General features: G+C 44.8%; 3 protein-coding genes, 2 long non-coding RNA genes and 1 pseudogene across 5 annotated transcripts; 4 read left to right on the forward strand and 2 right to left on the reverse strand.

Annotated features, from left to right (window-relative positions):
- Positions 1 to 7819: 7819 nt before the first annotated feature.
- LOC136464690 (uncharacterized) lies at positions 7820 to 10053 on the forward strand. Its single transcript, XR_010761244.1, has 4 exons — positions 7820 to 8323; positions 8513 to 8576; positions 8778 to 8870; positions 9049 to 10053. It is a non-coding gene; the product is annotated as an uncharacterized lncRNA (long non-coding RNA).
- Positions 10054 to 20912: 10859 nt separating this feature from the next.
- Positions 20913 to 21521, forward strand: LOC136464691 (uncharacterized). The gene is made up of 3 exons (XR_010761245.1): positions 20913 to 21049; positions 21162 to 21251; positions 21338 to 21521. It is a non-coding gene; the product is annotated as an uncharacterized lncRNA (long non-coding RNA).
- A 15118-nt stretch (positions 21522 to 36639) lies between these two features.
- On the forward strand, positions 36640 to 43666 carry LOC136467903 (serine carboxypeptidase 24-like). Its single transcript, XM_066466716.1, has 9 exons — positions 36640 to 37388; positions 41455 to 41562; positions 41663 to 41758; positions 41880 to 41972; positions 42088 to 42173; positions 42309 to 42706; positions 42801 to 42896; positions 43002 to 43107; positions 43200 to 43666. The coding sequence occupies exons 1-9, from the start codon at positions 37064 to 37066 to the stop codon at positions 43341 to 43343; spliced, it is 1452 nt and encodes a 483-aa protein (XP_066322813.1). The 5' UTR covers positions 36640 to 37063; the 3' UTR covers positions 43344 to 43666.
- A 2405-nt stretch (positions 43667 to 46071) lies between these two features.
- LOC136464692 (gibberellin 2-beta-dioxygenase 6-like) lies at positions 46072 to 47586 on the reverse strand. The gene has a single exon (XM_066463651.1). The coding sequence runs from the start codon at positions 47263 to 47265 to the stop codon at positions 46276 to 46278; it is 990 nt and encodes a 329-aa protein (XP_066319748.1). The 5' UTR covers positions 47266 to 47586; the 3' UTR covers positions 46072 to 46275.
- Positions 47587 to 48470: 884 nt separating this feature from the next.
- On the reverse strand, positions 48471 to 53455 carry LOC136467904 (uncharacterized). The gene is made up of 4 exons (XM_066466717.1): positions 53218 to 53455; positions 53011 to 53093; positions 52051 to 52214; positions 48471 to 49084 (listed from the first exon to the last, which is right to left on the reverse strand). Exons 1-3 carry the CDS (start codon positions 53350 to 53352, stop codon positions 52097 to 52099), a joined length of 336 nt encoding a protein of 111 aa, XP_066322814.1. The 5' UTR covers positions 53353 to 53455; the 3' UTR covers positions 48471 to 49084; positions 52051 to 52096.
- A 6943-nt stretch (positions 53456 to 60398) lies between these two features.
- On the forward strand, positions 60399 to 62122 carry LOC136464693 (uncharacterized; annotated as a pseudogene).
- The last annotated feature ends 9967 nt before the right edge of the window (positions 62123 to 72089 follow it).

Genomic DNA, 72089 nt, shown 5'->3' on the forward strand with positions numbered 1-72089 from the left:
TGTGTAGGAAATGGTGCATCACCAAGCTGAGACATCCTAATCTCATCCTCACTATGCCAGCTTCTTGCAGCTCCTCCTCACTTTCTACAAAAAAGGAAAACACAGATAAAAGTTATGTACTACACCCTCCATGTCAATAGCAAAATAATTTGCAGAATATGTGCTGGTGTCAAAATTGTAAATGTTTGGAATGTAGAAATTCTTACTTTGGTCTCTTAGCATCCTCGTCCTTGGGTGGTCTTCTACCATAGAACTGCTCCACCAAGTCCATCCAGTGATCGTTATTAAGGATCCCAGTCACTGGAAGACCCCCCAACCACAAACACAGAATCAAGGTGGAAGGTGTGGGTCTCTGGCCTCCACCTGTTGGTTTTTAATTCAATACAAGAAGTTTTTAAATTCAAACAATGTGACAAATTAATGCTTTGTACTATCGCAAACGTGTAAAAATCATACCTATCGACAGCAGCAGTGAGAAGTGCAGGGTCGAGGATCGGTAGCCCAGTGTTAAAGACCCGGATGATCTCAAGGAAGCCGGCACGCTACATGTATGGTCGGTATCGCTTGTCCTAGCGGTGCGGCTGGTGCGTGCGTAGTCTAAGAGGTACCAAGTCCTCTTGAAGCTACGATAGGTGCCTGGCTTGGTGGTCCTTGTCGTAGTACACCTAAAGAATGGGGTACTGCGGATGATGATCCCCCATCCTAGTTCAAATTTTAAATGGATATGTTAGAACAAACATTAAGAGTACTATAATATGATGGAACATTAGTGCATAAAAACAAATTAAATGGAAAAGGAATAAACTATTATGCAAAATTAGAGAATAAACATATATCATAATAAACATAGCTCCAAGGTTCCAATGTACTAACATAGTAGTTTTAAATAGCATAGTAAACAGTTAACATTAATATAATAAAATATATGCTATATGCACCTGTTGCCCTTGTCTTCTATGCCTGCTAGCCTTGTGACCATGTTCTTTGCAAATGGAGCAAAGATTCCTGCCATGGGTCTTGTTGAAGTCTCTCCCTCTGTACATGTCTTCGCCGTACCCTCTCATAGCGTCCATGTCCCCCTTAAGTCGCTTCTTCTTCCTCCTACCCTTACCTACCTTCATTAGATCAGGATGCGGCACATAGTCATAACCATGATAAGGTGGCCACTGTGTCAAGTCAAGGTATGGCTCGAAGCTCCTCTCCTAAATACTAACAGTGTTCGAACGGAGATACAAGGGTGACATATATGGCAGATCCTCATAGTTATACCCACAAACCCTGTAGGCCGTGATCATATGAGAGCAAGGGGCATGCATGATCCGAGGGACATTGCAACTGCACTCTACTTTTTCAAGATTAACTCGGTAGTTTCGTCCACCATAACGTTCGCCGCCCAAGCTTGTGCCACCCTTGCCCCATACACTAAAGATATGGCGGCAGGGTCCATACGGCTCGGCCGTGTGCTGCTTGGCCAATTCCTTGGACTCCTTCAAATGTTCTGCTCCAGCCTTTCCAAAATGCACCTACTCAGTTATATTCCTCTGCGCAAGTTCCCACCTCTTGACAAAATATCCATTGCACTTATGAAATGAGAACTCAACAATTCCAGACACAGGCAACGATCGAACTCCGATGAATACACGATTAAAAGACTCTAAGAAGTTAGTGGTCATGATGCCATACCTGAAATCCCCCTCGTCATATGCTAACGCCCACTTAACCTTCTGTTCCATCTACGCCTCTAACCAGGCCTTTTCCACTTTATTTAGCATCTTGTCTAGTTCTCTCTTTGTCTCCTTGAACTGGTGCTCTGTACGTACACAACATAGAGTCTTTACCTTATGACATACCTCCTTCCTCTGACATTGCCAGAAATTAGCGACAAAGTGTCTCATGCACCATCTGTGCACTAGAGGCAGGAACCCATCTATATGCTTAGCTGTAGCATTAAGAAGCCCTAGGTGATGGTCCAAGATCAAACATATAGTGCGAGATGGGCCAAGCACTTATACACGTAGAAGTCGCATGAACCATGACCATGATTCATTGTTCTCTCCCTCTGCCAAAGCAAAAGCCATGGGTACTATCTAGTCCTTAGGATCAATAGCAGCAGCCATCATCAAGGTGCCCCTGTACTCTCCTATCAAGAAAGTGTCATCAACAAGTATGACTGGCCGATAAAACTAGAATACATGTTCTGTTTGCGTGAATGATCAGAACATACGATAGAGGACATGCCTCAACGGGTCTCGAAAATACATCCCTCCGGTGTCCACAAACCATTTCATGCCAGGGTTGTAGTAATGCATTGCACATAAGATACGTGCACCCTGTTGTACGCTTCCTCCCAACTACCCCAACAAATCGCCAGGGCAATTTGCTTAGCACGCCAAGCCTTTCCATACTTCACATCATTCTTAACGAATCCATATATGGATTGTTGTAACGAAGACACCGAAATGTCGTTATTGTCGTCAACGAGCTCCAATATACGATGGGCAAGGTAACATATAGTGAGCTGATGATGATTTTCCTTTCCTCTATTTGTTAGGCAAGTGTGGGGTTCGACCACTTTACTTATCCTCCACTTGCCATCACTTTGTCTCTTTCGTGTATTTAACCTCCGCATACAACCGTTTTTACAAATCACGTGGTACCTCAACTCCTGGTCCGAATGAGTAATGTTGTATAGCCTATGATGATACACAACATAGTCTTAAAGGAAAAGCTTCATCTCTGACATTGTATTGAATATCATCCCCTTACTAAGGATTTCTTTCTCATGTTATACAATGATTTCCTATACATCTAGAGACCGGTGTCACAAACTGTCATATCCGTTATGCTGACATCCCTATAGTTCAGAACGCCCCTAAAAGGTACGTTCATCGACCTTAGTTGCTCAAGCTCAGTCGCTGTGTAAGGTGGTGGTGGAACATACTGTTGCGCTTCACTAATTCTGCCCCATGAATCATAGGGGGTATCATCTGCTGGCAAATCTATGAATAGTCTACCCTGAGCCTGGATAGCATGCAAAACCTCAGTTGGTACTGGTAATGGCATACCATGAACAGGTACTGGCATGGCATCAATCAGTGTGGGCAAAGCATGTCAACCTCCCTAGTCATCATCTGAATCATCCGAATCACTGCTAACTACATCACCGATCCTGTCCTCCTCCTCCTGCTCCTCCTCTTCCAGTTCGAACTCGTTCACATCAGAGTCATTACTTATACAACCTACTTGACTTGAATGAAACTGCTCCTGCATCAACTGACCGTCCAAATCCATGTTACCCTGAGTTGCTTCCCTTTCGACCCCCAATTCTTGCTCATTGCCTCCAACACCGTCAATGGACGGCCCGTCTAGGCCACCCTGCATCCTGTACCCATTCTCCACCACCACCTCAGCCATGGGCACATTGGAACCTTGGAGCACCCTATTGTAGCGAGACCAGTGAGCAGGGTCGCGCAAGGGCATCAGAACATAGTGTGCCCTAGTCTTTCCAGTATCAAACCTTTCCTTTAATGTGAAATTACCGCCAAACTTTGTATTCAAACGGACACAAAGGTTGTTGAAACTAGAAGGTTCATCAAACCATTCCAATTCTTCTTCCATATCCTCAAACATACCATCTTCTCTCCTAACACTTCCTTCGTAAAAAACTCTAACACAACAATCCATCTACAAAAACATTTCAAGAAACTTTATCAAGTCGTCGAAATCGTCGCACGTACTGTCCATAGTAATATTAATATATATTCTAACTATAACTATACTAACTAATCTAATATTAACACCTATACAAGATTAACTACAACAACTAATTATACTAAATACAATAACTAACTAGACTCACTAATTGTACTAATTAAACTAACTAACTTTACTAACTATACTAACTTACTATATTGCCTATACTAACTAAACTAACTAATTTTACTAACTATACTAACTTTACTTATTGTACTAACTTACTATACTAACTATACTAACTAATCATTCAAGCTAATTTTGCATCTTAACCCTAAGTAACAACAATTTTGATTCAATTAACAAATACACAAGGGGAGTACCTCGCAGCAGCAGCGTACGCTCGTCCTCGCAGTGGCGGTGCTCGTCCTACCGGGAGCAGCGTGCCCTCGTTCTCGTGGCGGCAGCGCTCGTCCTCACGGCGGCAGCGTGCGCTCGTTCTCGCGGGGGCGGCGCGCTAGACCAGGCAGGGAGGCGGGTGGCGCGGGCGCTGGCCTTGGTGGTGGCGGCGGCGGCAGGTGGACGCGAGATAGATGGAGGGGCGCACAACAGTGGGGAGCGGTGTACAGCGGCGGCGCAGTAGTGAGGGCAGCAGCGGCAGTGAGGGCGGTTGCGTGGCAGTGAGGGCGGTGGCGGGTGGTAGGTGTGCGTGGCCTGGCAGCGACAGTCGTGCGACGACGAGGGTGGTGGCGGGCGCGCTGGCGGGCCACACGCTGCGGGCGTGCCTTTATTAGGGCCGAGTGACATAGATAGAGAAAGGGGAGAGAGAGCCTGTCGCGCCGTGCACGATGGCGCGTCGATGTCGCACCGTGATCTGTGGCGCGGCAGAGCTGGGCCACGTCACCGGTCACTGCCACGGTGGCAGCCTGGCCGCGCCGCCATACATGGTGCGATAGAGTGGTTTGACCGCGCCATGTCAGTTGGCGCGTGCAAAAGTGTTAGTTTTAAAAAAAAACAATGTCAGTTTTAAAAATGTTTTTAAAAAAGTGTTAAAAAACTTCACAGCCACTGAGACACCAATCCATCCATCCCTGGCTCCCTGGCGTCATGCGCTACAACACCCCGGCGGGCTATGTTCAAGATGGGATAGGTCAGCCAGAGCGAGCAAAAAGATAGTACGATCAGGACGCGTCAATTTGCGTCAGGCGGCGGTTCTTCCATTAATCCGCGCATCCCATGGGCAAACTACAACTACACTGGTCTTCTATGCTCTTTAGGGAATTGTAAAAGGTCGAATTCCACAGACCATTTTGAACTTGGAGCTTCGGTGATGATGATGGTCATTTTATCTCACGACCCCTCAAGTTCAAACATGCACTTTTATTTTTACGCCAAGGTTGGCTTTGCATTATTGGATATGTCATCTATTTTTGCCGTGATATCTGGCCGAATGAAACGAGAGAAAAAAACGATACTGCTCTGACTCGGATATCTGATGTTTCAAAAAAGGCAGAAACGATTCGCTACGGCGTCCGCGCATCCTTCTTCGCTCATCTCTCCCCGGTCTTATCCGCTCATCGCACCGTTCGCTTATTCCCACGCCACCTCGCTCCCTCCCACGACATGCACCTGCTCATGACGCACGGCTCCACTGCGCATCGCACCCTATCCCACGTCGTTGCTCCCCATCCCCTCGCTCACGTGCCCGTGGCTCGCGCGCCTCTCGCGCCCTCCCGTCGTGTGTGCCGCCGGCTCCCTCCCTGGCCGGTGGCAGCGTCCTCACGCACCCCGGCGTCCTCCTTCCCCATCGCGGCATCCCCCTACTCTACCCCGCGGCTTCTTCTCCCACACCGGCGACTCCTTCACCCACCCGGCGTCCTCCTCCCCCCACCCCGGTGGTTCCTTTCCTCATCCCGGCGTCCTCCTCCCCTACCGCGGCATCCTCCTCTCCTACCTCGCGGCTCCTTCCCCCACACCGACGGCTCCTTCACCCACCCCGGCGTCCTCCTCCACCCACCCCGCGCGGCTCCTTCCCCCATCCTAGCGTCCTCCTCCCCGACGGCGCCCCTCCCTCCCCCAGCGTCATCCTCCCCCAGCGGGAGCCCCCAATGCCCGTAGATCCGACGGCCATGGCGCTCCCCGCGCGCCAGTCTCTCTCTCCCTCCAATGTTGCAATTGTATGTTTCAATTATTTCAGACGTTTCAGAGGTATGTTGCAGTTGAATTATATGGATGGTGCTAAAGTAGATTCGGGATGTTGCATATGTTGTAATTGTTTTCATATGCATGTGTGAAATAGTATGTTTCGAGTGTTTTATGTGTTTCAGAGGTACGTTTCATCTGTGTTTCCGGACGCATGTTGTCATTGTGTTATCTGAATGTTTCATATGTTTCATACATATGTTGAATGTGTTTTATTTGGATGTTGCGTATGGTTGCAATGGTCTTCAAGTATGTTTCAGGTGTCTTTTTCAAAAGCTAATTCCCTCGTTGCCACCGAAAATCATCGAATTTCCCTGAAAGCCATCCAAATTTTCCTTTTCCCTTGGCTGCCATCAAATGAAATTTCTATTTCCTTCCCTGCCATTCCGTCGGTGTCCAGTTAAAGTTGTGTCACTGACAAAACCGGACCCACACATTGACACTGAGCTACGTCAACTTTGAAGCCAAATATACCCCTTAGAGGCTGACATAAGGGCCCACCCAATGGAGTACCTCTCTCACTCATGGGACACGTCCGTCCCCATCGTTCTCTGGCCGAACCGTAGCGGCGCCGCTCCCGATCCCGCGGCGTTGGGAGGCGGCGGGCTAGCGAATGCAGGCCGGTGGCGTTGGGAGGCGGCGGGAGGCGCTACGGCTGGGGCAGGGCCGGTGGCTGCGCGTCCCTGGCTGCACATCGGCCGAGCGGGCAGCCCCCAGCTGCTAGCCTCGCGCCTTGTCGCGCCTGGCCGACGACAGCTGGGCAGGTGGGCGTCGCCCCTGCGCTTGGGCGGCCCTGCGCCTGAGGGTCGTGCTTGCCGCCGCGGCAGTCACGCAGGGGCCAGTCGGGGTGCTGTGTACGCTAAAGGATAGAGGGAGGTGTTGAACACTGGCACCAGGATGGCTGGTTTGTTATCTACTGAGTACGTAATAATAAATACATGTATTATATATATTGTCGGTGGGAGATTTGGAATTAATAAATATCATCCAATGTCATCTAAGGAAATATAGCACAATTTTACTGTGACTCGTAGGGTAAAATCATCATTTTTGTATGAATCCTAACAACAACTCAGACGGAATGGCAGCGAGGGAAACCGAAATTTCATTTGACGGTGGTGAAGGAAAAAGGAAAATTTGGGAAGCTCTATAATTTCCAGTGGCATTGAGGGAATTGGCACTTTTTTTAAATGTTTCGAAGCTATGTTTCAACTATCATAAGACGTATGTTGTAACCGTTGTATTTGGATGTTTTAAAAATAAATTAGGGGTTGCATCTCTCCTCCTCACACCTTCTGCAGCATTGTCAATCCAAACCAACTGGTGGGCTCAACCGGTGGGCAACATGCTTCTTACAGGACCTTACCCATGCTTCTTACAGGACCTTACCCAGTGGTATCGTAGGAACGAAAGCTCAACCGGTGGGCTCAAACTGTTTGGACCCGGAAAAAAAAAACCACGCCAAAGTGTTTCCTCCAGCAATCCAAACCAAACCAGTCCAACAACAAATACGGCCCATTTACAGCCGAACTAAGCCAATCCAACACACCAGTCCATAAAAGTTGTTTTTAACAGGGCCCCGTTAGCTTGATTGAATTGTAGCCTCGCGATATCGACATTCGGTTCAATTTTGCGGCCCAGCACCTGCTCGTACAGAACAAAAACTGGGCCGAAGTCCATTCCAGGCCAGAAGCCTCGTTGTGGTCGTGGCGAATTTCGTGGCCCAGTAGACGAGCACGCACCAAGCCCAAACCGACCACGCCGGCTGCCGGCCCGCGCCGCTCCCTCCATCATCGGTGGACCCAACGAACTCTCCCGCGCCCTAGGAGTAGTTTAATTTAACACAAACAAAGTTGGCCGTGTTCCTCGCCTCTGAGCCTATCCTCGTCATCTCCAATTCTCTCTCCCATCAGATTCATCACTCCACCTGCAACTACTGTATACAGCCCCAAAAATATCTTCTCACCTCCCTTCTCGAGACCCTTCTCGTCTCCTGGGCGAGGCCGGGGTCGACGCCCACACCCCGCGGACGCCGCGTCTCCCTCCTCCGTCTCAGCTCTGCCCTTCCCCTCTCTCTCTCTCTCTCCCGACGCGGCAGGCACGAGGCAGGCCAGGCCACGGGCGGGGAGCCCCGGAGCGGGCGCTGCCTCTCTCTCTTCCTCTCCCGATGTGGCGCGAAACCGGTCGGCCCCCGCGGTGGCGGCGCACTGGCGCGGCGGCGCTCCGGCAGTGGTCGCAGCCGCTGCCCGGCGGACGCTATCCCCGACCCGCATCCCTCTCTCCCTCCTGATGTGGCTGCGCATCGTGGGTTCCCCCGACATGGGTGGGCGCCAGCGGTTGCACGACCGGCACAGGGCACAAGCACTGCCTGGAGGTCGTCCTTATCTCCTCCGTCAACCATAGGATTCGCCGCCGTCCTGATACTGAGGTTCGCCGCTTCTCCATCTTGATCTCAATCTGCTGCTGTTCCATCTTCATCTTTTCTTCTCTCAGATCCCAGCGGTTGCTTCGTACCCCAGGCACTTGGCATCTGATCGTAATAGATCTCCTCATCCCCATTATGGATTGTTGTTAGCATGCTCCAGTTTTAACTTGCTGATTTATGATTTCTGTGCAGAGTTATTTACGCTGACAAATTGATATGTGCTGATTGTAGGTGCCTCTTGCAGGGATATATAAGGGTGAGCACAGTATCCATTTTTATTTACCTTCTTACTGGACTAAGCATCACCTGTATATACATGTTTTGGGTTGTAGTCGGCCAACAAAATGCTGCTTACATCCTCTTTCATTACCATCCTCCAAAGAGCATTACTGAAGAACTCCATAATGAAGCTACTTGAACTGCATACTAAAATTATTTACCTGTACTTTTTGACCAGGTGGCGGATACCACACCCTGGAAGAGTTGGCGGTAGATTCTGCATCAAGTATGCAATGGCTGCGATGCTGAGTTGGTTGCTTGGTGGCAACAGGTGCATACCAAAATTATGAATTACTGTCATGTGTTCCCATTGCACGCACATGTCCAATAGTAATAGGTTTCCATTGGTTTACCTGTCTTATGCAAAGATATAAACACCACCCATGCTCTAAGTTCCCGATAACCATATCCGTACTCATCATGCAAATGAAACTTTTCATTGTCTACAGCTAAAGCTAGAAGGAAGACCTTTAGACTGTAGATTCTCTGACAAGCACTACTACAGAATAGACTTGTTGTCCCGGGCGGTAACAGCCTTTAGTCCCGGTTACCGCGCCGGAACAACGATCCCGGGACTAAAGGTGGAACCTTCAGTCCCGGGTCATCGAGCCGGGATTAAAGAGGGACCTCCAACAGGGACTAAAGGCCCTCCAGCCGAGCGAACCTGGCGCACCCTTTAGTCTCGGTTGGTGTTACCAACCGGGACTAATGGTTCACCCTTTAGTCCCGGTTGGTAACCCCAACCGGGACTAAAGGTTTCTTTTCTTTTTCTTTTTCTTTTTTTTGTTTAATTTGTTTTCAGTTCAGTTATACGTATTTGTTTAATATATAATATGTTTTTATGTACGTATTCTACGTTGCTAATATAAATACACGCATGCATATAATTACATCTAATTCTCATCTTGAGCATTATTATATTTGAATAACGTATGAAACTATATATATTATAGATATATATATATATATGTATATATACAACACTTTCATAATCTTGTTCTCGAAAATAACGATATCAATAAACATTTAATTTACATCATTTATTCCTTAAGATCAAAGTAGAACTCGCCGTTGGGATTTAGCACTTTTTCTAGAAGATATCCTGCTATTGACTCTTGAACTGCTTTCAGATAGTTTTTTTGCATGACCCTTCGTTTCAACCATTCAGTCTTGCATTTAAAATAAAAGGAAAAGTATTAATACACATATATGTATATATATTCATTTAAAAATAAATAAAAATTGATATATACGTACTCTGAGGACATCTTCAGGAGTTCTTATGTGCGCAATGATAAATTCACAAACGTAGTATCCACACAAGTTATTATCTGGTTCCTGCCGCAAACACCACTGTACGAGAAGAAGATTATTCTCATCATCTCACACGTAAATTAAAGTACGATATAGTAATTAAACACGTGGGGAAGTGTATATAGTACAACTTACTGGTATTTCAACTACATTAAGTGGTGCCTTGCAATCCTTGCGATGTTGCCGAATAAACTCTTTCCAAACCCTGTGCGACCAATAATGTACGATCGTTAATAAATTATGGCAAAGTCTATTCAATAATAGTTGTGCGCGAGAGATCGAAATTACCCCTGGATAATGTCTATCATATCTTGGTATAGTGCCCGTTCTTTTCTCAACGAGTCAAAGATTAGTAACCGACTTGAGTTTAACTCAATGACAATGAGTATCCAGTGAAAACTGCATTGGTTTATACACACACGTACATGCATATAAGTTGTATTGATATTACATAAAATGTGTAGACTACATTATTATTAACACTTACTCAAAGTTGTACGGGAAAAGTATTGTTGTCTTGTCATGCTGCTTCATGAAGAACATCATGATATTCTCCTGTGCTCCAGATACCCATCGCTCCTTGATAATAATACCGGTTTTGAATACGATATAAGGATCAATGAAGCCAACACTGGTGTCTTGTATTCTTTGGAGCTCTGACATCTGGAATCTGTATATAAATATAAGTTACATGTGAGGATAATTATATACACGTACGTATGGAAGTGAGTTTATTAAATAAAAGTAAGAATCACTTACAAACAAAAGGAGCTAATGATTGATTTGTCCAGAGCGTCCAAGTGGAATAGTTGATGCAATTCTTCGAAACTAATATGTAAGATGTCATCGCCACGGAAGTAATGATGGTCTCTAAATCTGACAAAGATCCACTGCTCACCCCTACCACACGCCTGCATGTACCACTTGTTGAGCAAGTACATTTGCGTACCCAATTCATTCAGAGCCGCAGGGTTGTACAGACTTTTGCCATATTTATAAGTCTTCCAGGTATCAACTTCCAGGTTCTGGATTGGAGCTTTGCCCGTCAATTGATCCAAGGTTAAACCAGTATCTTTAAAAAAAGCATTAAGGGCTTGAACCGACACTTCTCCAGAGTTGTCTGGTCGATAGACTTTTATGTTGGAACCATATTCATTAGCAACAACAAGATTTTGTATTGGTTGCTTCTGTTGTCCGAGCTGTGGGACATCCTTCCCTGATGCTCTTTTCCTTTTCTTATCTGCATCATGTGACTTCACGAGGGAGCGATCATAGTCTGATAGTGGCGAAGGCTTACGAAGTTCAATCATCTTTTTCTTGTGAGCATCGACCTTCTGCCTCAGCACATCTCGTGGTATGTAAAAGTACGGCTTCTCCTTAAGCTTTGCTTGACTCTTGTTTTTGATATCTATAAAAAAATCTTTTACTTTTTTGTCTTCTTCAGTTGCTATTTGCTCATCAGTCTTTTCAGGAAGTATTTCTTGAGAAATAACACTTTTTCTCGGGGTCTTCTTTGCCGCCGGGACCTTAGACGTCTTTGTAGTGCGTCGCTGTGGAGGGGGTGGGGGCGGTGTTGGAGATCGGCGTGGAGGCGATGAGGCCGGTGTTGGTGGAGACCGGCGTGGAGATGTTGGAGATCGTTGTGGAGGCGGTGGGGCCGGTGTAGGAGTTGGAGATCGTTGTGGAGGCGATGGGGCCGGGGTAGAAGTTGGCGATCGCCGTGGGGATGAAGTCGTCTCGCCCCCCGCGACGCTGTGATGAGATGGGGAATGAATGATTAGGCTAGGCTGGGGAGAGACCCTGCTATAAAAACAATTTGTGTGTCAATTATTTTTGAAGCCAATAGAAAATTAATGGAAAATAATATTTCATTCACTTTCATTCGTACCTAGGGTGAGGTAGGGGAAGCGGTGGCGCCCCAGGAATGATGATGAAGCGTTTGCGCCATTGAATAAATGTCTTCTCTGTTTCTCCTAGTGTCTTCTCCCCATCACCGCCTTCAATGTCAAGAGGAACATTGCTGTAACCTTTGAGCACTCTATCGACCGAGACGCTAGCATATCCAGGTTGAATAACTGACCCATGGATTCTTGGTGTCTTCGTTCGGTCTATTGGAGATACAACCCCGACAGCCACCATGATTGATGCATTACCATCTGGAATGTGCAGCTCACATTTTGTTAGAGGCTCGGTAATGTCATCAACAGGGAAGCGCAACCCAGCGTCGTCTTGAATAACTGGCAGCTTCGTAGAAGCACAACTGCTTTTCATCTGACCAACGGGGCTAATGGTGACTCCCGGCGTTGATTGCGATTGCATTTGACTCATTGCTAGCTGCACTTGCCTCTTGATCTCCTCCTGCATTCTTGCCTCAAGAGATTTTTCTCGTTCACGTGATTCAAGCAATGCTTGTCGTGACTCATCAACAAATTGCTCCAATGCACGAATTCGTTCTGCCTCCTCATCCTTCTTTCTCTGGCGGCTTCTGTAGGTATCCTTGTCTGCTGGGAATGCGTGTAGCCACGGAACCGCCCTATAGCCTCTTGTTCGACCACCGTGTTCGGGATTCTCTAGGGCATATGTCAATTCATCCTTCTCTCTGTTGGGCTTGAAAACACCACTATCAGCTTTTTCCCTAGCACGAGCTAGTCTCTGTGTTGCTCTCTCAATTTTTTGGCCGAAAATTAGCTTGCCAGTGTCTGGGTCTAGGCTTCCCCCATGAGCGTAGAACCAATTCTTCGCGCGTTGAGGCCAGTTCTTTTCTATTGTTTCAGGTATAATTCCCTTGGCAGTAATCTCTGCTTCTAGGTTCTGCCACTTGGGAATAGCACTCCTATAACCACCTGATCCCATGCGATGATGGTATTGCTTCTGTCGGGCATTCTGTCGATTCCTCATCACACGTTCCTCACTGTCTTGAGATGTCTTGTATTCTACGAAGGCATCCCAATGGGACTCCAACTTGACAAACGCTAAATTCGGCGTAGTATTCTTCAAGATAAACTTTTTATACAATGTCTTCTTCCAACTCTAGAACAATGTTGCCATCTTCTTCATTGTCCAATCCCTCACTAGCTCCTTCAAAGCATCATCTGCTTGTAATGTGAAATGCTGAGTGATATCTCTCCAAGCTAGGTTCTTATCATGATCAGATACAAAACTAATATTAGGAGCGGATATCTTCTGCTTCCATTCACGAGCACTAATTGGGATCCTATCCCTTACAATGAACCCACATTGATTGACATATGTCTGAGCATGTGGTCCCAATGGTTTGCCGGTGTCGGTGTCGAATTCTGATATTATGAAACGGCCCTCTAATGGCTTTTTTGGCCCTTGGACTTTCCTACTTTTGTCGGTGGTTGATGTAGATCCAGAGACCAGCTACATGAGTAGAAACACAACGATTAACAACAAATATACGTACGCATGCATCTATAAGAGATGATAGATAATCGAATATACCTCGCCAGTATTTTCTTGCGCGACAATTTGTTGATCTTCAACCACCGGCATATTCAGGATATCCTCATAATCAGCAAAGTACTGACTCGTGTCATCTACATCCACATTGGTGCCGGCGTTGATAATATCCGCCATTATGTCATCACTCAAGTTATCATCCGGAGCAGCCATTTGTATCTTCAAGATAACACATAGATAGAATTATTATGGTACATAACATAAGTACATGTGATAACACATATAGAATTACTAAATCCAATTAAATATAATAACACATAATATTTCATAAGGATAAACATAAGAATTACATAAGGTATAGGCTTTGGAATCGAATCAAAAACACTTTCGATCCAAAAACATGGAAATAAGTACATGTATATATATACACATGGAATGATACAATATATTTTCTCTCTCAATCAACACATAGAAATAAGTGCATATGTCTATATCTCTAGATATGCATGTGATAACACATAGAATGTCTCTCTAGATGCAATTTTCTCTCTCTCAACTTATGAAAATAAGTACATGTATATATACATATAGAAATAATTAAGTACATATGTATACACATATAGAATCTCTCTCTAGATATATATATATATAGAGAGATAGAATATATAATTACTAAATCCAATTAAATAAATCTAACATGAAATTAGATAAACTAGTAATAGATAATACATTTTAAAAATTCTAACTAACTAAAAAATCATCTAAAAAACTAACATATATCAACTAACAATCTAACTAACATATATCAATTATCTAATAAATCTAACTAACTAAAAAATCTAAGTAACATATATCAATTATCTAATAAATCTAACTAACTAAAAAATCTAACTAACATATATCAAAAACTATCTAAAAAACTAACCAAACTACTAAATATTATTTATTAGTATTATCTAAAAAACAATTAAAAATCCAACATTATAAGACGACGGCAGCGAGGCCGGGCGGGCGGGCGAGTTCGACGACGAGGCCGGGCGGGCGGGGCTCGACGACGGCAGACGAGGCCGGGCGGGCGGGGCTCGACGACGGCAGCTGAGATCACGAGGCCGGGCGGGCGGGCGAGAGCTCGATGGAGGCGGGGCGGGCGGGGCTCGACGACACGGCAGACGAGGCCGGGCGTGCGAGCGAGCTCGTTGGCCGCCAGGCGGGGCTCGACGACGGCAGACGAGGCCGGGATCGACGACGAGGCAGGGCTCGGCGACGACGAGGACGAGCTCGGGTGCGGCGGCGGAGATGGGATCGGAGAGACGACGCGCGAGATCGAAGATGAACAGAACAAGTCGATATATATAGGCCGGTACCCTTTAGTCCCGGCTGGTAACACCAGCCGGGACTAAAGGTAATTTAGTCCCGGCTGGTAATCTCAACCGGGACTAAAGGCCCAACCCTTTAGTCCCGGCTCGCCTTACCAGCCGGGACTAAAGGGTTTTTAGTCCCGGTTGGTGTTACTAGCCGGGACTAAAAGTATTTTGGGCGGGCACCAAATTGCCGCCCACCCTTTAGTCCCGGTTCTTGGTCTGGGCCGGGACTGAAGGCCTGAAAATTTTGGCAACCCGCCAGCGTACTTGGAAAGACCTGGGATTTTGATTTTGTTTAATACTAGGTTAATCAATTAATTCCATAGCAACTTCAATACTTTGCAATATTTATTTTAAAAAATTCTATTGATTAACTAATTATTTATTGTAAGTAGGAAAATTTTGTAACCTAAAGTTTTTAATTTCTTTTATGAATATAGAATATAAATGTTACTAATACTAAGTATTTTGTTAATGCAAAAATATATTTGTAACTTAAAATTAATAAAACTAATATTATTCGATAGGAAATTTATTATCACATTATTGTAACGTCAATGTTTCAATTTTTTCTCGGTTTTTGACCAAAATTGACAGGAAATTTTTGTTGAACCTATAAAAATAAAGAAAATGTAGTATTTTTTGTTCTATAACTTTTTCAAATGAAAAAATGGTCTATATAAGGATTGTAGATATTGATGATATGAACAAACTTGGTATTCAAAACTTTTAAATTTTAGACAATCTAGGGTTTCGAAAACTAGTTTGTAGGCGTCGAAATTTAAAAATCACAAATTTAAACGGTCCAAACTTTCTCAAATGGAAAGTTGACCAAAACAACAATTGTAGATCTTTTTGAGTTTAACAAACTTGGTATTCAAAACTTTTCAATTCGAAGTCATTTAGAGTCCATAATACTAGAGTCAAAGTGTTGGTTTTTCATTTGACCAAATTTGACTTGGTCAAACTTGCTCAAATGAGACACTAAATGACCTCAGATGAAAAAACTCTGAATACCAAGTTTGATCATCTCAGCAAGATCTACAATTGTTACATAGCTCATTTTCCCATTTGAGAAATTTTTATCAAACACTAGTCACAACTTCTTGAATCTCATATAGACTTTCTAAAACTATGTCACACACTTGTGAAAATTGAACTACATTTTGTTCAAGCTTTTTCAAATGAAAAAATGGTCTGTATAAGGATTGTAGATATTGATGATATGAACAAACTTGGTATTTAAAACTTTTAAATTTTAGACAATCTAGGGTTCCGAAAACTAGTTTGTAGGCGTCGAAATTTAAAAATCACAAATTTGAACCGTCCAAACTTTCTCAAATGGAAAGTTGACCAAAACAACAATTGTAGATCTTTTTGAGTTTAACAAACTTGGTATTCAAAACTTTTCAATTCGAAGTCATTTAGAGTCCATAATACTAGAGTCAAAGTGTTGTTTTTTCATTTGACCAAATTTGACTTGGTCAAACTTGCTCAAATGAGACACTAAATGACCTCAGATGAAAAAACTCTGAATACCAAGTTTGATCATCTCAGCAAGATCTACAATTGTTACATAGCTCATTTTCCCATTTGAGAAATTTTTATCAAACACTAGTCACAACTTCTTGAATCTCATATAGACTTTCTAAAACTATGTCACACACTTGTGAAAATTGAACTACATTTTGTTCAAGCTTTTTCAAATGAAAAAATGGTCTGTATAAGGATTGTAGATATTGATGATATGAACAAACTTGGTATTTAAAACTTTTAAATTTTAGACAATCTAGGGTTCCGAAAACTAGTTTGTAGGCGTCGAAATTTAAAAATCACAAATTTGAACCGTCCAAACTTTCTCAAATGGAAAGTTGACCAAAACAACAATTGTAGATCTTTTTGAGTTTAACAAACTTGGTATTCAAAACTTTTCAATTCGAAGTCATTTAGAGTCCATAATACTAGAGTCAAAGTGTTGTTTTTTCATTTGACCAAATTTGACTTGGTCAAACTTGCTCAAATGAGACACTAAATGACCTCAGATGAAAAAACTCTGAATACCAAGTTTGATCATCTCAGCAAGATCTACAATTGTTACATAGCTCATTTTCCCATTTGAGAAATTTTTATCAAACACTAGTCACAACTTCTTGAATCTCATATAGACTTTCTAAAACTATGTCACACACTTGTGAAAATTGAACTACATTTTGTTCAAGCTTTTTCAAATGAAAAAATGGTCTATATAAGGATTGTAGATATTGATGATATGAACAAACTTGGTATTCAAAACTTTTAAATTTTAGACAATCTAGGGTTCCGAAAACTAGTTTGTAGGCGTCGAAATTTAAAAATCATAAATTTGAACGGTCCAAACTTTCTCAAATGGAAAGTTGACCAAAACAACAATTGTAGATCTTTTTGAGTTTAACAAACTTGGTATTCAAAACTTTTCAATTCGAAGTCATTTAGAGTCCATAATACTAGAGTCAAAGTGTTGTTTTTTCATTTGACCAAATTTGACTTGGTTAAACTTGCTCAAATGAGACACTAAATGACCTCAGATGAAAAAACTCTGAATACCAAGTTTGATCATCTCAGCAAGATATACAATTGTTACATAGCTCATTTTCCCATTTGAGAAATTTTTATCAAACACTAGTCACAACTTCTTGAATCTCATATAGACTTTCTAAAACTATGTCACACACTTGTGAAAATTGAACTACATTTTGTTCAAGCTTTCTCAAATGAAAAAATGGTCTATATAAGGATTGTAGATATTGATGATATGAACAAACTTGGTATTCAAAACTTTTAAATTTTAGACAATCTAGGGTTCCGAAAACTAGTTTGTAGGCGTCGAAATTTAAAAATCACAAATTTAAATCGTCCAAACTTTATCAAATGGAAAGTTGACCAAAACAACAATTGTAGATCTCAAATGAAAAAATGGCCTATATAAGGATTGTGAAGTCATAACATATTACATAATATCCGTCTCTAAAACATAATATATTAAACATGCATTGTTGTATCATGCGGGCACAACAGTGAATTTCTTCTTGACATATGACCCTTGGTTATGATCTTGTCGTAACCATGGAGTGTCTTCATCATTTAACATGATGCTTGGATCTTTCTTCACTATGAAGGGTGGAATTCGGACATTTCTTTCGTAATCTTCTGACATGTCTGACTTGTCTTCAATTCCTACTATATTTATTTTCCCAGAAAGAATTATGTGGCGCTTTGGCTCATTGATCATTGAGTTGATGTCTTCGTTTTTTCCTCTCTTTGATTTTGTAGACATGTCTTTCACAAAGAACACCTGACTCACATCGGCAGCAAGGACGAATGGTTCCTCTTTGTATCCAATATTGTTGAGGTCCACTGTTGTCATTCCATACTCTTTGTCGACTGTTACCCCTCCTCCGGTCAGCTTCACCCATTGGCACCGGAACAAAGGGACTTTAAAATTAGGTGCGTAGTCTAGTTCCCATATCTCTTCTATGTGGCCATAATATGTTTGTATATTCCCATTTGGATCTGTGCCATCTATGTGAACACCACTGTTTTGATTGGTGCTCCTTTTATCTTGGGCAACTGTGTAAAATGTATTCCCATTTATCTTGGGCAACTGTGTAAAATTCTCTGTCTATCGCTCTCCACTGGGACCCATCAACTGGGTGTCTCAGCATATTGTCTACCTTACGGTCTTCTTTATACCACCGCAACAACTTTGCGTGGTCTTTATTTCTGAACAAACGTTTTTAAGCGTGGTATTATAGGAGCATACCACATAACCTTGGCAGGGATTTTCTTTCTAGGACGTTGTTCACCCTCGACGTCACCGGGATCATCGCGCCTTATCTTATACCGCGATGCTTTACATATCGGGCATTCATCCAAATTCTCGTATTCATTGCCATGGTAGAGGATACAGTCATTAGGACATGCATGTATCTTCTGGATTTTTAATCCTAAAGGGCAGACAACCTTTTTTGCTTCGTACGTAGTGGTGGGCAATTCATTTGGCTTCGGAAGCATCTTCTTTATAAGGTTGAATAAATTCCCAAATGCCTTATCGGATACACCATTCTTTGCCTTCCACTATAGCAATTCCAGTGTTGTACCCAGCTTTTTTTGCCCCTCTTCGGCCGTCGGGTATAGCAACTTCCTATGATCCTCAAGCATGCGCTCTAACTTAACTTTCTCTTTTTCACTTTCCTATTCTTGTTGTGCATCACAAATGGCATCGCCAAGAGCATCACCGAGATCATCTTCTACCGCTACCTCTTCTTCATCTCCCCCCATTGTAGTATCATCAAAGGCACCATACTGAGTAATAATGTCATCAATGTCTAAATCTTCTCCTTCACCTTCTTCCATCATGACCCCGCTTTCTCCATGCTTAGTCCAACATATATAGTTTGACATGAAACCTGACTTAAGCAAATGTGAATGAAGACTCATTGAGCTTGAATATTCCTTTAAATTCTTACATAGGGCACATGGACAGCATATGAAACCATCCCGCTTATTTGCCTCGGCCACACCTAAGAAATAGTGCAAGCCCTCTATAAAGTCTTGGGAGCGGCGATCGGCATTGTACATCCAATGGCGTGACATAATCTGTATTACACGACAAATTATGAAAACCTTGAACATAATTAAGTATTTTATTACACAACATAAATGACACACACACGGTTGATTAATTAACTAAGCCTGGCTACAACGTAAGCAATCCCAACTATCACTAAACAAACTAAAACTACAATGCACTTCAGTAACATAATTATTTTGTGATCGTACGCAACTAAAACAGACAAATCATTCTTCTGTTGAATATCAATAAGCTTCTCCTGCTGGCTCACTGCCTCATCAGCAGCAGCCGCTACCTCAAGCGCACCCAAATTCTGCACGTATGTAGCATAATCTTCCTCCCAGTACCAACCATCGCATCCATTGCCCTTCCACTGAAATTAAAGTCAAAAAATATTTAGTCAAAAATATTCAAGAAAAGCAGGTCAATTAGCCATAATTATAAAATGCGTAAGAAACTCACATCGCGATCCGGGCACTTGTAGAAAACACGACCCTTGTTGGGTCCCTGTCTCTTGACTCGGTACTCCATCACAATCTTCTGCTTACACTTGCCGCAGATAATGAGAGGGAGTTCTGGCCTCAGTCGTTTCGCAACCGAACGAGAGGCCGAGGATCCAGTAACAGTTGTCATCTACTTTCTATACTTATTTTTGCAAACTAGTGTAAATTTCATATTTTCAAATATCCATCAAATTATAGCTCAAAAACATGTTTCAATAAATAACCATCCGTACTAGTTGACCTTGCTTACGTGATCATCTCGGCGAGCATTTCTCCACCGGACGGCACCGTACTTGGCCAAAGAAGAGCTCTGATTCTACGAGAAAGGGAACACGGTCTTCCACGACCGTTGCCGCTCTCCCTCGTAGAATCAAAGCTCCTCCTTGACGTCCGTTACCGCTCGGCAGAGAACATGCTTGCCGAGCTGAACACGGTCCGCAAGTTCAACTAGTACGGATTTTCTATAATTTTCTAACAATTTTCTAAGTTTTTCATTTCATGGAAAAATTAATTCTAAGATCACGTAAGCCACCGGGGACGAGAATGGCGCGAGCTCCAGCGAGGACGAGCGAGGCGTGATTTTGATGAACTAATTTAACTTTTGTTTATCCAAACATATATGCAAATCATCATGTGATTTTGAGCTAAAAATGACATATAAAATCATAATAAAGTCCAACATATAAAGTTACACATGCATCTACATCGCAAAATGAGATAAGCTACTGATAAAACATAAGAGGATTAAGTTTGTTACCTCCAAAATCGAAGAGCAATACCAATGGAGGGGGAGAGTGCAAGAACAACAGCAAGCTGAAGAACAGAGGCAGTGAGTTTGAATAATGGAATGGCTCGGGCTCGGGGAGGAATAAATGAGCTGAATTATAGGCCGGGATAATTAGTCCCGGTTAGGGGTCCAAACCGGGACTAAAGATTAATCTTTATTCCCGGGGCATCACCCAAACCGGGACTAAAAGCTTTAGTCCCGGTTGGTATTACCAACCGGGACTAAAGGTAAACCTTTAGTCCCGGGGGCAAAAAATGCTGAGGCTAATGCTAAATTGGGACATCGTTCTAAAGTCTGTTCTCTAGTAGTGAAGGTACGTTGTCATAGTAATCGTGGTTGATTTAGTACCAGCATTTAGTATTTACTAACATCTGGCGCCATTCTGAAGGCAAATGACCAGACTTATCGATGGTTTCAGGATCATGACGCACTAGAAGAAGCTATGGGTGGACAGTACGTTCTTTGTTTCTTCTTTAGTTTCATTTCGTTAAACAAGAGTTTGCTTTATTGCTTTATTTCAGCACTTTCGAACAAAAAGTAAGAACACTCATACTACTATTTGCAGATGGTACCTCTTCCCAACAGTTGAAGGAAACAGCAATACCTTGCAGCCCATTTGTTTAATTAGGGACGAGCAGAGGTCACTGTCTCTTGGGTATGTCTAAGTAGCAATTTCAGATCTTCTCTAATTGCACTCAGTCAAGGCTTTATGCAACAAAACAAATGAATTTTCTTTTGCAGAAGCCGGTCAGATCCTAATGACTCAGCTTCTTCCCTCTACATGCTCGTCGCCTTGCTATCTGAAGCCTCTACATATAACGACTCCTGACAAAAAATGGCGACCTGTTTAAATAATTCAAAAATACTATTTAATGTCTGTATATTATGTCGTTATCTCTAGTACACTTAGAAATTGTCTACTTCCGTTCTGTGTCATGTGACTAACTATGTGCCTCTCTATTTGAACACTTCTTAAATCAGTTCTGCGGCAAATGATATATCTATGTATATATTTGGGTATCACTTTTACCTCATCTGCAGACCATGAACCAAACTTTTGTCTGTATATACTTGGCTACAGCTTTTATCTAATTTCCAGTCTATGAACTAAACATATATTTCCTATGTATAGCAGTCATATTCTCTCTTTTCATTGCAGTCTGGTGATTACCGTAAACTAAACTGATGGACACCAGTTCTATGAAGAAGATATTTGAAGATCTGATGATTTTTTTCCTTATTTTTTTATGTCAACTTTTCCTTTTTTATTGTACCGTTTGTAGACACACAGCTACCAGTACCAAAAATCTACAGTATAGATGTAATATACACCTCTCTTATTGCTCCTATTATTACCATTATATATAGAACATGTTTTTTATGTCTTCAAAATCTTTCCTGTGCCCACCGACGCGCGCGAGGGCGCGCGCCTTGCACTAGTACACAACAAGGACGGCAATGCTTGGCGAGCTGGGACCGACGTGAACAGAACACAGCAGTGCCAGTGCGTGCGGCTAGCTTCGCCAGTGGCCACTAGTCGTAGCCTAGTTGGCTAGCTGCATATATTTCCTGCCATGTCAGACATGCATTATGCTACAAAACGACCACAAGCTGCGGTTCTATTGCACTGTGCGGGGGCACGTACTACAGCCAGAGCGTACTTGCCATATATGCATGCAGTGCAGTGTCCACCCGTGTCCCGTCCCACGCATTGCCGGCCGGCCAGTGGCCACGGCACATTCTTCCTTCGATGGAGGAACTGGACAACTGGTGCTGGCAATCGTCTTCATGGTGCTCGAGGTAAAAGGCTTCTAGCTCCGCACGTACGAGCCGGCCGGACCGACGTCGGATCGGAGTATCTGGAAATCAGCGTCAGCAAGCAAGCTGCCATCTGCTGCATCTTCCCTGTTCCTCTGCTTTCAGTGCATTCTGATATATGATGATCGATATCCTTCCATTCATCCATTGGTGCTTTTCAGACAGTTGGTGTTGGTTTCCACCCTCCACTGCCTGGTACGGCAGGCTGTGTAGATAGACATTGTTCTTTTACGCTGGAACTGGTGCAACGGCCAGCGGCCGGCACCATGCGGTATCGCGAGCAGACCAATGCAACTGGGTTCCCCCGTTGCCGGATCATGCATGTCAGTGCGGCGGTGACAACCAGGCCGTTGACAGGTGGGCCTGAAACAATGAAAAGATCGATCAAGCTACAGCCATTGCATGCAGCCAAGCCATAGGCAATAGCTAGCAGCGATACAGTGAAACGTCACCAGAAAAACGGCATTGCATTCTTGCGCCAAAACATCGGCGCCTCGGCGGACTCCACCAGTACACGTCGTCCACCTAGCCGCTATGCACGAGTACTGCTCGAAATGGAAGGCCCTTTACTCCTCGCACATCGCAGGACATCTGCATTCATCTGCACTGCAGGGCCCTAGCTATTAGTAGTAGTCCTTTGCTATCCTCGTCACACACAGGTCGGCCTCCATCACAAACCATCAATTCCATGCAACGACTACTTGAATTAAGGGCGCGTTTAGATGCAAAATTTTTTAGGTTTTAGCTACTGTAGCACTTTTGTTTGTATTTGGCAATTAGTGTCTAATTATGGACTAATTAGGTTCGAAAGTTTCGTCTCGCGATTTCTTACCCAACTGTGCAATTAGTTTTTTTTTCGTCTATATTTAGTACTCCATGCATGTGCCGCAAGATTTGATGTGATGGATACTGCGCAAAAAAATTTGGGAAGTAAACAGTCCCTAAAAGAGCTCGCATGCATTGGAGTGCTGCTGCCCCTGCAATGCCAGTGCAACCCTCGAAGCAGCTAGCAGGCCGCCCTATCCACTGCCGCCGTAGCATACGGCGCGTTGTATTGCACACACACGCAGACACACTGCGATGCAAAGCTTTTTTTTGTTGTGCAGCAGGGCTCCATCTATCCACTGGTATTAGCCTGGATTGTTTGTCTCGTGTACAAGTGTAAAACCACTGGTCTGGTATTAACCTGGTGTAGATAAGTAGCTGTAGTTACATTGTATTTTGTTCTGTAGCTTGGCACGCCGTACACCCCCGGGTGAACATGTGCCTGTCCGACATCGCAGGTATCCCTAGGGGCCTTTTTCCGTGTCGTCGTCGGGTAATATATATAAGGCCACCATGAGCATGGGGAAGACGACATGCATTTTGGTGTACGTAGATCTGAGATGCCCTCTTTACACAAACAGTGACACTGGGACAGGCACGCACACAGCACTGCCATGGCATTGTTCGGAGAACAAAACAAAGCATATATATAGGTGTCTCTGTTCCTGGCTGTCCGGGGCCGGCACACAGACACAGTACTATTGTGTGTCTGTGTGTGGTGAGAGCGCGTGGTTTGTCATTTGTGGAGAGCCTGTTTGACGACTGTGAGGTGAGAGTGAGCGAGACCGACCCCAAGAAAAAAAAATATTACCAAGGGGAGGTACTCGATCTAGCTATGTGTTGATGTTACTCAGGTGATGATACATACATGTCTTGCGTTTGCCTTGTTGCGAATGGTCCAAATAAAGCGATAATAAGCGAGTACGGAGTACGTACGTACTCCAACCACTAGTAGAGAACAGACAGTTGATCCTCGGTCAAAATGGGCTCTAGTCCTGGAATTTTTTTGCGCCCGGGACTAGAAATACCTTTAGTCCCGGTTGGAGGATCCAACCGGGACTAAAGGTCCCTGCCCAACGGCTACTGCGCCAGACAGAGGTGGCAGGGACCTTTAGTCCCGGTTGGAACCACCAACCGGAACTAAAGGTATACTTTTACTCCCGGTTGGTGGCTCCAACCGGGAGTAAAGGTCTACTCCCGGGCCGTGGCTGCGCCCGGGGTTGGAAAGTTACCTTTAGTCCCGGTTGGATCCACCAACCGGGACTAAATGTTCTCCCTTTATAAATCGGCCGTCTCCTCCTTCCTCCCCGAGCCCGAGCTCAACACATTTTGAAGCTCACTGCAGTAGTGTTCTTGCTTCCTCCCTCCCTCCATTGTTCCTCCATCCATTCTTTCGTCGATTTCTTCGATTCCTCCGTCGATTCTTCAGTTGTAAAGGTTACCAATCTCATACTCTCATTTTTCACCATTTTCTTATGCCATTTTGTTCACTATATATATTTATGGTTCTTTATTGTGGTTTTTTTCATTTGTAAGCAATTTGAGCTCAAAATCACTTCAAGCTTGCATATTTATATGAAAGAAGGTTAAAGTATATATAAATATAAACTTAGAAAATAGTTAGAAAATTATAGCAAATCCGTACTAGTTGAACTTGCGGACCGTGTTCAGCTCGGCGAGCATGTTCTTTGCCGAGCGGTAGCGGACGTCAAGGAGGAGCTTTGATTCTACGAGGGAGAGCGACAACGGTCGTGGAAGACCATGTTCCCTTCCTCGTAGAATCGGAGCTCTTCCTTGACCAAGTACGGTGCCGTCCGGTGGAGAAATGCTCGCCGAGATGATCACGTAAGCAAGGTCAGCTAGTACGGATGGTTATTTATTCACATGTCCCGATATCGTCGCAGTAGTCTGTCAATCACCGTACCTAAACGTAGTATATATAAATAAAAACTTAGAAAATAGTTAGAAAATTATAGAAAAGCCGTACTAGTTGAACTTGCGGACCGTGTTCAGCTCGGCAAGCATGTTCTCTGTCGAGCGGTAACGGACATCAAGGAGGAGCTTTGATTCTACGAGGGAGAGCGACAACGGTCATGGAAGACCGTGTTCCCTTCCTCGTAGAATCGGAGCTCTTCCTTGACCAAGTACGGTGCCGTCCGGTGGAGAAATGCTCGCCGAGATGATCACGTAAGCAAGTTCAACTAGTACGGATGGTTATTTATTCACATGTCCCGATATCGTCGCAGTAGTCTGTCAATCACCGTACTTTTTATTTTAACTTTTTATGAAATGAAAAACTTAGAAAATAGTTAGAAAATTATAGAAAATCCGTACTAGTTGAACTAGCGGACCGTGTTCATTTCGGCGAGCATGTTCTCTACCGAGCGGTAACGGACGTCAAGGAGGAGCTTTGATTCTACGAGGGAGAGCGGCAACGGTCGTGGAAGACCGTGTTCCCTTCCTCGTAGAATTGGAGCTCTTCTATGGCCAAGTACGGTGCCGTCCGGTGGAGAAATGCTCGCCGAGATGATCACGTAAGCAAGGTCAACTAGTACGGATGGTTATTTATTCACACGTCCCGATATCGTCGTAGTAGTCTGTTATGTGTGTACACTCCCATTCTTCTGTTAATTTACGGAAATATCATGTGAATTACTTACCTACCGCAGTAAAAGACGAGAACACAATGACCATTAAAAATATCATTGTTTAGAGATCTAGATAATTTTATAGTTTGTTAATTTTATTTGTTTATAAAAGGAGAAATTTATAGTGTATTAAAAAATAAGTATAGAGAGTAGATGGCAACTGCTTCCGGGTCCTCGGCCTCTCATGGATTTCCAAAGCGACTTAGGCCGGGCCTTCCTCTCATTCCATGCGGCAAGTGTCGTGATGAGACGAAGATTGTGATGGAGTACCGAGTGAAGAAGGAGGGTCCCAACAAGGATCGTATCTTCTACAAGTGTCCGGATCGCAATGTGAGTTATTTTATCGTATTTAATGATTATGGTTAGTTTATACCTATTTTCATGATGGTTGCGATTAAAGTTCTAATTTTTTGTTTTAATTTCAGTGGGATGGCAGTGGACGATGTTCAGGCTTCTACTGGGAGGAAGAGTATGTTGAACTCGTGCAAAAATATCTTGCACAACAGGCAGATACGGCGGCTAATGAGGCAGTGATCTAGCCGAAGAAGCCCAAAGATGTTGCACAATCGGGGGATCTGTCTGTTTTAGTTGAGATTGGTCGCGAAATCCTTGTGCTCCTGAAATGTATTCTAGCTTTAGTTCTTTTAGTGGTAGTTGGGATTGTCTACATTTTAGCGATGCTTTCATAAATTTATATCTTTTGTGGTGGCACGCATGTTGTATAAATAATTAATTATGATCTAGGTTTTAATATGATATTTATGTCATGTAATGCAGATGAGCCGTCATTGGATGTATAATGCTGATCGCCGCTCCCAAGAGTTCATTGACGGCGTGCATTCTTTGTTACGTGCGGCCGAGGCAAACAAACGCGACGGTTTCATGTGCTACCCATGTGCCATATGTAAGAATACGGTGGAATATCCTTACTCAAGGACTCTTTATTCACACTTGTTCAAGTCGGGTTTCATGCCAAACTATATTTGTTGGACAAAGCACGGAGAAACCGGTGTTGTAATGGAAGAAGGTGAAGAAGAATAATGGGACGACAATGATATTATTCTTGATGGTGCGTGCTTCAATGATACTGCAATGGGAGAAGCTGAAGAAGAGGTAGCCGCAGAAGATGAGCCGGCTGATGATCTTTGTCAGGTCATTCGTGACGCACAAAGAGAATGTGAAAGTAAAAAGGAGAAGATCAAGTTCGAGCGGATGCTAGAAGATCACAAGAAATTGTTGTACCCAACTTGTGATGCAGGGCAGAAAAAGTTGGGAACCACACTAGAATTGCTGCAATGGAAGGCAAAGAATGGTGTATCTGACAAGGGATTTGGTGAGTTACTAAAAATCCAAAAGAAGATGCTTTCGAAGTACAATGAATTGCCCGCCACTACCTACGAAGCAAAACAAGTTGTCTGTCCTATGGGGCTAGAAATAGAGAAGATACATGCATGTCCTAATGACTGCATCCTGTACCGTGGCAAAGAGTACGAGAAATTGGATGCATGCCCGGTATGCCATGCGTCGCGGTATAAGATCAGGCGAGATGACCCTGGTGATGTTGAGGGCGAACGTCCGCGTAAGAAAATCCCTGCCAAGGTTATGTGGTATGCTCCTATAATACCATGCTTGAAACGTCTGTTCAGAAACAAAGAACATGCAAAATTGTTACGATGGCACAAAGAAGACTGTAAGGTAGACAATATATTGAGACACCCTGCTGATGGGTCCCAGTGGAGAGCAATCGACAGAGAATTCCCGGAGTTTGCAAATGACGCAAGAAACTTAAGGTTTGCTTTAAGTACAGATGGTATCAATCCTTTTGGAGAGCAGAACAGTAGTCATAGCACTTGGCCTGTTACTCTAACTATCTACAACATTCCTCCTTAGTTATGCATGAAGCGGAAGTTCATTATGATGCCTGTGCTCATCCAAGGCCCGAAGCAACCTGGCAATGACATCGATGTGTACCTGAGACCACTTATTGACGAACTTCTCATTTTGTGGAATAAAGAAGGTGTACGTGTGTGGGATGAGTACAAACAGGAACACTTTGATCTGCGAGCATTGTTGTTCGTAACAATCAATGATTGGCCTGCTCTAAGTAATCTTTCAGGACAGTCAAACAAGGGATATAATGCATGCACACACTGCTTCAGTGATATTAGAGGTGTATTCTTGAAAAAATGTCGAAAGGTCGTGTACCTTGGCCATCGTCGATTTCTTCCTGCAAATCACCCCGTAAGAAAGAAAGGCAAGCATTTTAAAGGGAAGGCAAACCACCTGACCAAGCCTCACAACCGAACCGGTGAGGATGTACTCGATATGGTCAATGATGTGAAAGTCATCTTTGGAAAAGGACGTGGAAGCCAACCTATTCCAAAAGACGCTAACGGTCACGCACCCATGTGGAAGAAGAAGTCCATATTTTGGGACCTACCCTATTGGCAAGTCCTGGAGGTCCGTAGCTCGATCGACGTGATGCACCTGACGAAGAATCTTTGTGTGAACCTGCTAGGCTTTATGGGTGTGTATGGAAAGCCTAAGGACACATTTGAAGCACGACAGGACCTGCGTTGTTTGAGAGAAAGAGACAACCTGCATCCAGAGAAGACAGATGATGGACGTCATTACTTATGTCCTGCTAGCTACACTCTAAGCAAAGAGGAGAAGGAAATCATGTTTGAATGCTTAAACAACATCAAGGTACCATCTAGATTCTCCTCGAATATAAAGGGTATTATAAATGTGCCAGAGAAGAAATTCTGTAACTTAAAGTCCCATGCCAGAGTAAAAATGTTCGAGGTCCCAAAAAGCCATTGGAGGGCCGCTTCATCATCTCGGAGTTCAATGTGGATACAGGAGAACGGGGGGGGGGGCGAATAAAATGAAATTTGTGCACCACTGTGGTTACCTTGTACGGGACCGGCTCCCGATTAGTACCCGTGAATGGAAGAAGAAGACCAATGCTCCTCATATCAGTTTTGTCTCCGATCGTGACAAGACGTTAATTTGGAATAATGTCTTGGTACATTTCACGCTCCAAACAGATGGTTATGATGATATAATAGATGGTGATGAATTAATGGAGCGAGTTAGGGATTGGGCAATGAAGAAGATGGACACCCAGTTTCAGACTTGGAAGAAACACCTATACACGACGTATGTCAAGAAGAATATAGCACCAGATTTTACTGTCCTAGGCCTGATCTCAAAGCAGAGGCCCTATTGGGATGAGTTTGTACAGTATAAGACTTCGGAAGAGGGTGTGAGTCGGGTGATAAAGAACCAACGTAATGCCCAACAGAAGACATACCACCATACCTTGGGATCAGGTGGCTACCCGACTGCCATTAAGAAGTGGAACAAAATGGAAGCAGACCTTCTTGCCAAGGGTATCAGACCAGAATCACTCGAGTGGGGAGAACGTGCAAAGAATTGGTTTTTTGGTCATGGGGGAACACTAGACCAGGAGACAGGGAAGTGCGTTTATGGCGCAAGACTGCAAGAAGCAGTAGAAAGATTGTTTTATGCTCAGAGAGCTACTGCCAGTGGTGCGTTCAGGCCCAACAGAGAGAAGGATGAGCTGACATACGCCATCGGGACTATTGAACATGGTGGCCGAACTAGAGGCAAAGGAAGTGTCTCGTGGGAGCATGGATTCCCTCAGGACAGACCTTCCTACAGAAGTCGCCAGAGAAAGAAGGAAGAAGAGGCACAGCGGCTCCAGAGGTTGGAGGAAGCGATGCGTGAAGCACAGGAGCGGGAAAAAAACCTTGAAGCGAGAATGCAGGAGGAAATCAGAAGGCAAGTGCAAATAGCAGTGAGTGCAAGCAAGCAGGCATCAGAGCCAGGAATCAACATTAGCCAATCTGTTCAGTTGAAAAGCAGCTGCGCTTCCACGGAGATACCAAATCAAGGGGACACAGGACTGCGCTTCCCTGTGGACGACGTCACTAAACCTTGTACAATGTGTGAGCTACACATTCCGAAGGAGAATTCCACAATCAAGGTGGCTATCGGTCTTGTTAATCCTATCGACCGAACCAAGACACCAAGGATTCATGGGAATATAATCCAAGAAGGATATGCTACCATCTCGGTAGATAAAGCTGAAAAAGGTTTTAGTGATTTGCCTCTTGACATTCCTAGAGGTGATGGCGAGAAGACTCTAAGAGAAGCAGAGAAGACATTCATTCTATGGCGCAAGCGCTACATCATCATTCCAGGGATGTCGGCTCCACCTCCTCCTGAACTACCTCACCATAGGTACGTGCGGATGAAAACACTACATCATTAATTTGTATTAGCTTAAATAATTAACAATCTGCTCATAATAATATGTCATTCCTTTTTTTGTAGCAGATCCTCCCCCAACCTAAATCCAATTGTTCAATCGCCAGATCATCATAGTGCTCTGTACGATGACATTATGTTGGAAGACGAGGCTGCATCCACACCATCTCCAAGGAGGTCTCCAATGCCATAGCCGCCACCTCTAAGGAGGTCTCCAACGCCGCTGCCAACACCTCCAAGGAGGTCTCCAACGCCTCCACCGCCCCCGCCTACCAAGAAGCCTAGCAAGAGGCCAGCCCCTCAAATGAAGAACCAGTCCCCGCCTGCAAAGAAAGCCACCGTGAAACCAAGGGCTATTCCCAAAATAATATCTGAAGAGAAGGAAGAAGGAACTGATGCATATAAAAAAGACATGTCTAGATTCTATGACAAACTTAAAATGAATCAAGAAGCAAGGAGAAACCCAGAGAAACCGTACTTCTTCGTAGCTCCAGATATTCTAAGAAAAAAGGTGACTTCTTACCAGCAACAACAGCGGGAATCTCGTAAGCCGTCCAAATCAACGTTATCAGACTATGACCGCACTCTCACCAAGTCAATTGAGGCGGCACAGAAAAAGAAGCGGGTAGGGAAAGGAGTTGCCCAACTCGGACAACAAGCGCACCAATCAATCCCCTCACTAGTTGTTGGTAATGAATATGGTTCGAATTTAGGATTAATGCATCAGGCAAACATACATCCGGATATCGATTTGGATCACCTTGGTGAATTTCTTGATGAGACTGGTCTCGACCTTTACCAGATGTTTGGTGATGGAAACATTGAGAGTGCGGCGGAGGTTGATATTTGGAAGAAAAAATTTGTACTAGGCCAGAGTCTATACAACCCTCAAGCCTTATCTGATCTGGGGACGCAAATGTACCTGCTAAACAAGTGGTACATGCAGGCGTCTACCAGTGGAGACTTCTGCGTTGGTGTCAGAATTAGAGACGAACATTGGTTCCGTGGCGATGATGTTATGTATGTTGACTTTGCATAATTTCATCAACTATGCCACCTGACCTCTCTGGACAAAGTTATCATTAGCTGCTATTGCCTGTAAGTAATAATTCTTTCGATCTATTATTAAACTCATCATATGTGTGTATATGTATATAAATTATCCTAACAAGTACTATATATATGCAGATTTATAATGACAGAGCTCAGAAAGGAAGGATGCAATGAAATTGGTTTTGTTGATCCCCATATAATATTCAAAGACCCAATTACTCCAAAGACTAATTGGAAGTCTGAGTCAGAGAGTAACCTCATGAACTTCTTAGTGAACCAACGCCACAAGAAGGATATACTCTTTCCCTATAACTTCAAGTGAGTGTTAATCATGTCGATCATATCCTTAATGGCTCATATGTTGATTCTAGTTAATTAATGAGTGTTATGCGTTATATCCTATAAACACATGCAGCAATCACTGGATATTGATGGACATCGATCTGGTGAAAAGTCACTTGATAATCTATGACTCGATGAGAAAACCACAACAAGACTACCAAGATATGATAGATATTATCCAGAGGTAATTTTGGGATCTCTAGCAACTATATATACACACAAACATGATGATTAACTATATCTGATGACGTGGCAAATTTTTTATTGGGCAGTGTTTGGAAAACCTTTATTGAGAAGCAACACATGGAAAAATGCAAAGCGCCACTGAATGTAATCCCTTTGAAAGTAAGTCCCCTAAATCGCATCATTTTTATTAATTAAACATATAGCTTTCACCGGATCACCAGATTGGATGACAAATCTTTTTCTCGTAAAGTGGTGTCTGAGGCAGGAACAGAGGAACAACTACTGTGGTTACTATGTTTGCAAGTTTATCAAGGTGCTCTCCCAAAGAACTCCTACAGAGAGACTCAAAGTACGTTAAAAATACACTATATATTCATTTAATTATTATTATTGATTGTGTTACTATGTCTTTATATATATATATATGTACATATATTAATTTATTTTCCTTTAATTCAAACATGTAGACTCGATGGCTGGAGAAAAAGGTCATACGGCAAGACCAAATCAAAGCAATTCAAGAGTCTATAGCCAGATTTTTTAATGAGCAGGTCATCGATTCCAAGGGTGAGTTCTACTTCGACCCAACACTACCATTGAAGCCAAGCTAGAGGATGAGAGGAAACTTGTTATGTCACAACAACTGTAATGTAATCTTTTGTAATATATGCACACGAAATAATATAATGTAAAATACACATATGCATGCATGCATGTAAATATATATATATATATATATATATATATATATATATATATATATATATTTCTATGCTTGAATTGTGTGATTTAATACGTTCATTGTGCTTGAACCGAAACATACTATATGCGCGTATAAATGTATAATTAGCAGCGTACAATACGACTTCGAAAACCTATTTTGAAAAGAAAACAAAAAAATAAAAAGAAAAGAAAAAAGAAAAAAAACCTTTAGTCCCGGTACGTATTACCAACCGGGACTAAAGGTGCCGGCCATCATGGTGTTACCCACCGGGACTAAAGGTCCTCCTTTAGTCCCGGTTTCTGACCCGGGACTAAAGGACCCCCTTTAGTCCCGGATGCTTGCTCCCGGATGGGGAACCGGGACTAGAGGGGATTTTCCACCGGGAGTAAAGCTCGGTTCTCTACCAGTGAACTCTTACTCCTACAGTGGAGTGCAGGGCATCTTGCACGGGCCGTGTAGACAACTCTAGCCTAGGCAACGCCATTAGAGCAAGTATAATAAGGGCTACCAGCAGCCTGAATGCTGAGTGGAGGAGAGATAGAAGGAGAGAGAGAGAGAGAGGGGAGAAACGGGTTGTAAGCTTACAGCCGGTTTAGACACAAGAACTAATAAACTCTGTGAGAAAGACAAGTGGGTCATATATTAATAGTGAATATATAACTATTATATGGGTGAACTGAGAAGTAGGCTGTAAGGATTCGAATAGACAGCAGCTGGCTCTATTATTAGGCCATGTTTGGTTCCTGTAGTGCCTCCTAAAATTTCTGTCACATCGAATGTTTGGACACATACATGGAGTATTAAGACCCCGTTTGGCAGGGCTTCTCCACCGGTTTCAGGAGCCGTTTAGAGCCGTTTTCTACCAAACGGGGTAAAGTAAAATAGCTTCACTTGTGAAGCCCCTAAAAATATGCTCTCACAGTGATTTGGGGTGTGATAGAGCTAAAAAAAAAGTGGCTTCTCCTGGCTCCTCCTCCAGGCTCCTAAAAACATGCTCTCACATGGAAGCCATTTTGCCAAACAGTTTACCAAAACCGCTTCAGCTCCACCGGTGGAACTGTTCGTTGAGCTGAAGCCAAATAAAATGGCTTCACTAGTGAAGTAAAGCCCTGCCAAACGGGGCCTAAATATAGACTAATTATAAAACTAATTGTACAACTAATTTTAGTAATGACACACCATCCTATTATTAACCTTGCAGCAGCAGGAGCAGGAGCTGACTCTATTATTAACCTTGCAGCAGCAGCAGCGATGGCGCCCCGACAAGCTAGACTGCCGCAGGTCAGGTCAGGTAGCAGGTGACTGAGCGAGTACTTCCACGCAGGAAACTGTTAGGCCGTTAATGACAGAGATAATGACACACCATCCTAGTAGTATTCTACTAGTAGTTCCCTGATTTTAGTAATGATCTATAGCTTCGTCACGAGCCCATAACACAGACACAGCAGCAGCTGAAGGAGATTACCAATAAGGACAGGTAAATCCACTCAGAAATAAAGGGACGCGACGGGTGTCGGCGGCATCGTTGTCTCGTCTGCCCCTCGCTTGGGGACACCACAGGCCGATGCTTAGAGTAAAGTACAGGGAAGATCCGGGCCGTGCTTAGAGTAAAGTACAGGGAAGAAATTACTGGGTCCTGATGGCCTGTTTTTTTAATCGGGTCAGATTGCCCGCGTCGGAGGGCAGAGCTAGCCGCGGCCGCGACGGCGACGTGATAAATCGATCGCTAGTTGTTGCATTCATGCGTCAGTTGTTGTTGCAGTCAGTTGTAGCGAATACTGTAAAACAGTAAATACCTCCTGCGTTCATGCATGCGTGGGTACGTACGTACGGTGAAATAAATCGAATTTTCCCGGGGGTGAAAGAAGGATTGGAAGATTCCTAATCGATGGCATGCATGGAGCTGTCGTCGTTGCTACACGTAGCCATCAGCAATCAGCAATTGTATACAGCTGTATCCTGCATGTGAGGTGTCCTAAAATTCATACTAGGCCCTTGTTTAGATTGCAAGTTTTTTCACTCTCTTTCCATCACATCAAATCTTTGGACACATGCATGGAGATTAAATGTAGATAAAAAAACAATTAATAACATAGTTTGATTGTAAATTACGAGACGAATTTTTTGAGCCTAGTTAGGCCATGATTGGACAATAATTGTCAAATACAAACGAAAGTGCTACAGTGCCAAATACTGATTTCTAACCCCAATCTAGACAAGGCCTAGTATGTTCCAAGAAATTCGATCTCCTGCATCTGCATGCTTGAGCGCGCGCGGCCAGCAGGCTACGTTTGCTTGATTGAGCATGACGACAGTACGTCGACAGGATCATATTCATATCTGATCGAGACACACCATGTCATTGCCATGCACGGTAGGTATGGGCTCCATCGATCCATCGCATGCAGTGATCCATCTGCACACGTAGGGCCCTAGCTACATATCTGATCGAGTACAATGTTTTTGAACGGCCTGGACAGCTAGCGTGTGCGTGTCTCTATCTCTATATATCGATCAGAGAGGGAGAGAGAGAAAGATTACAAATAATGAAAGAGAGAGAGAGGGAGGGAGAGAGAGATTACTAATAATGTATATATAGCCTAGATTGGTACAGTATAGGTAGCCAATTGCGGGCAGCAGGCTACGTACGTACGCGCGTCAAGGTAGGGTAGGTAGCTGCGTCTTCGTCTACTACTCATTCATGCTCCTTACCAAGGCAAGGCCAGGCGAGCCATGATCCGTCTCATCTCACGCTTCCTCGCCTTGTCAACGTTGCTTGCGGTTGTTGTAAAAAAACCGTTGCTTGCGGCGTACCACTGCCATCCACTTTTACCTACCTAGCTAGCTGTACTCAGCAACAAATAGTACTATTCCTGATCGATCTGGTCATCACGAGTAGTACAAAGTCTAGACCATCTAGGTTGTTTATCCTAATAAGTTAGACTTTCTTAACATTGACTAGGACTTGTACCTATAAAAACATATGCATTATATCTTATAAATAAAAAAACATATATATTGCCAAGACTTTTCCATATGAATTTGTTAATAAGGTTAATCTAGATACAATTTTACATATTACTACTCTCTCTCCGTTCTAGAATAACCGCACATCACATTTCTCTCGAGTCAAAATTTTCTAAATTTGACTAAGTTTATGGAGAATGATATCAACATTTGTATCCTCAAATGAGTCATGGAAATAAGCCACCATTAATACATATTATAAATATTAGTACCTTTTGTTTTATATCTAGTCAACTTTTAAAACCTTTAGTCCCTAAAAAAGTGAGATATACGGTTATTTTTGGACGGAAAGCATATGTATTTAGATATAATGTATATGTAAGTGCATAGTAAAAGTTGTATAAAGAAAAACTAAAACGACTTACAATCGGAACGGAAGAAATACTAGTCAGAGTAAAAAAAAACGACTAAAGTGTTACTAGTAGGATAAATCTATATGCATGGAGTAATATTTGTATGTATCCCGAAGAGGTGGTGGCATGCGGTGCCAAACAGCCCCAAAAGGAAAAGTTAGGTTCATTTCGACGCGACCTTGCTGTGTGCATGCATGCTCTCCTGCTCAGTGACGACTGGCGACCAGCAGACGCTTCCCTTTTGGGGTGCAACCGTGCAAGTGATAGCACTGCTCGCTTTCCACAAACGGCGTCCGATATACAGTAATCTGCATTGGCACGGATCCAAGCCGATGGCGCAAATGCCAAGCAGATCAGATCATGCGGCGTTTGAAGCTTCCACGGCGAGGTGAGGCATGCATTTGCATTAGCGATGGATCGGAGCGGGCAGGCCGGCCAGCGAGACGGACGGACGTGTAGAGCTAGAGAGGCAGATGCCCTTTGACATTTGTGCAGCTTTTGTTTTGACCGAACCCAACAAACGCGCGCCTCCTATGAGATGCGATGCGTGTGGCGTGAGGACGAGGGAAACCGAATGTGTGTAGCAGCAGCCACAAGGGGAATGGGGAGCGCTGCGCTGCGAGCCATTTATGGCCTTGGTCATCTCATCCCTACGGCCCGCCCCCAGCGCAGCAGCAGCAGCAGGAGGAGGCAGGCAGGCGGCCGGCGCCCTTCTCCTCCATCTCCTCATCCTCTCTCTCTCTCTCTCTCTCTCTCTCTCTCTCTCTCCTTCTCTGCCGACTGCACGCGCCGAGCTGACCTGCCAAGGGCGGAGCACTATTAATGGCGGCGTAGCGTAGCTCACCTGCCCCCTCCTTCCCTCCCGCCCTCCTCCGCGCGCGGGCCGCAGAGCGACCGAGCCAGCCAGCGTAAATGCCCCTCCTCGCGCACCACCACCTCCTCGCCCGATCCAATGCCCCATTATTACCGCGACGACCACCCCACTGCTAGCCACTACCGCCACTAGCAAGCCGAGCCAGCGGCCTCCACCTTCCAGGCGACCGGCCGGTCAGCCGGCTAGGATAAATACGCAGCAGCAGCTCGCGTATATCGTCGCGCGCTTCACCTACTTCCTTGCATAGTTCCAGAGCTATAGCTACCTTTGCCTACACACCCATCTTGCTTCTTCAATCCTAGCTCGTCCTCCGCGCGCGCAATGGCGACGACGACGCGGCGGCGTGGGGGTGGGGCGGCGAGCGGTGTGCTGGCGGCGATCGTCGTCGCCGGCGTGCTGCTGCCTGGAGGCGTCTGTGCTGGTGCAGTTGCCGCCGCGGGCGCCGGCGTGGAGGAGTGCGAGGACAGCAGCAGGGCGCGCGGAGACGACCGCGTCGAGGCGCTGCCGGGGCAGCCGGCGGTGGCGTTCGCGCAGTACTCCGGGTACGTGACGGTGAACCGGGGCCGCGGCCGCGCGCTCTTCTACTGGCTCACCGAGGCCGTCGGCGACGCGGCCACCAAGCCCCTCGTGCTTTGGCTCAACGGAGGTCAGTGGCCATCTTCTGCACCTCGCTAGCTATAGGCTATAGCTTCCCATTTCGCCATGCTCCTTTGAGCTGGCCATGCATGTTTTTATTTCGTCTTGCTGCAGTGATCTTAGCTTCTTTTTCATGCAATCATGGTAGTAGCTCGTTTCTTGTTGGTTTTCCCTGGTGAATGATGATGCTGTGTGCATGATATGATCTTATCATCATATACATACTCCTCCTTACTGTCCTCAGTCGGGTTAACTGTTGACCAGGCGTCGGTTAAACTGCCACGAGTCTTTTCATGGGAGGGAAGGGAGCTCTTACCTTTGCTGAGTTTTTGGACTAATTTAAAAAAGGGTATCGCAGTCACACTGTCACAGGCAAGGCAAAGCTTTCCAAAGCTTTTGACACAGACTCCAAAGTTCAAACTCCCTGTCATCTCATCACACGCCTTGCCTCTTGCCTACGGAAAGTGCCATTCTGTTCCTTCTTCTTGTGTGCTACTCCAACTCCAACCTCCTCCTCCTCCTCTGGTGTGATTGTGAATATGAACGCCGTCGTCTAATTCGATGTAAATACTCAAGTAAAAAACAACAACAACAAATACATACTGTAAAAAAGAATTTGCATGAACAACAAGGTCGATGTCGAATGTGTGTGAATTGCATGTGTGATGGTAAATGTACAGTACTGCAACGCAGTAGTAGTAAACGGCGGTAGTAAATGTGCGAAGAGACGTGACCATTGCCTGCCTGTGAAGGCTGAGACCCTGAACAAACATTTACTAGCTGTGATTTGCAGGTGCAGCTGCCTAGTACGTGCAGGCAGTGTTTTGCCCTTTTTGTTTGGCCTCTTGGAATGAAACAGAACAGCCTAGGTGCTGTACTCATTGTTGTCTAGTGTGATACTCCTAGGTAGAGGTAGAAAGGGACAATAAAACCATGATTAGGCTATTTCTAACAACAACACCTAAAATACAAGATACATTCGTACTTTGGGTAGCGCTACAGGCAAAAGGTTCGATACCTATTCGACATCTTCTCCAACAACAAGACCCAAAAGAGAATCCTTTCTGAAAATGAGTTTCCAGGAGAGAGGATACCCATATTTGGGTTGTGTCTCTCAGACAACTCAAAATAGGTCTTCCGTATAGGTACTCTATTGGATGCTGATTTTGGATCTCTCATTACCCATTTTGGGTTTGGATCTCCTCATTGGAGACAGTCTTAGGACCAGGAAACTTCATGTATGGTAATACCAACAGTAATAAACTACTCCTACACAGTACTACTGTAGTAATTAATTAACTGACAAACCTAAGTACACACTGTCTGCATTAGTAGCTCCTATGCCAAAAGGACTGTCGAGCTTTATCATATTTATCACCAGACAGCAGCAGCAGCAGCACTCGCAATGGTGTCGCTTCTGCAGTGTTTGCTTGCTGCTGTACCAGGTTGTCCAGATGCATGCATTGATGCATGTGACACTACTCTACTCCTATATCCAAGTCGAATCCTCTTAATTAACCATGCATGCTAGGAGTATTGCTCTGGGATGGCCGGATGGGCTAGATGGCACGTAGTCCCTCCGTCCACTTAGGAATGTAATTATGTTATCCTGTCGATCAATTGAGCTCAAGTTTATAATAAACAATATTAGCATTTATATTTTTAAATAATTTTATTATAAAAATATATTTTTATAACTAATATAATGATACTTATTTTATATAAAAAATATTTATATTTTTTTATATAAATTTAGTTAAAGTTTATACTGTTGACTACTCATCATCCGAGAATTGCATTTTTTTTTTGACGGAGGAAGTACTCGACTATAATTCTGTCCCATTCTCATGTCTTGCCACTAATAAGCTCCAACAGAAGGTCGATCCAGTTCAGTTATGTCTGTTAATGATCTGCAAATGTGCTCTACTGCCTTAGTGGTATCCAGATATTTGCAGTTGACTCCGGCTGCTAGCTGCGAACAAGGGCGCGCGTGCATTTCTGCATGCTGCATGCACGTCCCCTTGATCTCGCTGACGAAGTGTTATCCCAGCTTTTGGACTCTTGGCATTAAACTCTCTTCCCCCAACTTTCCCAACCTCTTCGTTCGATCTCGTGTCCTTCATGTGGTACCGACACCGCGTTTGCATATGCTCAGGCCATCATTCTTCCATCGCCATCGTCGTCAGGGGTAAGCAAACGGTGATTATTCAGTGTTCAGACTCTCTTCTACCAATTGCTAAGCTCCAACCAGGGGTTCCTTGGATCCCAGTCGATCTGACCGACCATTTGTTAGTAAAACTCTTTCTCTCACCACTGCTGCACCTGCACGTACCTGCGTGACTGTGTAGGCAGCAGCGTTGTCGTCCGCATCACACAGCAGCAGCAGCAGCAGCCGCCATGATATCAACAGTAGTATCGGGAAAAATTCTCCGGATTCCACGTCGCGATGATGCAGCACTCATCGCTCGCTCGCTCGCTCGCTCCCTCCCAGATTCAGAGACGACTCTTCAGTCACTCTGAATGTGAATGACTGAACCTGAAGGCCGCAAATCAGCAGGCAGCGTCCTTTGAGATCGACGCAATCTTAGCCACAGGTGTGTGCAGTACTACTCCTGCATGCGTGATGCGTCCGTGGTGGCCGTGGCCGTGACCGTGACCCGGTGACTCAGCCAAGCTCCAGGTCCCCAGCCGGCCAGCCCTCAGGTCATGTGACGGCGAGCCAGCCGCCTGCCAGCAGCAAGGGGCCCGAGACTGCGGAAACGAAATGATGAAGCTGTGACTGCGTGACTGCCTGCGTCTGCGTCTGCGTGCGTGGTGCCCAACGCCGCCGCAGCGCAGGCAGATGGGAGATGGGGGATCATGGGAGGAGATGGCTGACTGGCTGGCTGGCCCAAAAGGCAAAAGCTGCGTGCAGGGCGGGATGCACCACCTTTGGCTGTTTGTTTTCATCGTGTAATCTCCCGCTGGCCGCTGCTGGTGCTGGAGTCGCCGTCGCCCAGCCCCCAGCCCCCAGCCCCAGACGATTATTCTTATTCCCTTTGCTTCGCCTCCTGTCATCATCGCCGACGCTCCCGCCCGGTAAAAAAGGCCACGGGCTAAACACCACCAAGTGCCCTTGCCCCACATTCCCACAACCACAGGGCATGCCTCTGCCTGTGGCTGTGGAGTGTGGCATCGGCACTGGCAACTTGACATGGCAACGCACAGGCACACCAGCTTGCTCTCTGTGTCACTGTGTGTGCGTATGTGTACCCTTCGTGGTGCGTGGCTGTACTGCACACATGCAGGGCTCGCAGGGACTGTGGCCTTTTACCTGCCACTGGGTCTCCTAGCACATAAAAGGAAACCACGTACCGTGCTTACAGTACACCGCAATGGTATGGCGCGAGGGAGGGAGAGTGAGGGCCAGGGCCAGGGCCATGCCCGCGCGACACGCACTGGCAGGCGCACAGCCACGGGCTGCAGTGCAGGCACACCATGGATCTCGTCTCCCTGGGTTCCACAGCTGCCTTGCCACCATCGAACGGACGGCTATGGCTTGGTCTCTTTGACTTGGTGCCTGCCGTGCCTTGGGAAATGCATGCCATGCGATGCGCCTGGGCTGCGGTGATTGCAGAGCGCTGAACGGCCGGTGCACGCCTCTGAGCTGAATGCGACCTGGACCGCCCAACTTCTCTCGCTTTTTCCTTAGTGCTGCGACTGTCATATATTGGGGGATTTGGAAGCCAGCCTAGATGCCTACTAGTGCTAGTGCAATCGTTAGAGCTATCTCTATCTATCTGCTCAGCATCATTAGGGAGCGCAACTTTGGGTCTCGGCCGCCAGTCATGCCATGCTGCAGCGAGACATGCATGCTGAACAGATGAGATGACCAAAATATTCCCGATTTGACGTGCCAACAGACTCTTGAATTCTTGTCTGCGAGAACGAGAACGAAACGGAATGTCATATCGTAGATGTTCTGTCTGCCATTAAGTTTCTGTTTACTGTATTTCTCGTGGCTGAAGAACAGCGAACAACGTAATGTCGAGCAACGAACAGCAGTGATCATGCAATTCTGATGGTTTATTTGCCAGGTCCTGGATGCTCATCGGTGGCGTATGGAGCATCGGAAGAGATCGGCCCGTTCCGGATCAAACCAAACGGGACAGGGCTGTTTCTGAACAAGTACTCTTGGAACAGAGGTAAGGTCACTGATGGGGAAAATATGAACATTCTTAACATCAACTTCTGTATTATCGGTCACTCATGGGAAGATTGGGAATATGATATCCATTGTTGCAGAGGCAAACCTTCTCTTCCTCGAATCGCCTGCAGGAGTCGGCTTCTCCTACACGAACACCACTTCGGATCTCAAGACAACGGGCGATGAGAGGACTGGTAATAATCCGTCGCTGGGCCTTTTAGTAGCTGTCAAATTTTGATGACTGGATCACTAATTCAGTAGCAGTTGTCAAGTAGTCTCAATTGATGTCAACTGTGAAATGTGAATTGGCTGCAGCTCAAGATGCGCTGCAGTTCTTGATCACCTGGATGTCACGGTTCCCACAGTATCGGCACCGAGATTTCTACATAGCTGGAGAAAGCTACGCCGGTAAGTCTCTCAATAATGCATCCAGTGTTCTGATTTTTAACGCACTAGAAGAAAATACTAGCAGTCTAAAAGTTTTACTGCTGCAATTTGTTCTTATTTCCGCACTTGATTCCAGGCCACTACGTTCCACAATTGGCAAGGAAGATTGTTGAGTACAACGAGGCTTCGCCTAACCCCTTCATCAACCTGAAGGGGATCCTTGTGAGTATCTTCAAACATGAGCAGGCTCTAGTGTAATCTAAGTAAAAAAAAAAAAAAAAACTGCCACAGTATTTTTCACTGGCTCCAAATGTGAGTGAATTTACCTTGCAACATTTTCGGTACTCACTCGATCAGGTGGGCAACGCGGTCACTGACAACTACTACGACAACATCGGCACGGTCACCTACTGGTGGACGCACGCCATGATCTCTGACCGCACCTACAAGGCCATCCTCAAGTCGTGCAACTTCAGCAGCAGCAACATCTCGCGCTTCTGCAACCGCGCCATGAACTACGCCATGAACCAGGAGTTTGGGGACATTGACCAGTACAGCATCTACACACCGTCGTGCGTGGCAGCCAGGTCCAACGCCACCGTACTGAGGTTCAAGAACACCCTCATCCGCCGGCGGTCCTTCGGCTACGATCCCTGCACGGAGACCTACGCCGAGAAGTACTACAACAGGCTGGACGTGCAGAAGGCAATGCACGCAAACACCACGGGGATCCCCTACAGATGGACTGCCTGCAGGTTCCGCAGCTTGTTTTCGTTTCTTGTTATGATTTGTTCAGCCATTAGAGTGGCACTGAATGTGTTTTTTGTTATCTCCTAATAACACTGACAGTGATGTGCTGATCAAGACATGGCAAGATTCAGAGTTCTCCATGCTGCCGACGTACAAGAAGCTGATGAAAGCAGGACTGAGGATATGGGTGTTCAGGTAAGCTGAAGAATCTCTGAATCTGAAATGGGCAACTTATACTTGATTGATGCATCCGAGAAGTTTTCAGTGAGCATAACACTATGTGACTTGATGAAACTGCAGCGGTGATACAGATTCAGTCGTCCCGGTGACCGCGACAAGGTTTGCGATCAGTCATCTTGGTCTGAAGATCAAGACCCGCTGGTATCCATGGTACTCAGCTGGACAGGTACTGAACTTGAAATTGCTGTTTAAGCAATCTTGATGTTGTTGCTGTAATGTGTTTGAGTTTGAGGTGCATCTTGTCTTGTGTATGTGCAGGTAGGAGGATGGTCTGAGGTGTATGAAGGGCTCACATTTGCGTCAGTGAGAGGTGCAGGGCATGAGGTGCCATTGTTTCAGCCCAGCAGGGCATTCAGGATGTTCCGGTCGTTCTTAGCCGGGGAGCCATTGCCCAAGTCCTGAATGTGTTTACCTGATGATGTCTAGCTACAGTCTGAAGAAAATGTAAAAGATGGATGAGAAGGTGATTCGGGGAGCGTAGCGTTCACAAGTAGAAAATAACTTGTTGATAGGCGTGCAGTTCATAGCCGAGGAGTGATTGATTGGTGTTGGAAAAAGGATGTAGAGAATAAGGATGGTTATGCTATGCCATGGAAACCCATGAGCATTGCTATGATTAGCGAATAAATTTCAGTGATCTCACTCTCAAATGCTTATGTTATGTTATACCATGGAAACCCATGAGCATTGCAATGATTACTGAATAAACTTCAATGATCTCACTCTCAAATCAAATGTGTTTCAATGATCTTTGCTGCCCATTTTCAGCAGCAGTGTTTCGGGTACTACTATTATCTGCAAAATGAGGGCAAAAGGACATCATCTCATCTCTGGAGTGTGCAGCAACAATTGGACCTACTGCTTCGAGTAAATTTCAGCACTATTAACCAGTTCTCGAGAATTAGATACTCTTATCCCCTGACACGCTTGTTCAGATAAACAGCCCCCCATGGTCATTGGAGAATGAAGGTAATTAGGGAGGATTATGGGAATTAAAAAAGGCAGATCTTTTAGCAGTTCTCACTCCCACCCTATGCACTAAGAAGTATCACCAAACCCAGGTAGTCTGAAGTCTGAACTGAAGTTGGCAGATCACAACCAGAAAACAAAAAACCTAAGACGAGGCTAAACAGCGTAGCATTAGTTTCATGTTTTGTGAAATTTCATGATTAGAACATAACTCAACAGTGAATTTGTACTCCGCCGAACAATGAAATAACAAACCAAACCAGAGTGGAGAACTGGTCTGCAAAATTTGCTCCTTTGCTCAACCTAAAATAGCATGCATACCACAATACCACCACCTTACTCGATTCACCAAACAATAATCTGCAATTGATAATCACTGATGAGTCAGCTAACCAACACTAGCTACATATGGCCTACTTTTATAGCCTTCCAAAAGATGACAAACCATCTTCAGAGCTTAATAAAGCAAATCCAAATAAAAAAGTGCATAACCAATCCACTGCAACTCTAAATCATCACTGTATGTAGAAGCAATCTTTGACACCCCCTCCGCAAGCACAACAGAAAGGGACAAAAGGATGACTACAAGTATACTGACAATAATCTATGAAGAACAACCAAAGTTTGATGAAAGATCTGCTGAGCAGGTGTAAGGACATTTGCAGGAGAGTTCACAAGCTCTCATCCGAATTTCATACCCAACGAAAGATCATTAGCGTACTGAAGTTTCTGATCCACCTCCGTACCAGAACCCAGTACAATAATATCAGCCTGTTTCAGGTGCACCTTTTTTGATTCAGACTTGTTTCTGCTGTCCTCGTACAACCCCAGCATGGTCCTGCGATTCAGACTGGGAGAAAATTCAACATCAATCCAATGCACTCCATAACCATCCTCCTACCAGTGCATGCACAAGATGCACCTCAAACTCATAGAAATTACGGTAACAACAGGAAGATTGCTTAAACAGCAATGGCAAGTTCAGTACCTGTCAAGCTGAGTACCATGGATACCAGCCGATCATGATCTTCTGACCAAGATGACTGATCACAAACCTTGTCGAGGTTACTGGGACGATTGAATCTGTATCACCACTGCAGCTTTGTCAAGTCACATAGTGTTATGCTCACTGAAAACTTCTTGGATGCATCAATCGAAGTGAAGGACACTGGAATATGTTCCTGTGGATCAGCAATGACAGTGAAAAACTTACCGGTTTAACTTTCTCCAGCTATGTAGAGATCTCGGTGCCAACACTGCGGTCCAGCTGATCAAGAACTGCAGTGCCACTTGAGCTGCAGCCAATTCACATTTCACAATGGCCATCATGTGAGGCTTACTTGATAACTGCTAGTGATGTTGTAGTTTGAAGATTCAGTCATCATAATTTGACAGCTACTAAATGGCCCAGGATTACCAGTCCTCTCCCATTGCCCGATGTCTTGAGATCCGAGGTGGTGTTTGTGTAGGACTGTAGGAGAAGCCGACTGCAGCAGGCGAGTCCTGAAGGCAATTCAAGGAAGAGAAGGTTTGCCTCTGCAACAATGGGTATTCCAGTTCTTCTGATCAGTGGCAGACAGTACATCACTTGATGTTAAGAAAGTGTCACCCTGTTCGCTTGAGCTGCTTATCAGCCATGGTACAACAAAACAGCATCAGCCGGCTTATCAGCTGCAAAAAACCATCAGCCAAACTCCTTACTCCTTACCTCTGTTATGAGTACTTGTTCAGAAACATCCCTGTCACGTTCGGTTTGAACCAGAATAGACCGATCTCTTCTGATGCTCCATACGACGCAAATGAGCATCCAGGACCTGGCAAACCATCAGAATTGTATCGCTGCTGTTCAGTGCTCAACATTAGGGTGTTCATTGTTCTTCAACCACAAGAAATACAATCCAGATGCAGTAAAGATAAACCAAATGACAAGCAGAACAGCTATGATATGATGTTCCGTTTGCAGAAAAAAACTCAAGAGTCTGTTGGCACGTCAAATCGGGAATGATTTGGTCATCTGTTGAGCAAGTGTCGCTGCAGACCTGCAGTATGGCATGACTGGCGGAGACCCAAAGTTGAGCTCCCTAATGATGTTGAGCAGTGAGCACAAAGATAGATAGCTTTAACGATTGCACAACAGCACAAGTACTGCAAGCATCTAGGCTGGCTTCAGAAGCATATAGATAAGATATATAGTAATGTGGCTGTACAAGTTCCAAATCCCCCAAGATAAGCACTAAGTAAAAGTCAAACCTAATCGAAGGTATTTCCAACTATGAACGAACAAGTAATACCATGCACCCTTGTTCATCATCATCTTGGGAGGAATAAGATGGTTTCTCCTGGCTTCGTCTCGAAGGAATGATAATTAGTGGCGAAGAAGAAAGCGCTCGAGGCCGACCTTGGATCCAGTGGCCTTAATATCAGCTTGCACCTGCTCCCGGAACTCGGCGTAGGTGAAGGGCCTGTACCGGCCTCTAGCGCGGCTGATGACGGCGTCGTCCCGCGGGAACGCGAAGTAGCAGAGCGAGAGCCTCTCCGCCGCCTGGCTCGCCGCCACCCGGTGGCGCACGCTGCAGTACGCATCGCCGCTGATGGCCCGTGCCATGTCGCCAAGGTTTACCAGCAGCGTGCCCGTCTCGCCGGCTCCCGGCGCGACGTCGCGCCACGCGCCGTCGTGGAGCACCTGCAGGCCGCCGACGGCGTCCTGGTTGATGACGGAGAGCACGGAGCTGTCAGTGTGGGCCTCCATCCCGAGGCGCCCGGGTTCGGGGCATCGCGGGTAGCGGTACACCCGCAGTAACCCGTCGCGCTCCGCGAGGTAGGTCGACGCCTGGCCCGCTCCGAGGCCCAGCGGCGCGGCGAGCGCGTCGAAGAGCGCCCGCGCCACCCGCGCCATGTGCGCGCCGTACTCCGCCGCGAGGTCGAGTAGGTCCCCGAGCGGTGCGGGCTGCTGGTGGCCCACCCCCAGGGCGACGTGGAAGCCCTCGACCCAGTTGACATCCCGAACGCGGAGCGAGAGCGCCGGCGTGCCCCAGAAGTAGCCCGGTTGCGCGCGCTTGTCGCTGAACGGCGCCCCGGCAAGCGCGTCCCGCGCCGTCGCGAAGAGGCGCGCGGAGAGCTCCGCGGGGACGCCGTGGTTGGCGAGGCGGAACACGCCGAGTCCCCGGCACGCCGCCGCCAGCGCCTCCCCCGGAGCCTCCAGGTCCACGGTTGGGAGCTCCAGCTCGCCACCGTGCGGCACCTCCTGCTCCTGCTCGTGGATGTGGCCTCCATCCTCCTCCTCTAGGAGAGGGAACGGCGGGCACGACGGGTCCGCCGTCGCCGCCGCCGCCTGTGACTCCGATCCCGGCGCCATCTCCTTGGTCGATCGACACGGCGCCTCGCTCTGCTTGGCTTCCTCCTGTGCGTGCTCCTTGGCTGCTGAAGTGCAATGCCCACCTCTGCTTGGATTAGATCTCTAGCTTGGATCCACCGGCAGAGGACGAGAGGAAGAATGCAGCTATCAGGTTACTAGTTGGAGCAGGAGCAGGTAGATCTGACTCGTCTGCTGACGAAGTCTCTGCTCTTCTCGTCGCCTGCTGACGTCACGGGCGAGGATCAGCTGACAGTGACAGACAGGATCAGGTTCAGAGTTCAGGCCGTGTTCGGCTGGCTTTAAGCCGCCGGCCGAATCACGAAATCACTCTTCACGTGCTGTCCTGTCCTGTTAGAATAGTATTTTCTTCTCACAGCAATTAGTCCTGAGAGTATTATTCAGAAACTCTTTGCATGGCCATTCAGAAACTCTCACCTAATGCCTGTCCTCCGATGCCGAGGTTTTCAGTTCAGTTTGGCATGCATCACATCCTGTCCGGCACTTGTTTCTTCACAAGCAATTTCTGTGGATCACATCACACTGTGCTATGTGATAGCTCATGAGCTGAGTGTGACATAGAAGGCCTATGCTATACATGCTCCTAGATGGATGGATGCATTCAACAGCCTGAGCGGATTGCAAATTTGCAATAATGCAACAGTGATCTGCTCACGATACAACATTTTGTTGCAGGAATGATTGACGGGTGCTCGATGTTCAGCTTGAGCTAGCATGAAATCTTAGTTGATGAGTGATTGACTGGTGCTGGAAGGACGTAGAGAATAGGCCTTATTTAAAAGTTTTGGGATGTCTCGTGAAATGTCATATGGGGCTGTCGTATGGAATGTTCGGATACTAATAAAAAAATAAATTACAGAATTCGTTAGTAATCCGCGAGACGAATTTGTTAAGCCTAATTAATCCGTCATTAGCACATGTGTTACTATAGCACCACATTGTCAAATCATAGCCTGATTAGGTTTAAAAGATTCGTCTCGCAAATTAGTCGCAAACTATACAATTAGTTACTTTTTAGTCTATATTTAATACTCCATAAATGTGTGATATGGAGTAAACTTTATGGGAGGAACTAAACGAGGCCTAAGGATGGTTAGTATGTTGTTATGCCATGAAAACCTTTGAACATTGCAATGATTAGCGAATAAATTTCAATGATCTCATCTCACTCTCAAATGCTTATGTTATGCCATGGAAACCCATGAGCATTGCTATGATTAGCAAATAAATTTCAATGATTTCACTGTAAATTTGTTTCATCGCAACACAGTTTGCACATTGTGATTTTTTTTCCCCTGCCGTAAGACTCAAGCATTAACACATTACAAGTAAACTCATATCCCTCAACATGACACACCATTCTTTTAGGGAACACTCGCCATTCATTTTATTCTCTGGGGAAACAGGTAATTGGTTCGCTGATCATCGGAACAGCATGCAAAAACACGGCAGCTAATCTAAGAGTCCCATCCCACCTGCTGTATGAATCTTCGCCGCAGCAACATCTTCAGAGATTCAGACATTAAACCCCTCAGCACGGAGGCATCGCTTGTCAGCTTCGATCCACTTGGTGCAAGCAGATTCACCATGCTCGACGATGCACTCATCTCTCAACCTCTTTGTATCAGGGCACGCCCAGCATATCTTCTTCTTTTTTCGGCTTCGATTCAGTACCAGGAGCTGCGGCGGCAGCAGATGACCCTCAGTTCACGGCTGGGATTTCAAGTGACAGCACGGCCGCAGGCAGTGGGGCTTCAGCGGTGCCCATTTTCAGCAGCAATGTTTCGTGTACTATTATTATCTGCAAAATGAGGGCAAAATTAAGGGCATTATTCTCCGCATTGCCAGGGCAAAAATTTCCATAATCTCATCTCTCGAGTGTACAGCAACAATTGGATCAAGTGATCAACTGCTTCGAGTAAAATTTCAGCAGTACTAACCAGCTCTAGAAATTAGATACTCTTATCCCCTCAGACGCTTGTTCAGATAAACAGTTCCACATGGTCATTGGAGAATGCAGGGAATTAGGGGGGGGGGGGGGGGGGGGGGGGGGGGGGGGGGGGTGTTATGGGGATTAAAAAAAGGCAGATTTTTTTAGCAGTTCTCACTCCCACTCTATGCACTCTCAAGTATCAGCAAACCCAGGTAGTCTGAAGTCTGAATTGAAGTTGGCAGATCACAACCAGAAAACGAAAAAATCTAAGACAAGGCTAAACAGCATAGCGTTCGTCTCATGATTTGTGAAATTTCATGATTAGAAGATAACTCAGCCGTGAATTTGCACTCCGTCCCACAATGAAAGAACAAGCCAGAGTGGTCTACTGGTGCCAGCAAAATTTGCTCCTTTGCCCAACCTAACATAGCATGCATACTACAGCCTTACTCGATTCACCAAACAAGCAACAATTGAGCAGCAGACTTTTTAATCTTCTAGCGGAACTAGGTTTATCAATCAAGGTCATATACAACTTGAGTGTCAACTTGAATATGTCATGTGCTCACTACCGTTGCCTTCTGAAGTTGTCATGCAAATGGATAAAAGTCAACAGTCCTTTCTCTGGTCTGGAGACTGCACCTTCCTAATGTCTATTTGCCTGGGAAAAGGTTTGCTCGTCCAAGGATCTTGATGGTCTCGGCATTAGGGGTTTGGGGATCTAAGAATGCCTGCCTGCTACTGAAGTTGATTCATAGAGTCCACTGTGTGGAAAGCTCGGCATGGGCAATCTGGAGTCGACGACATGCTTTGCCTGGCGACCCTGGAGGTCCTGCGATCCTTGCTACCGCTTTATCAAGCCATCACTATGGTGCACGTCAATGATGGGCGGGACAAGCTCAACGTTTGGATCAGCAATGATGCATTGGCTGACCGATTCATTGTACTCAGCATGGGAGCACTGTCAGTCAGGTAGTGGCCTTGGGGATTTGACTCCTCCTGCGTCTATCGCCTCAGGCCTAAATGGAACTGTATGAAGTGCTGAGATCATCACAGATGTCTCGCTGACCAATGAAGCTGACTACAGATTGAGCCTGTTCAGCACCATGCCCAGGAAACTCGACACCACAATGCTATACAGGCTGCTGCAGTCCCAGGCGGGCTGCCCTACCCAAGCTGCCACTTTTTATGGAGAAACGCAACGCCACCAAAGAGTGCTTTCTCTGGCTCCTGATGCAAGCAAGAATTCAGTGCAAAGTTGTTTTATACAAGAAGGTTGTGGACAGAGCATCTGCGGATGTGCAGAGGAAACTGCATCACAGGCCATTAGTGGGTCAAGCCTAATGATTGATATGGACTCAAATATCGCGGCCCATGAACTACACAATGTCAGCCTGCCCCCACATGTGCCACGGGAACATTTCAACGCCTTTGTCGTGCTGTGCTACTAGTAGTTATAGAAAAAGAAGAAATGGAGTTGCATTAAGAACAAGGCTACTTCCCTTAGGCAATTCCTTGCTCTTGCAAAAAAAATGAAGCTATGATTTGGAGATGCAGGTTGCCAAAGAAAGACAAAAGGGTAGTGGATAGCTGCCTAGCTGTCAGCAGTGTAAAACAAAATGTGAGCGGCTGATTGTAACATTTTTGAACAATCACAGGTGCCGTTTTCGGGCCACCATGAAATGAATCAGGTTTTGTTCGGTCTGGTGGAGAATGGAGGGGATTGAAAGGGATTAAATCTTCTACAAATCAAAATCCCTTGATCCCCTTTGATCCTCTCAAAACCCCCTTTGATACCCTCCAACCGTCTTGGGTAAAAGATTATGCAACACACTAGCTCATTAGTAGGCTGCAGTGTTCGACAAGTCGATGTTCCATGGCTGCCTAGTGATACGGCGTGGACGTCTAGGGGATCGCAGAGGAGAACGGAGGAGCAGCTGTGATTGAGAATTGGAACGGAGAGGGTAGCGAGGTAATGGCGTGGTGGGGGAGTCGCCGGCGGCAGCGGCTGAACCGCGCGCAGCCACCGTCGAAGAGGAACCCCACCCGCTTGGGAGGATTCTATTCTTCTTCGATATCTGATTACATTCCTTAAGAGTCACCTTTATAGTTCAAGTGCTTTCCTAACAAACCAAAGCTGAGATCCTAAAAATCCTCCTGATTTATTGACTTTCTAAACAACTAAAGGCGTCTTAGCCACTGCTGGCCGTGGCACGCCTGGCCCTGAGCCAGTACTGCCGGCCTACGAAAGAGTCCACAACACTAGGCGCGCCACTAGGCGAAGGGGTCCCGCGAGGCCTAGGAGGGTAGGCACGCGGCGCCTCCAATGTGATAGGTGGCGCTTCCGTGGCGATAGCAAAAGCTTAGGGAAAAGCCAACTCAAGAGAATAGCAAAAGCTTAGGGCAATAGCTTGATGTGTTATAGTCTTGCAATGCAGTGACCTATGCGCAAAACAGGGCTAGTTTACTGGGGCTCAACGTGGGATAATAAGAAAGAACATATATAAATTGCCATTTCACAAATCGATGTGTTAACAAAGAAACATATGATTTGAACTGCATGCATTTGACTATGATAGGGCTAACTAGAGGAAGCCAAACACGCCATAGCTTATAATGGAATAAACACAAACAAAACAATGATGCAAACAGCATCTAAGAAAAGGATGAACAAAAATAATAGAAGACAAGACTTTACTTAGAACTTTGCTCTAGTTTAATTAATTACTATGTAGTACAACTTATGCCAGCTTATATATGTAAAAAGAACGTAAGTTAGCTTATGTAAATATATGAATGCACATAGTAAAATAGCAATAAGGAGACAGACTAACCTAGAGGATTTACCCACCATATTTGTTGAATTAAATATTTTGTCATCTACTGAAGATCGCTGTCCTTTTGGCTTGTTGAGTGTCCCAGGGCATTATTATTTTCATCAATACTGTGCAGTTTTGCTTCAAGAAGGGCAAGTGACAAGTCCAGTTTCACTATATTCCTGGAAATTCATATATCTTTTATCAGGATAGGCATGTGAAACCATTAATTTTATCAGGATAGGCATGCGAAACCATTAGGATTTAGGATATGTATAGTGGCTAACATATTTTAGTAATAATCAAGTAAGAAGAACTTAGACAGAACATTGCATATTTTCAGTGTGGCAGGAAAGTCTAGTCATGAGACACAAAGCTGATGCTACTTACAATTCCAAATTTAGAGGTACCAAAAATATACATCAGAAACTTCGAATCCTAAACAGTCGCCACAGTGCAAATAAACTCCTCACCCACAAAGAACCTTATTTTGTATTCTTTACTACAAAAAAAAGTCCAGGGGGAACAGAAAAAAGAGCATTTAACTTCATACTATAGCAGATAAAGCACCATCAAATCCCCGTGAAATTACCAAATGCCAACAAGAACTTATCAGCCACTAATCTGTTACTCTGATCAAGTGATGTAAGCTCTTGAACAAAGAGATTGAGTATTAAAACTACCTTCTTAGAAAAAAAAAAAACTAACAATTTCAACACGAGTTCTCTAATGTCAAACAGGAATTCGACATTCCCCAAACAGATAACAGAACCATTATCCAAAATTTCTTCCTAACAAAAATCAGTAATTCCACTAATGAACCGAAGAAACAAATTGCATTCAATTCAACTAGGGACAACTGACGTCAATTCCTCAACATCTTAAGTTCTCATCAAGAAAGAAAATAAAATCCATAGAAGATCCACGAGGACGAGTAGCTGTTGACCAACAACCCACAGACAAATCAAACTTCTTTACCTGTGGAGTAGCGCGAGCTTGTCGTCGCATAGCGCGGCGAACGAATTGAGGAACTCCACCGTGTTTGCTATGAACATGTTCACCTGCGGCGCAGGCAAGACACGCAGAGCAATCAGACACGGCCAAAAGGACAAACAGCTTCGCTTAGGGCTAGCAACCGTCACATATGGAGGAAGGCTGGAGAGTAACGGGGAAGGAGAGACGGACCAGGTAGATGGTCCTCTGGTCGGACACCGCGATGGCCCTCACGCCCTCCACATCGTCTTCGGCGACGGTATCTTCCGCCAGCGCCGGCAAGCGGCCGGGAAGGCTCGCCGCCGCCGATCTAAGCTGATTTAGCATGGCTTCTTGAGGCAGCGAGGGGGGAGGGGGGAGGGGGGCGATCTCCGGACTGGTATGGGTGCCGCGCCGCCGAAGGAGGGGGTAATGACGAAGCCGGCGGCGGCCCGTTAACGAAGCTATGGTTGTGTTTATTCCCCGATCCATTATTAAATTGGAAAAATTACTTGCGTACCATCGACAGAACGTGATTTTCGTAAAATATCACTGAAACTTCACACCTCTATGAAATAGCACAAAAGGATTCAATATGAACTCCGTTCCGTCAAATTTTGCATACAGAAACATTAACCTAAGCTAAAATCCTGACATAAAATTACATATTTGCCCTTACCTTATCATATCTCACCCATCTGAGACACAGGAAGGCACTCGAGCCGCGCTCGCCAGTGTTCGCCTAAACGGTCTAAACGGTCACTAAACGGTAAACGATGGTAAATTATTTTATTTAGGGGGTAAACAAAAATTAAACGAAAAACGGTCTAAACGGTCTAAAGGAAACGGAGATAAACAGTATTAAACAAGCCAAACAGCTATTTAAACGACTGTTTAGACGAACACGAGGTAAATCTAGTTCAGTTTTATATGGATAAATTTGTATACTTAAGTTTATTATATTTATAAATGTGTACACTTATATGTTACATGCATAAATATCTATATTTGGTTCTTTTCACATGCATAAATATATATACATATCAAAATAATTGATTTTTACTCGGATAAATATGTATAAATGCTAGAATATTTGATTTTTTACGTGCACATATATAATTATATGTATTTTTTTTAAAGTACAAAACCGTTTAGACTGTTTAACTTTGTTAAAACACCGTGTAAACAGCTTAAACGCTAAACAAAGGGCGACCGTGTAAAGACCGTTTACCGTTTAGAAAAATATTGGCGCTCGCTCACCCCTTCCGCCGCCGCCTCAGGTTCCAGCACACGGGTCAGGGCATTGCCTCTGCCGGCCACTGCGCGGGTCTAGGCACCGCCTCCACCGGCCACCGCGCTGCATGTGCGGCGCCTCAGCTAGGTCGTCGGGCGTCCCTGCGCGGCGCCTCCGCCAGGCCACCACGCGCCCCTGCGCGGCGCCTCCTCCACGTCGTCGACATCCTCTGCGCGGCGCGGCGCCTCCGCTAGGCCGCCGGCATCCCTGCTCACCACCTCCGTCGGCCGCCAGATGCCCCTCCACACTCGACTACGCAATGCATGAATCTGAGATTCCCGATGGGTAAGAACGAAACCTTAGTTATCTACTGCATCTCGTAGCAAAACCGAAATTAGTTGCGGCATGCGACTGTTTGTGATATCTGGTTTATTTGTGTGTGCGATTTGGTATGAGGATGGTCAGTGATGAGAAAGGACTTTTACTATTTTCAGGATCGATCCGATCAATGCATGTAGAGTAGTGATTGATGTTTCCTCCTACTCAACTGTTGATGATGATCGATCCATATACAAAAAGAGTAGACGCTTGGATTGGTGGGTGGATGCAGAAGAGTACTCCATCATTGACATGGAGAAAGATGTTTTCAAGCACTTTAGTTGGGCTAGCTATCAGGAAGCAAACTTCTGGTTTGTGGGTTAGAATAATTTAACAGTTCGTCTTGGTACTGACCAAGAGCTTCTAACTTTGCTGTAAGGTTTAAAATTGGTGGAGTTTATCATGACTGTTGATAGATGTGAGCATATCGATATGGCTTATACTGTGACTAAAATGAAGAAAGAAAGACAAGTGCCAAATGAAGAGAATGACCTATAGCTTGTGGCAGAACCTCCTAAATTATAGGGCCCACATGCACTTGTCACTGTCCAACGACCATTGACAACTATGCATATGTTCCTGGTAACTTAAGAAGTCTGTCGGGTGTCCTCGGAGAACCCCGAATCATCCATGATTTCCGAGCAGGATCACATTATAGAGTCATTGCAGTATTACAACATTTATTCAAATATATACATCAGAGTAAAATTGCGGAAATCTTACGATAACATAGTTTACAAACCAGTTGTTTCAAACCTTACAAACTAAGTTTGATAATTATTACAAACCATAGTAGTAGTGGAGTGGCATAATTAACATAAATATAACATATAAGATAAACATCCTGCCTAAGGATCACACATTTATATATCATCATCGACCTGAACAACAGTCATGCAGCAAGGTTCAAAATAGACCTGCTTATGAGGCTCACCTGCAACAAGGGTCAACGAACCCTAAGTACAAAAGTACTCAACAAGACTTAACCGAAATAAAAACTAAGAAGACTCAGGAATGTAGGCTCAGAGATTCAAGGTTTGGCTTTAGCAATAATCAAAATTCTTTTGCGTAAAAGCTCTTTAATAAAATTCTTTACTTTAACATGTAAAACTTTATAAGTACCACATATGAATCTACCATGATCCGTAATGAGATCATGAACTTCATATCAATTTCTTTCGCAAACCTTTCTCAAGTTCTAGTTATTAACTACGATGATGAACAGAGAGTTGAGTCTCCATAATTGAGGAGCAACGACGATTCGAACCAATTAAAAACCCAGCTGGGGATTCCAGACCACACGACATATGCAGGTCCCCGACTTGCATATATCAACCTACCCTCAGATCTTCTAAAACAAGAACGGGTCCGCGCCACCCGAGAATACAGTACTCCACCAATCCAGCCCATTGTCACATGGGTACACGCTATTCCCGCCATCTCTCCACTCCCAGTGCGCGAGTAGCCTTTCTCGTAATAGAATCGCCAAGTTAAGGCTTACCGGAGTATGTGGTTAGTACTACAAAGTCTTATCTCACACAGTTCAACAACGGACGGACCTTAATCGACACAGGTGGAAAGAAGCCGCTCATAAGACCTCCATGTCTTGTGGCTCTCACACACCGAGTCCGCCTAGTCTAGATTTATTACTTCCATGCTCATATCTCATAATAACATAAGTAACCAAAGATCCATTTAAAATTCTCAGGTGACAGGTAATCACCCGACTAAGCATGACTAAGCATAACTAGACATTTACGAATAAAACAGGTAATCAAGGTAGATATGGAAAAACAAGGTTGGTAATGCACCAATTAGGTTTCTACTTGACTCCTAATCACTTAATGCAGTATATAAAAGCAAAAGCGAAATTAATTTGTAAAATACAAGGTAGGGTTGTATGCATCCGGGGCTTGCCTTGATTCACGGAAAAGTCAGGTTCCTACGACGTTCCACAATTATCAGATCCGACCTCAATAGACGGATTAACTTCCTCCGCAACTTGATTAACTACCACGTGTTCACCTTCGTTCACTACACGTAGTAACAATGTCATGTTTAATATGATGCGAGATATAAAACATGATGCTTGACGATGGATGCAAAAATTATTAACTTGAATACAACTTTCATTCATGGTACAGTTACAAGTCAAAACTAACTAAACCTTTTTTTATAAACCCAACTACTTACTTTAAGTACCAAGAATCATCTTATGCTAATGACCCAAGGTCATCACTCAATCAAAATTTCAAACAAAACCTAAGTCATTAAGGTTTGCTATTTAACTAACATCACACAATTAACTATAGAGAGCAAGCACATCAAGCATGACACAAGTTTAACAAGGTCACAAGTATCATAACTTGACCATCAACAAGGGCATAAGCCACACTTAGCAACACATGGAGTAAACAACCACAACTAGCATATGTCTATTTCTGGACTGGAAACAACAGCTTCATGTTTGGATCATAACTAGAGTTATACAAATCCAATATCCATGCAACAAGACATTCTGGAAAGATTATGAAATTTTCTACAACTCATCTTTAATCATCTTAGCATGATTCTCAAGTTAACTAAGTCAAATATACCCATTTATAGAAACTGGTCCAGAATTGACAGAGGGCAGCCATTTCTAAAACCCAACTTTAAACAGGCATAACTCACAAACCACAAGGCCAAATACCACCAAATTTTAACATCAGCTAGATACATGAATTATCTACAACTTTGTTATTAACAAGTTTCCCGGAAAACATCATTATCATGATGTAATCCAAACAGTCCCAAAAATTGTCCCAAAACATCAATTTGCAAGGAAATAATTATTAACTCACTAATACAACAACCAATGACCATGAAATTTTTATCCCATATCAAACATCACATGAGTAGCATGCCATAAAAATTTCACTTGATTTGGAGCCCTACATCTGTAGTTATGAAAAAGGACAAATACAACTAGCATTAAAACCCTAACTTCACAAATCCATTTTTACAGCTAAAACTTTAAACTAAAACATGACATATTATAGATCTATTGCATAGGAAATTTCACAAGGATTCCAAAAAGTCCCCATTTGTTATTTTATGATTTTTCTATGGTTTTGTACGAATTATCAAAGTTCAGCAAATTTCAAAGCAAACAGGTCCAAAAGGCACTATTCACATGAGTCTGCGGTTCACAGAAAAGCCCCTCCCTATTCCCGAATTCGAAGCCGAAGTCCCTGATCGTGATTTTGAAGAACAGAGGACGCCGGAGAAGCTCGATTTCTGATCGGATGATGCTCGCAGGCGGCGAAGGAGAGGTGCTAGAGCAAGCAAGGACCTATGCACACCCGTGTGTGGACGAATTGTTGCCGAAGATGGCCGGTGAAGGGCTGCCCACGTGCACCGGTGATCTACAGCGGCGGACATGGCGGCAGGCTACGTTCTGACGTGTCCTATGGACAAGATGAGCAACCGGTTTGCTTGTGAGCATCACGGCACAGAGGTAAGCGTAAAACAAGAGAGAGAAATGAGTGAGAGCAGCCAGAGTAGGCCAGCCATGGTGGAGGCGAGCTCGGCAGCCACGACGGATGGCTGCGGCGTGAACGGCGGCGGTGTCGTTCCAGCGTGCTCTGTGCGATAGAGGTAAAACGAATAAGTTAACGAGCAACACGGTATCACGGAGAGCTCAGAACCATACTCAGGAGGAGGAGATAGGCACCAGAGTGCTCTGGCCATGGAGAGGTGGAGCTCGGCGGCCATGGCGGCTCGGCCACGATGAAATTCGAGCGCGTAGGAAATCTGAGCTAGTAGAGGTAGGGAAAAAGGGTGAGGGAGCATCGCAAGGAGCAAGCGAAGCTGGGTGAGCGAGCTATTGGGTGATGGTTGATCATTGGCGATGAATTTCACCAGCAAAGAGAGCTCGGCCGACGGCGGGTTCTGAGAGAGAAAAATAGAGAGACGGCGCCGGCGCTTGGCTTTAAAGCTCGACCACAGACACGAAGACGACATGTAGCAGCTTCTCCAAGCCAGCACGGAGCTGAAGGCAGCCACGGCGACGACTGGAAGACGATCGAAGATCACCGACGGTGAGGTGGCTTCCGCGGTTACTGTTTATCGAATTTATAGAATTGCCACTCGCTTTGAATCCCAAATTACTCCCAAATTTATGTGGCAACTCAAAAATCTTCAAAAATAAAAGTTGTTCCAAATTCAAAGTTCTACAAGTTTGCTTTTATAACCATACCCAAATTTGGTCTACATTTTGAAATGAACTTTGGAATTCAATTAGGGGACTTTTAAAGAATTTTGCCTTTTCAAATTACTTCAAATTTTATAAAACAACTTTGAAAACTCCAAACACCAACTTTGTACACCATGACAAACTCTACACTTTTGCTTTTAGACTCAACCCCAAAATGTGCTTAGATTTTGAATTGGGTTACCCAGGGTAAACTTAAATGCTGGAAATTTGGGTTTTCGGAAATCCAATTAAACACAAATGTTTTGAAATTGATTCTTCCATACAAGTCAACACATATCATAAAACAAGGTCCACACCAAGCATTGCAACAAAAATTATAAAACTTTTACTAAGGAAGGATTTGACTTGTTTAAAAGATTCCCACATCAAGATCCACAAAGTTTCCTAATCATTATTATTAACATTATTTCAGGTAATATATAAAACACTCCATAAAATAACATTTGCATACTATAATATAAACATGAAATGCACTCATGAGTTGATGCATGATGATTATGCATAATGATGACATGATCACCTTCTTAATTATTTTTTTAACATCGGGGATGTTACATAGCTTTAGGTCACAGAAATGTTTCAGGGGATGCATGTGAGTGTAGAATTGGATGGTCTAGAATGGGCCTTGCAACCACAACTTGGTGTTACAGCTGCTGGTCCTTCTAGAGTAGAGGAGGAGGAGTGTGACCATTATATGGAGCCTAGTGTTGACCATGAGGGAGATGATCCAGTTGGAGCTGATGAAGAGTAGAGGTATTTTAATAAAATACATGAAGTAGGAAGTAATGAGAAAGTGCAGCAAGAAAAGAAGAAAATGGACAACATCAAATTTGTAATTGAAGACATAGATCCTGAGGTTGTGCCAAGAGATGAAGCCACCATGTTGCGGGATGCTCCGTATGTTCCACTCACTACATATGATAGAGACAACCCTGATATAAAGGAAGGTTCAACATTTACTGATAGAAAGGCCTTCATACTGATGATCAAGCAATATGCCATAAAAAAGGAGTTTCAAACATTTGTAGAGCATAGTGATAAATCAAGATATAGGGCACGATGTGCAGATTTAGTGTGGATGGAAAGTTCATGCAAAGAAACTTCGTGGTTGCCCCACTTTCATGGTATACTAATTTCATACTATACAATTGTTTTTTCATGTTCTGTCAATAATTTTAGACTATGCAATTCTGTTTTTTCATGTTCTATCAATAATTTCAGACTATGCAATTGTTTTTTTTTTCATGTTCTTTCAATAATTTTAGACTATGCAATTGTTTTTGTTCATGTTCTATCAATAATTCAGATCCCATATTTAAACACTCAATTCAGATCCCATATCATCTATTTTTTTAGGTTGTGTCAATAGGTTATAGCCATACTTGTGCTAGCACCAACCAAGTGAGGGGTAAGGAGGCTAGCAAAGCGTGGATAGCGAATAGAGCAACAGAGGTACTCAAGTGTACTCTAGAGTTGGGAACAAAGAAGTTGCAAGTTAAACTTGAAAGACAGTTCTCGATCAAAATGTCATATAATAAGGTGTGGGAAGGTAGGCAACTTGCACTAAAAGACCTACATGGCACTTGGGACAAAAGTTTTAGAATGTTATGGAGTTTCAAAGCTGAGTTAGAAGCTACATGTCCTGAAAGCATAGTTAAGATTGATTGCAAGAAGAACAAAAAGGATGGTCGAGTCTATTTTTGTAGGATGTTTATGGCCATCAAAGCATGTGTGAATGGATTTCTTACTTGTTGCAAGCCATACCTTGGGGTTGATTCTACTCACCTCATAGGTAAATATAATGGACAGCTAGCTACAGCAACAGCAATTGATGGACATAATTGGATGTACCCGGTGGCATATGGAATTTTTTACAATAAGACAAAAGCTGATTGGACATGGTTTCTAAAGCAATTGAAGAGATCAATTGGAACTCCACATGGACTCACAATACACACAGATGCTTGTAAAGGCTTAGAGAAAGCAGTCCATAATGTCTTCCAAGGTGACGTTGAGCATAGAGAGTGTTTTAGGCACCTCATGCATAATTTTAGAAAGCACTTCGATGGAGATGTGCTAAAGTACATGTGGCCTTGTGCTTGGGCATGTAGTACTAGGAGGTATCAATGGCTTTGGGACAAAATTGGAGAGAATTGTTCAGTAGCAATTCCTTACTTGCAAGTAGAACACAAACATCTTTGGTCTCGAGTTAAGTTCTCAGGGGAGTGCAATGTTGATTATGTGAACAACAACGTATTAGAGTCCTTCAACAACTGGATTAAAGAGACCAAAGGGTTTCCAGTGGATGTCCTCGTGGACACAATTAGGGGTATGATCATGAAAAAGATAGCTATGAGGTAGCTTATAGCTAACAAACTTGAAGGATCAATTATCCCTAGTGTTATAAATGAGCTAAAGATGAAGAGTAGAAACTTGAAGTACACAATTAAGGGGAGTGGTGGTCTCAAGGCTGAGATATATGGATTGACTAAAGACAACTATCCTTGGAGGCATGCTATGGACCTTGAAAGCCAGACATGTTCATGTGGTTAGTGGAATATTTTCTGGGAAACCTTGCACTCATGTTATAGCATTTATAGGTTCTCTTAGACAAATTAAACTTGAGGACTTTGTTCATGATTACTACTCAGTTCAGCGTTTCAAGGCTACTTATCAGTTTGGGGTCAACCCAATGGTTGACAAGTTACAGTGGTCTATTGTTGATCCCGGGTTTGTAATGGTGCCTCCAAAGCTTGAAAGGTCTGTAGGTAGGCCAAGAGTGAAGAGGATCAAAAGTAAGGGTGAGCCAGGAAAAAGTAGTCCTTACCAATGCAAAAGATGATTCCAGCTTGGGCATATTGAGAAGGGTTGCAGTGAGCCGCCTACTGAACTCGTTGTTGAATTGCCACCGGCAGCTCCTACTAATTCAAGGTAAATTGACCCCCTGTACTTTTGTTGTAACATGATCTTTTATTAAATATGGCAAATACCTTTCTGGTGTGTAGGAAAAGGAAAGAAAAGGGCAGTACATCTAGCTGCAAAAAGGTCCAAAAAAATCCAAGAAAGTATCTGCACCTTCTACTTTCTTAGTCACACAACCACCTGTTAGTCCAGGGCCAACAACAAGAAGGATGGCAGCTTCCACTAGTCCTCTCAGTCCAGGACCTACAACAAGGAGCAGGGCAGCAACAGACATATCCTCAGAAGGAATTGCAAGAAGGCTTATCGTAGGCTAAGCAATGGCTTTGTTAGTGCAAATGTATGTGTTGTACTACTGTTATGATCTAGTTAGACTATGGACGCATGTGTTGAACTACTGTACGTGTTAGTAGACCTGTCCCCTTTGCTGTCTTAACTAGTACTCTGTTGAGAAATGATTTTTGAGAAGTGGTTGTTGTGAATATACGTGTTCATGTGTTATTATATTAAAGGGATCTCTATATTAAATGTCTTCATATGTGCCAAAATGTATGTGCGGGAATGTGCTTATATTGCTACTGAAATATATGTGTTCATTTATGTTTAAATGTTGTGGCACATACTAATGTTTATTTGGTTTTGAGGTATCTGTGTCCGAGTTAATAGCTATGTGCCTTTATTTTAACGGAATGGTACTTTCAATTCATAGTCCAACCTTTCAGTGGTATTTTACGGGGGCGTAAACTTGCAGTGGTATTTTACGGAGATCGCGATCTTTCGATGCTACACAACCAATTTTTCCTATTAAATTTTAGGGCACGTTTGGTATGGCTCTGGCTCCTCTCTTCTAAAAACAGCTCCGACTCCGTCTCCTCTGAAGGAGCAACTTTTTCGAATGAGTAGGTCCTTTTGAAAATCGTTTGGCAAAACAGCTTCTCCTGATTTTCTATATTGGATGGAAGATATGAAATGTCTAAACTACCCTTCTTAGTTGACTTTAATTGCACACATGACTTATATCTTTGATCTCAATTTGTATAACGTTTCTAATGAACCAAGAATAAACATAAAAATTAAGACTAATAGATAATTAGTGGTCTACCGTACCTTTGTATTTTTATTCTCTCTTTTTTTCTTTTCTTATTTTTTCACTTATTTTGTTTTTTATTTTTTATTCTTTCCTTTTTTTTTGTTTTTACCTTTTTTTCTTTTCCTTTTCTTCTATTCTCTTTCTACCTTATCCCTGTCTCCCCACGACACGATATTATTCTCCACGCGGAGTCACGGACGCTGAAGGTCATCTTCTCCGTGCACGGCACTCCTCTGTCCCTCACCGCACCAGCCTCCACTCCCTCCTCGCGCTGGCCTCCACTCCCTCCCTGCGCCGGCCTCCGCGCCCTACCCGCGCCACCTCCTCACCCGGCGGCCTCACGTCCCTGGCACAACGGCGACCCTGCCCCGGCGGCCGCACATCTCGGCGGCAACAGCACCCCCGCTGCCCCGGTGGCTTGCGCTCCAGCGGTCCCCTTCCTCGCCATCACGGCCGCACCCAAAGCCTCGTCGTTGTGGCAGCGCTCAAGCTCCGCCTCGCCGCGCTCCCCGTGCTGCGCCTTACCGTTCGGCCACCATCGACGGATAGCCACACGCAGACGGGGCATATCAAGATGATGCCTCGCAAGGACGGTGGTAGGAGCAGGTGAAGCTCATTTTTTCGGCTCCGTCTCCTCGAAACGCCTCTAGTCACCGCGTTTTCCGGGCATTCACAACCGAAGCACTTTCCTGAGAGGCCGTTTGGTCGAAGGAGCGCAAAAACAGCTCCTGGAGCTGGGCGGAGAGCTCTACTAAACGACCCCTTACCATTATTCAGTTGACACCTCTCGGATAGCTTACACTGTACTTTCGTCAGCAGATATAAAAAATGATACAAAATACTTTTTTTTTCGCTCGTGTGGCAGGTCAGTAAGGTCACGTTTAGTTCAAAAACTTTTTTTTCAAAAAGTGCTACAGTAGCCATCACATAGAATCTTGCGATACGTGTATTGAGTATTAAATGTAGACGAAAAAAAATTAATTGCACAGTTTGGTTGAAAATCGCGAGACGAACGTTTTGAGCCTAATTAGTCCATGATTGAATATTAATTGTTAAATAAAAATAAAAGTGCTACAGTAGCCAAGATCCCAAACTTCACCTAACTAAACAAGGCCTAAGGGTTCAAGGCAATAGCGGCGTGTGAAATGTCCCTTCTGCCTAAACCCTCTTCCTACTCCTGGACCGTACTCCTTGCTCTCATCCCACGCGCACCGATGGCACCCCCACGCACACAGTGCACCATGACCCACGACTCGCGTGCGGTCAAGCACCACACGTCGGACGACGACGAGCCGACACCTGACCTAGGGTCAAGCGGTTGGACCAGCAAGTTAAGTTCCAGCAAGGCAAGTTAAGCGGTCGGACGACGACGAGCCTGTTCGGTTGGCTGGTTCGTATCGTTGCTGGTTCGTGAAGAAGTACTGCTGGCTGGTTTGTGTGAGAGAAAAATACTATTCCGACTGGAAATTTACGATCGTTTACGACAAGCCACAGCCAAACGAACAGGCTGATAGCTGTGAGATGATCTAAACAATGCCTAGAGGGGATAAATAGGCGTATCTAAAAAATTCTACACAAAACTTAAAGTCACTTATCAGCAACTGTCGGAAGTCCCGATAGTTTGGATCGGAACTCCCGACGTCGCAGATGTTCCGGCACAAACTATCAGAAGTCCTGACGCCTACGGAAAATATACTACAAGTGCTAAAATGAATTTTATGACTTCGATAACTTACAACCCCACTTTCTAGTGGTAAGGTAACGCGTTGAGGTTGCTCCTTTGATGCCGAAAGATCATCACTCCATAGATCAAATCTAAACCCTAAGAAAATCTTTGGGGAGGAAGAGACACAAGAATAAAAGTGATAGCACAAGTCTCAACGACAACAAGCACGCGGGACATAAGGATTTATCTCGAGGTTTGACAACCCCACAAAGGGGCTCCTACGTCCTCATTATTGAGGTGACCATAAAGGTCGAAGTCTGTTTCACCTCCTTGCCTCTCTCAAAGCAATTACAAAGGTCACTCGATGTTTCCACTAAGAAATCGAGGGTAATACAAACTTCCCAAGGCTCTTCCACAAGATGGAGGCTCTTCGGTGACACCTAGCCAGCTAGGGGCAAAGCCCCAAGAGTAATAAATGCATATCCAACTGGCTTGATGAAGAAATCGAGTGCTCAAGCTTGCCAAACTGATGCTCTAACTCAATCCACTCTTCTTTCACTCAAAACCCTAGAGAGATCGAAGATTGAAGATTGGAGGAAAGGGGAGAGGAGAGGGGAATCTTGAATGCTTGAGAGCTATTTTGGCCGTGAGTAGGTTGCAAGGAATGAGTGAGTAATGGTTAGAAGTGAGGAGAGAGCTATTTATACTCAAGGTAGAAATCCAACCGGTCAGATCTACGTTGGAAGTTCCGACGCAGATCTCTGAACTTCCGACCTATAAAGAAAATATTGTTCACACAAGGTCAAAGTCTGCATGAGCTAGTCAACGTTGGAACTCCCGACTTACGTCAAGACTTCCGACTGTTGGAACTTCTGACTATCGGGACTCTCGATGTACGTCGGGACTTATGACTATCGGGACTCTCGATGTACGTCGAGACTTCCGACGGGTGCAGTCAGCTGACCAACTAAAGTCTAGGGTTGGGACTCCTAACTTGACTTGGGACTTCCAACTGTCGGGAGTTTTGACTCACGTCGGGACTTCTGACGGCCACGGTCACTGTGCAGGCTAAGTGACTGTGGGGGTATGACCCCTAGTACCTGCAAGGCTCCACGTGGGCCAAGCCGCTAAGGGAGGCCCAGCCCACAAGACTATGCATGGGTCACGCCACTGGTCGAGGCCTAGCTCATAAGACAACGCCACGCGAAGTATGCCGCAGGACGACGTGCTTCACAAGGCAACATGAAGATCCTCGGTGATCTACGAAATCTGCTTGGATTTGATAAATATTGTACAATCTGTAACTTCCTATCTTGTAAACCGATCAGAATGGAAATAACCGATCTGTAACCCTACCCCCAAGCTATATAAGGTAGATAGGGAGCCCCCTTGTTTTCATCTAAACACACGCAATACAATTCACAAAGACACATGACGTAGGGTATTACGTCAAGCCGATGGCCTGAATCTGTCTAATTGTTGTCTCTTATGTCCTATGTCACCATTCGGTTTCCTCACACGCACCTCCACCGATTCATCTACTACCATGGGCATACCCCTCGGTAGACTGCCGACCAGATTTCGTCGATAGTGGCACGCCAGGGGGTGTGCGTGCTGAATCCATGGTGAACTAGATGGTCACCTTCCCAAGCTCTATGGCCCCCCTTGAGCTAGGCCAGATCCTCACGGTCGGATCCATGACCTGGGTCATCAGCCCTGATGGCAATGGGGAGATCGTGGAGGTGGTGCAGGACCACCCTATGTTGATCGTGCTAACACTAGCAATGACATCTCCGATCCCAGTGCCACATCGCTGGATTAGGAGATCCATCAATAACGACGACCTGATCACATCCATCGATTGGGTCACAGATCGCCTAACAAAATGCCAGCTCCTCGTAGATTCGGTCCTAGATCAATCTAGAGTGAGCGACGATTTTCTTGCGCTTCAAGATCACCAAGCCACAGCGACCGAGCAACCTGCTCGTCCACACCGTGCAAGGTAGATAAATTCTGATCTGGTGATTACTGCTACTCTAGAAGGACACACGGTGCGGCACCGACCACTTCCCGCCACCGGCCTTCGCTTGGATGACTATGAAGCCCCGATGGAGAACCTATCGAGGCCCTACCCCTTCTAGCTGGAGGGTGCAGGATCTGTGTATCAGAACACCGTCCACCACCTCTTTACTGACCACGTCGAACGCAATCGCGTCACCAACCTCTATGTGATTGACCCAACTGACTTCGGTCAACCCGCATCCGTGGTCAACATGGTGGCCATTCGTCAGCTCTCGGAGGATTCCCTTTTCCTACCGAATCTCTTCACCACGTCTTGGACGAAAACCCCGACGATTCTTCCAAGGGCTCGACCAGGACCCTGTCGAGCTACCCTACTTTCCCTCCGAGGTTTGGGGACATGATTTTCCATGTCAGACATGATAGTGTTACCAAGGAGTGTGAAACAACTAAAGAGCGCGACGCTCGTCTAGCGAAGAACACCGATCGCCAACATCGTCGAGACGCAGAAGTGGCCCCTGAGGCCGACGAAGATGGTCGCGGCCTGCCCCACTGTCAACACAATCTAGAAGAGGCATTTGACATGGTTGGTGACTAGCCAGTTTATCAGACTTGAAGCGCCAATCTCACTATTGCTTTCAACGAGCTCGACAAACTCCCTCACACTCCAGAGGTCGAGAAGGTTCATGCGCACATCATAGCTGCACAAGTCTAGGTCAATGAGTTATGGAACGATGCGCCATCTTACTCCACCACATTGGCTCATAGCCATCACTCCCGCCATGACAGAGGAGGCCAACATCATGGCGCCGATGCCCCTCGACCTTAGGCTGGAGGCCCCTACCTCTATAGAGGATCTAGAGGCAACTATGAAGCTATTCACACCAAGACACCCGCCCACCACGTCCCTAGGGAGGTCGAGGCAGCAACCACAACCAGGAGGTCAATCAACTCGCTCCTCACAACCTTCGTGATCACCTTAACGCCAGTGCAGATGCCTGTGGCCATATCGAAAGCAGCAGGTCCACATGCTATGAAGTAGAGATGGAGCGTCGCTAGTGATTCAACGCTAAACACGAAGGATTTGATGCTCGCCAAGCACCACTCCCTGTCGGCGCATCGGGATTTCACCCTTGTATGAAGAGGCTCCAAGCCATTCTGTGGCTGGTGGGCTTCAAGGTCATTGGTGTTAATACCTATGATGGAAAGGTCAACCCCACTTAGTGGCTAACTCTATATGAGATTGCCGTAAAAGCCACGGGCAGAGACGAGGACATCATGGCAAACTACCTTCTTGTCATGCTTAACCAGTCTGCAAATAATTGGCTCCTTAGCTTGCAGGAAAACTCCATCTGATCTTGGGACGACCTCAAGAAAGTCTTCACCGATAACTACATGGCTACATGCGAGCAGCCCGACACCAAGTATGACTTGGAAAAGCTTCATCAATCCTCCGGGGAATCTCTGTGTGACTTCATCAGGCGCTTCTCGGAGACAAGAAACTTTGTCCCCAACATCACCGATGCTGAGGCCATCGCTACCTTCACTAAAGGGCTCCGACATGAGCAGCTTCACAACAAGCTGTACCGCAAGAGGCCCACCACCATCGACGAGCTAATACAAATGGCGAACGGATACGCCGACGCTAAAGAAGCTGAACGGGCTGCCCGCTCTGCTCATTGTGAAGACAGACGTTACGACATCATGATCACCGCCGCGATGGTCATGACCGTCGTGATGACCATGATCGCCGTCATGATGACCATGACCCCTGGCATGACGATCGTCTAGAGAGCTTGAGAGGCACACAAAGTGTAACACCCTAAAATTTACCTCTTTTAAAATAGAGCTAAAATGATTTATTTATGAATTTTTCTGCACATGAAATATAGCAAAATAAAAGTTTTTCATTAAATTAAAATTCATCATAAGGTAGTAACATGTGTGAGCATACATGCTGGTGTATTTTATTGTGATGAATGGTGTTGATCCAAACTCCAAAGTAATTTGAAATGCTTTTGAAATGAAATTGAAAATGTCTTTGAAATAAAAGAAAAGAAAATTTGAAAATAAGAGGATTTAAAAAAAATGGAAAAGTTTATTTTTTGAAACTTACCAAAATTGCTCATTTATATTTGAGATGAAAAGTATGTTCAAAACTCTATTCGAATTTGCAATTGGTTTACATTTGAATTGGCTTTGAAAACAAAATAGGAAAAAAGATTTGGAAAAGAAATTCATTCCTTCCTTTTCAGCCCAGCCTAGGAATTGGCTGGCCCTTTTCCTTCCTCCCCTCCCACGCTCAGCCCAGCTAGCCGCCTGGCCTAGCCGCCCCTCCCTTCCCCTCCTTCCCACCTTCCAGCACCGCGCGGCCCAGCTCGGCGGCCCACTGCTTCGCGCGCGCAAGTCACCAGCACGGCTCCCCCCACGGCCTGCCTCGGCTTCACCCGCACACACTCGCCGCTCTCTCCCTTCCCTCACTATCCCACGGGCCCCATCCATCAGCCGTTGTTCTCTTCTTTCCTTTCTTCTTCCCTGTTCTTTCCTTCCTCTGCCCGTCGATGGCGTGGCCATGCTCGGCAAGCCGCCAGTGCGCTCGCGCCCGTATGGAAGGCAACCAAATCACCTCAGCGCGCCCCGCTCCCCTTCCTTGTACGCCGCAGCCCACCCGCCTATAAAAACCCAAGCCGAGCCTCCTTCTTCTTCCTTTTTCCCGGCTGTGCTCAAGCACTCGCCACCACCATCGACGATTCACCGTACCAGCGCCCGATTCCCATCGCCTATGTGTCCCGGAGATCCGCAGCCTTGTTTCTCTCTCTTCAGTTCGCCGCCGCCGTCGACCCATGCCGTCGAAGACTCCCTGGACGCCGCGCTACCCTCCTAATGACTCGGGGGTGAGCTCCCAAACCTCCTCGTCCCCTTCTTGTCTCGGTTAGCGCTCTACAACACCGTAGTAGCGAACACCCGAGTCGCTGGCCATGGCGCCGCTGTGAGCTCGGTACCCCGCCGCGTTCCCTCGCCTCGGTAGTGCCCCCAACGTGTTCGCGCGCGCCTATAGATCATCCTAGTAGGTTTGGTTTGCTCCGGGGAGGTCTGGAATGCCCTCCCGACGATCGCCGTAGAGCACCAGTCGCCGCCAGCCATGGCGCCCTCACCGGCGGGACTGTGCAGCCGCCGAAGGTCACCCGCACTCACCTGCACCGTTAGATCTGGCATGGACGGCCTAGATTAGAATACCGGTTGGATTTAGTTTTCGGTCCACCGCGAACCGTGGACCCGGTCCACCCCACCACATCCGCGCGTCCACCGCACGCGTGGCACACCGCGCCACTCACACACCGCGCCACTCAGCGGCGAGGTCAACCTAGCAGTCAAAGCCGCACGTTTTGCAGTAAAGCCCCTCGGTTTCTAGTGAATTAACCCGCAGTCCATAACAGTTTAAAATAAATACAAATTAGCCCTGTTTTTATTCATTTAGGACCCTGTAGTTTTGAGTATTAGTGCCCGCAGTCCAGTTAGCATTTAAAATTCATAATTAATTAGTTTAAATTCAAATTTGAGTTTAATAAATTACAGAAATGCCATTACACCTTATTTCATGCGTAACTTTTGCGTTTTAAGTCCAATTTGATCCGTTCGAATTGCGTTAGGATCGTATTTATGTTTTCTACATGTTTATACAACTGTTAGGCATGTTTTCAACACTTGAAATTCATGAGTAGATTTAATCTATTAATTAACCAAAGTAAAACTTGTTTAAATCATAACTTATTCATTTTAACTCCGAAAAAGTCCGTTCAAGTTACGTTTGTTTCATAACGACAAGATCTACGCATTAGTAATGATGTTTACTATATTACTATCTCATAAAAATCATAGTTTAAATCATATCTTGATTAATGATTATGCAACTGGTTTTATACATAAAATATGATTTGATTTACTTTTGTTTAAATCTAAAATTGACTTAATTTAATCTATATCATTTATAAAATATCTTATATGGATTTATATAGTTAACATAAATGAAGCCTATAACTTTCTTTTCCACGTATTAGGCAAATCTCTCGGTAGTTGTAACTTTTGAACCGTAGCTTCGATTAGCGTGCATCTCGCGACTGTGTGTCCATAACGATGCGTAGAATCGTGTTTCAAACTCTTTTACTTATTTTTCTATGATTGATGTATTGTTCTCATATATTCTTATGTGTATGCCATGTATGGATGTTTGTGTGGTGATATATGGTTCAGTCAATCATGAGGTTTACATGGTGATTAAGAAGCAGTTCTCTGAAGACTAGAAGCTAAGAATTGGAAGCAGAAGATTGAAAGTGGAATACTAAAGGCTTTGAGCATATTGCTTTAGGGGAAAAGCAAGTATAGCATGGGACATCCTTGTTACCTATTCACATTTAAACACTTAATTCATATTGCATGTGTCTACCTTGTTGCCAAATAGGATATCCTAGATATTTGATAACTTGTACGTTGATACCTTTAGGATATTGCATGGGATAGTTTTTGCTAGTGCTTAATCAAAACCATGATCTTGTAACTTGACTAATGGTATATGCAATAAACATTAAAACATGACTTTTTAGTAACATGGAAACAGGGGGCTGGAGTGTTTATATGCTTCAGATTCCTCTCCCTAAGGACTTATCTGTAAGCGATCATCCGGGACTTATAGTACAGCTGTGAGGGCCATATGGCTCTGGCTTTAGCTCAGTATGAGGATATTTTCTAGCTTGTTAGTGGTTACCTTTAAGGCACAGAGTATGTTTCCTTTGCTGCTGGGAAGTGTGTACTGTGCTACGATGCCCACGCGTGCCACTCCTAGAGATGGGCCACATACGCCTAGCGGCCCTAACTTATTAGACGAATCCTTTGAAAGGCTTCATAGTGAACCCTGCCGACCTTCCTTGAGAGTGGGTTAAGAGATTAGCTACCTCGGGCGAAAGGGTAAATCACGACTCACAGTGAACATGTACAACCTCTGCAGAGTGTAAAAATGTTATAACAGCCATGCTCACGGACATAAGCGGCCTTGGACCCTTATGGAATAGAGATGATCACTAATGGATAATGGTACTAATGATTAATTGTTTATGCTATACATTATCCTGTTTACCTGATCATGTGTTTATAGGAATGATAAATTCGTTGCCACCCAACTGCTTAAAAAGATGATCTATTAAAGCTAATCGTAGTAAACCTGTGTCAGCCCTTTTGAGCCACATGAACCCCATGATATAATTGTTAAGTACGATATGTACTTACGCTTGCTTTATTTTTCTATACATTGGATAAAAATCTCGGATGGGTACCAGATTGCTGGTTTGGAGGAGTTAGGCTTGTGGTCAACCAGTCAGTCGTCCCTATGAATTTGGAGTCTTCGCTAGAAGATCAGAGTCAACTTTCCGCTATCTTTACTCTAAGGTTATTTTCCTTTTACTAATACGTTATGTAATAAGTATTGTCTCTTGATATTACCCTAATTTGTGGCTATATGTGAGATTTG

This window comes from Miscanthus floridulus, chromosome 7 (genome assembly GCF_019320115.1).
Source record: "Miscanthus floridulus cultivar M001 chromosome 7, ASM1932011v1, whole genome shotgun sequence".
In the NCBI taxonomy this organism is placed as follows: Eukaryota; Viridiplantae; Streptophyta; class Magnoliopsida; order Poales; family Poaceae; genus Miscanthus; species Miscanthus floridulus.

Coding starts and splice junctions, on each gene's coding strand:
- LOC136467903 (XM_066466716.1), top strand. CDS start 37,064: ATGGCGACGACGACGCGGCGGCGTGGGGGTGGGGCGGCGAGCGGTGTG. Junction 41,563..41,662: donor CAAGTACTCTTGGAACAGAG/GTAAGGTCACTG, acceptor CCATTGTTGCAG/AGGCAAACCTTCTCTTCCTC. Junction 42,174..42,308: donor TCAACCTGAAGGGGATCCTT/GTGAGTATCTTC, acceptor TCACTCGATCAG/GTGGGCAACGCGGTCACTGA.
- LOC136464692 (XM_066463651.1), bottom strand. CDS start 47,265: ATGGCGCCGGGATCGGAGTCACAGGCGGCGGCGGCGACGGCGGACCCG.
- LOC136467904 (XM_066466717.1), bottom strand. CDS start 53,352: ATGCTAAATCAGCTTAGATCGGCGGCGGCGAGCCTTCCCGGCCGCTTG. Junction 53,094..53,217: donor ACCAGAGGACCATCTACCTG/GTCCGTCTCTCC, acceptor CCTGCGCCGCAG/GTGAACATGTTCATAGCAAA. Junction 52,215..53,010: donor AAGCTCGCGCTACTCCACAG/GTAAAGAAGTTT, acceptor ATGAATTTCCAG/GAATATAGTGAAACTGGACT.